Below are 60,948 nucleotides of genomic sequence, written 5' to 3'. Positions count from 1 at the left end.
GGTCTAATATGAGGAGTCACAGCTGAGGAGACGTTCCAAACAGGCCAAAGGACATACCTCGGCTGTCCATCGAGGGTCCCCTGCCCCCAAGAAGGACTGCTTTGCCTGCCAAAGAAAGGAGATGGCGGGGAACAAACAGTCCCACCAGCGAAGTCGATGTGGAAATCCATCTAAGTGGACAGGTTCACGGCCTCCCTTTCTCTCCATGGTGTTATCAAAGCGGTAGAGTCTGGGTTGATGCCTGAATGTCCAGGGTTTCTTGGTTCGTCATGCTGTACTGGACGTGGACCGAGCAAGAGCCCACGTGCCAGAAGTCCACAGCAAAGAGGCCAAAGAGCAGGAACAGATCCATGGCCAGGGCCCATTCGCAGTAGGCTGACTCCGAGTCCAGTCCCACGTTGAAGAGTACGATTGCTGGGGTTGAGGAGTCAAGGACCGCACCCACACCACGTCATCAATGTTCAGCACACGCTCTGAAATACACCCTCAGTCTCTCCAGGCTCACAGCATTCCTAAACAAGAACTTGGAGCAGCCAGAACTAGGGTTACCGACTCTGGGGTGGGCATGGTATGATGCCACAGAGTCCATTTTCCAAAGCACCCGTTTTCTCCAAGGCAACTGACTAGGGTTGCCTGCTGTGGGTTGGGAGATACCTGGAGATTTTGGGGGCGGAGCCTGAGGAGGGCAGGGTTTGGGAGGGGAGGGGCTTCAACGCCGTAGAGTCCAATTGCCCAAGCGGCCGTTTTCTCCAGGTGAACTGATCTGTAGGGTTGCCAGGTCCCTCTTCACCACCGGTGGGAGGTTTTTGGGGCAGAGTCTGAGGAGGGCGGAGTTTGGGGAGGGAGGGACTTCAATGCCATAGAGTACAATGGCCAAAGCGGCCATTTTCTCCAGGCGATCTGATCTCTATCGGCTGAAGATCAGTTGTAATAGCAGGAGAACTTCTGCCACCACCTGGAGGTTGGCAACCCTATCTCTATGGACTGGAGATCAGTTGTAATAGCGGGAGAGTTGGCAACCCTAGAGCTGTCCTGTCTGGAGAGCAATGGTAATTCCTGGGGATCTCCAGGCACCACCTGGAGGCTGGTAACCCTAGCAAAAACTGTCTTTTCAGCCCTCAGCTAACCCCAGACCCCCATAGCAGAACTACACAGGCCCACCCTTCGCCTCCCCGCCCCATATTTCTGATGAGGTTAGGATACTGGCAACAAGAAGAACGAGGCCACAGGCACTGAGACAGAACCTGAGAGGCCCGATCCACAATCCTCCATGTCTCGGCTTTACTCGATAGGTCAGAATGGCTTGGGTCCAGAAATAAAGGATACCCACCCCAAAGGCCAAGAAGGCGCCAAACATATGGGTTTCCAGTTGGTTATATTGCTGTAATGGTAAAGACAATGGAACAGGTTGTCAGATTAGCAACCCCCCCAACACACAATAGAAGAAGAAGAGTTAGAATCATAGAAACACAGAGTTGGAAGGGACCACCAGGGTCATCTAGTCCAACCCCCTACACAATGCAAAAAAATCTGAACTACCTCCCCCCCCATACCCCCAGTGACCCATACTTCATGCCCAGAAGATGGCCAACGTGTCCTCCCTCTCATGATCTGCCTAAGATTATAGAATCAGCATTGCTGACAGATGGCCATCTAGCCTCCTCTTGGTTTTTATATGCCGACTTTCTCAACCACTTTAGGAAGAATCAAACCTGTTTACAATCACCATCCCCCACAACAGACACCCTGTGAGGTAGCTGGGGCTGAGAGAGCTCTAAGAGACCTGTGACTAGCCCAAGGTAACCCAGCTGGCTTAATGTTTAGGAGTGGGGAAACCAACCTGGTTCACCAGATTAGCACCCGCCGCTCATGTGGAGGAATGGGGAATCAAACCTGGTTCTCCAGATTAGAGTCCACCGCTCCAAACCACCACTCTTAACCACTACACCACGCTGGCTCTCAATATCCTCCCTTCTCCCGCTGCTGGGTATTCCATTGTCTTGTCTGTGCTCCTACCTGGAAGTTTCCCACAACAGATGAGCCAAGAGCGCAAAGCAGGCCAAAAACCAGCCCGACTACATTTAAATATGAATTACAACCATAATCCCGCAACTGCTGGTATTTCAGATAGCAGATCACCACACCTGGGAGAAACAGAATGCCAAGATTAAATGGATGACTGTGCCAGCAGCACCCACTGCTTTTCCTAAGCCTCCACATGTCCCACCGAGGGTTACCAACATGCAACCCTGAAAACGCCCTGGTAACTGTGCAGTACCCCCTAGCAGGAACCAAATCGTGTGAATGGGGTAATGTTAGGGTTGCCAACCGCCAGGTAATAGCTGGAGATCTCCTGCTATGACAACTGATCTCCAGCCGATAGAGATCAGTTTGTTGTGCCTAGAAAATGTTACCCCAGGTAGATCTGATCAAGGATAATGCACTGGAGATCAGGAATTGCTTTTACAGCTTATGCTATTTAATGGTACCAGTTTAAAAGTACAAGCTGGGATCAAATTTCTCCAGCCAAGACCAAAAGACAGAATCATACTGCAGAAAGAATCACATTGTCATTGAGCATTGATCAACCTTTATACACTTCTACCAATAAGGATACATTTTCTATTTTTCCCATGGTGTCATTCTTGGCTACTGAAATTAACAACTCAGCAACTTTGGCAGCGAGCGATTCTTTAATTACACATGCGTTAGGTCCGAACAGAGAGTTCCCTTGCAGGGGACATCGAAGGTCCCTTAAACTGAATGCCGGCAGCTGTTACTTGTTGCAGTTTAGAGGAATGTTAGTGTATGTAGGTGCTTTATGCAGACTAAGTAAACAGAAAGGAAGAGAAAAGAGAGGAAGGGGGGCGGTTCTTGACACGCATTTATCTACACGGGTGTCACGTCTGAAAGGAGGATTCCTGCACCTGTTTATGTACACGGGCAGTTTATAGCGCCACAGGTAAAAAACCTTTATTTGGGGCACTTCACCTGGAGAAAATGGCCACTTTGGCAATTGGCCTCTATATCATCGAAGTCCCTCCCCAAACCCTGCCCTCCTCAGGCTCTGCCCCAAAAACCTCCCACTGGTGGCAAAGAGGGACCTGGCAACCCTAGGCAACGTGAATTCAATTATTTAAAAGGCAGCCAAAAGAACATAAGGGAAGCCTGCTGGATCAGACCAGTAGTCCATCTGGTCAAGCATCCCATTTCACACAGAGGCCAGCCAGTTGCCTGGAAGCATAAGGGCGCAGAGGCCCCCAAATTATCGTTGCCAACCTCCAGGTGGGGCCTAGGTGACAGAGATCAGATCCTTGGCAGAAAATGGGCACTTTGGAAGGTGGACTCCGTGGTATTATGCCCTACTGAGGTCGCTCCCCTCACTAAACGCCACTCTTCCCAGCCACCCCCCCCCCCAATCTCCAGGAATTTCTGGACCTGAAGTTGGCAACCTTACCTAATGCTGCTTTTTAAAGACTAGTAATCAGAGATTTACTGAATATGAAATTGGCAGGGAGTGGTTCTGCTCCCCCCAAAGTGTGGTTTGTAAACCTGGATGTCACAAACCAGCTACAATCCTTAGTTTGAAATCAGGGGGATGTAGCCAGACAAATTAATCATCTCCATCCAAAGCCCCTTCCTGCTGTAAGACCCTTTCAAGTCATTCCTCAAGGTCCCCCATCCCCCAGGAGCCGTTCTGCCACTGGAAAATGTAGCCAGGAGCCAACTCTTGATTGAGGCCAACAAGTCCCGGGATGCAGAACCATTAGAAGTCAGGCGTCACAGCTATTTGGGATTTGACCAAACTCTGGCTACTATCTTAATATCCGAATGAAGCTTCAGCATTCATGCACATTTATTTATTTGGAACATTTCTATGCCGCACCTCTCCACAGAACCTTCTTGAGGTGGCTTAAGAGCAAAGCACAATAAAACGAAGCCAGGTTGTTAACATTACCACTCTTAAAACCCCAGTGTGTGCATGCGAGAGACACAATATGCATTCAACACCAAACCTTCCTTGGGTCTTCAAATTTTTAGAAATTCTGGTAAGGGAGCTGAACCTCAGAGAACAGCAACTTTAGAAAATGCATTTTAGCATCATTTGAACGCTCATTTCCCAAAGGCAAAAAGCTGGGACAAGTCCCAGGAAATCAGGGCGGTTGGAGCACTTGGTAAAGCTACAGTCCCTGATAGGCCACCTTTAGGGTTGCCAACCTCCAGGTGGTGGCTGGAGATCTCCTGCTATTACAACTGATCTCCAGGAGATAGAAATCAGTTCCCCTGGAGAAAATGGCTGCTTTGCAATTGGACTCTATAGCATTGAAGTCCCTCCCCTCTCCACATCCTACCCTCCTCAGGCTCCACCTCCAAAATCTCCAGGTATTTCCCAACCCAGGAGCTGGCAACCTTAGCTCCCTTCCTCCCAAGCCAGCTGGTAGGAGAGCAGGCTTACCTAAAAAGGCTCCTAGATTCAGGACTTGACCGAAGATGCAGCTCTGCGGTGGGTAGGCCCCGCATGTGCTGGAAACAGAGATAGAGAGTTGGCAAATTTCAGACATCTGGTGCTATGGCAAAACTCTGGATTACTTCCCCCCCTTAGGGTTGCCAACCTCCAGGTAGTAGCTGGAGATCTCCTGCAATTGCCGCTTTGGCAATTGGACTATGGTATTGAAGTCCCTCCCCTCCCCAAACCCCGCACTCCTCAGGCTCTGCCCCCCAAACCTCCTGCCAGTGGCAAAGAGGGATCTGGCAACCCTACCTCCCTCCCCATTAGGGGTGCCAGCTCCGGGTTGGGAAATACCTGGAGATTTTGGGGGTGGAGGCTGGATAGGGTGGGCTTTGGGGAGTGGAGGGTCTTCAGCAGGATATAATGCTATAGAGTCCACCATACAAAGCAGCCATTTTCTCCAGGGGAACTGAACTTGGTTCTCTGGAGTTCAATTTTAATAGCGGGAGGTACCACTTGAAGTTTGGAAACCCTACACAGAGGTCCACCTTCCAAAGCGGCGGTTTTCTCCAGGTGCCTGGAGATAAATTTGGCAATTGGACTCTATGGCATTGAAATCCCTCCCCAAACCCTACCCTTTTCAGGCTCCGCCCCCAAACCTCCCACCGGTAGCAAAGAGGGACCTGGCAACCCTACTTGGATGGGAGACCACCAAGGGAGTCCAGGGTCACTATGAAGAAGCAGGCAATGGCAAACAACCTCTTGTCTTAAAAACCTTACAGGGTGGCTGCAAGTTAACTGCTGCTTGATGGCACTTTCCACCACCAATCAAACTATACCTGATGTATGGAAAAGCTTCTGTGATGTTCACGGAGCCATTTGCAACTGCCATGGCATACCTAAGGGAACAGGAATCATATAAGACAGTTTAAAAAATCCTGTATGCTTGATTAATTTAATAGTTCCATGTGATCTGCTTCCTAGACACTTTTGTACATATATCCAGGTTGATCAGGTTAGGCACCCAATTTGCTTCCAACATGTAGAATTTACATAGCCCTTTAGAGAGTTCTAAACACCTTACACACATTCCCTTGCAGGTCATCTTTACAATCACCCTAGGCCAATTCTATAAGCTCCGAAACTGCAGGTTTGGGCTGAGAGAAATGTGTTACCCTAAGGCCACTGAATGAATTCACAATGCAGACGGCAAGGTGCCAACTGAGGACTTTCAGATATGTAGCTGCAGTGTTGTTAAAATAAAGCACAAAAATGCCATGAAATTAAGCAGACCAACCCAGGGGGTATAATTCGTAAGAATCACCGCACAGTTTTAAAAAGTGGAGAATTCCAGATCATCATGCAAACTATATGTTATCAGCACACAAATCCACACCACCTTTTTTCTATATCAGCCTGGACAGTCATGCCCTCCTCTACCTGAAGAATTTCTCCTTCAGGGGAAATTTTTTGCTAATGCATGACTTTCAAATTTGAGCGGACACATCCCCGTTTCTCAGCCTCCAACCCAAACCAGTCCCCGAGAGAGGCCAAACTCTAGTGGCCCTCCCAAGCCAGCCAGCCCCTCTTCTTTTGATTACTCACACAACCCAGAAGCCGATACTACCCCCTATGGCTAGGACCACTGGAAGCAAAGCCCAGACCCACATGGTGGTGGAAGACCTGGAGAAGAAAAAGAGAAGGAGACCGTCAAGGAGAGATTTTGAAGGGCAGGATTCCAGGGTTCTTTGGGAAACGGGGTGGGGATTAAAGCCGAGAAGCAGCCAGATCTGTTGCATTCTAGAGTTCTGTTGTGACCTAGAGAGGTTTGGGTTGACAGGATCCTAGCAGCCTGCGTTATTTAGAAAGGGGGTATAGTCTTGTGGGCAACCAGAGCCAGGGCTCTTGGGCCCTTTGGTCAGGCTCTCAAACGAGGTGATTCCAAAACTATGCCGGGTCTACCTGTTATCGAAGGCAGGGCTCCATCCCTCCAGAAAACTTCTACCTGGATAATAAAGTGATTTCTTCTAAGGGTACACATATAACTTCCTAGCCACACCTCCCAGTCAGCCAGTACCCAGCAGGGCAGGGCTCCTGCCAAGAATTAAAGCAGAAGGCTGCCTTTCTGGAACCGAGGGGGTCTTGCAGAGAAAAAAAATGTGGACAGACTTGGCTCCCACCCTATCTGGAAACAGGCGCTGGGTTTTCCGGTCCGTCTTTTGCCTCTTCTTGTCTTTGGTGCCAAGCAGCATAGAACCTTGCTTACCTGGGAATTATCTGCCCACAGGTCCAGGAACGTGCTGTGCTCACTCTTCTCTCCAGCAGGTAGAAAGTGTTGTGTGCCAGCGGTGCTTTTTGATCACCCCACCCCAGCTGTGCCATGGTGCAAAGGGCAGTGCAATGAAGCGATTACTGGGGGGGGACTTTTGCTCCCCCGCTGCCCATTTATGGTACCAAGATAAACCCAAAGGGGACAAAGCAGAGCGAGGAAATGACCCAGCTTAAAAACAAAGCCGGGTACCCAAAATTCAATAAAACAATGAAATATATTGAATACAAATAGAGTTGCCAACCTCCAGGTATTAGCTGGAGATCTCCTGCTATTACAACTGATTTCCAGCCGATAGAGCTCTGGTCACTTGGAGAAAATGGCCGCTTTGGCAATTGGACTCTATGGTATTGCAGTCCCTCCCCTCCCCAAACCCCACCCTCCTCAGGCTCCGCCCTAAAAATCTCCAGGTATTTCCCAGCCCGGAGCTGGCAACCCTAAAAACAAAGCACTCATGCATATATTAAAAATAAGCCTTTATGACAACCAAAACAGGGCTGATAATCTAAAACAACGTGTCAAATGCTTTTCAGCCCCCAGGCCTTTTTCAGTGTTCTAATAAAAACATATTATACACACATAAACCCTCATTAACAAATAGAACAATTTTGCATCAGCCCGGGTATGTATTATAAGATGGTATTCCACATGGATTTTGTACCTATGTCACCAGAATGTTACTAAAATATGTTTTGTTTTGTAAAAGCACACATCCAAGGAATGCAGTTTAAATATTTCTTTCTGGAAAAGGGTAGCATTACATTCAAAAAAGTGTGCATATCAATATCAACCAGAAAAGTCATTAGTTTCAAAATGGGCAGTGTTACCTAATAGTTGGAGGGCTCGAATGGTTCCTCCCTCCAATAAGCAAAGTCCCATCATTAGAGGGGCTGCGACTCAGTGGTAGAGCATCTGCTTGGCATGCAGAAGGGCCCAGGTTCAATCCCCGGCATCTCCAGTTAAAGGGACTAGGCAAGGAGGTGATGCGAAAGACCCCTGCCTGAGAACCTGGAGAGCCGCTGCCGGTCTGAGTAGACAATACTGACTTTGATGGACCAAGGGTCTGATTCAGTATAAGGCAGCTTCATGTGTTCATGTGAAACATTGGTTAAAAACGCATGGTCGCTTTATTCCCTGTTTCAGCTAGGATTCAACCAGGATCAAACGCACGTTCGGTGAAAACACATGCGTTCGATCCTGGCTGAATCCTGGCTGAAACAGGGAATAAAGGAGGCTAAAATGAGTCTTCCCAGTCTAGCATCTTCCTCTTGGAGGTCTAACACACTGCATAAGACATCCTCTGTTCCATCACATACTGCAAAAAAAAAATCATGCTTGGCTCCCTCTTTTCCTTTCCCTACATCTTCTGTTTTGTCAGTTGAACTTCACAACCACCCTAAAAAAGACTTTGCGCAACTGCGACCTTAATTTAAAAGACCCAAACCAACCCTGTGGATCAGAGAGGGTGCGACTAGAATTCACTGGTTTGACAAACAGACCATGTTTACCATGCAGATTTCTTGAAGAAAAACCCAAGGTAAGTTTCTGATGAAGAGAGCTTTGACGTTTTAAAACTTATACACTAGAAATCTTGTCGCTCTCTAAGGTGCTGCTGGACTCAAATCTAGCTGTTCTACTGCAGGCCAACATGGCTAGTAGGGTTGCCAACCTCCAGGTAGTAGCTGGAACTCTCCCGCTATTACAACTGATCTCCAGCCGACAGAGATCAGTTCACCTGGAGAAAAGGGCCGCTTTGGCAATAGGAGTCTATGGCGTTGAAGTCCCTCCCCTTCCCAAACCCCGCCCTCCTCGGGCTCCGTCCCAAAAACCTCCAGCCGGTGGCAAAGAGGGACCTGGCAACCCTGATGGCTAGACTTCTGAAACTATCTTCTTGAAAAATAAATGGTAATTTTTAAAATGCAGCTTCGTTTTTAGTCACTAGATGGTAGCCTTATCACCAGTCCTTAAAATTCCTCTCTCACTTTGCCCATGGTTGTGAAAGTCATCATCTTATCACGTCTGGAAAATCAGTTTTTAATACACAGATACTAACAAAACATAAAAACTAAGGTCATGTGATCACAAGTTTTTATTAATATTTGCAACAAAAAGTAGAAAAATAAAACCTCCTTTAGTAAACATGCTATACTTTGGCTATAACTAATCTTCACATTAATGCAATTGTAGTTATGGCTATAACATGTAATCAAGGTCCTGCATTTGATTTTTAACCAAATATTCATAGCCGAGTTTTCCTTTTGTAATACAAAGCCCTGACCTGGATGGCCCAGGCTAGCCTGATCTTATTAGAACTCGGAAACTAAGCAGGTTTGACTCTGGTAAGTACTGGAAAGGGAGAACACCAAGGAAGTCCAGGGTTGCTACGCAGAGGCAGGCAAGTAGCAAACCACCTCTGTTCGTCTCTTGCCTTGAAAACCCTACAAGGTCATCACAAGTTGGCTGCGACTTGACGACCCTTTCCACCGCCAATACAAAACTATGAGAGCCAGTGTGATATGGGGGGGAAGAATCAAACTAGCTTGCAATCACCTTCCCTTCCCCTCCCCACAACAGACACCCTGCAAGGTAGGTAGGGCTGAGAGAGCTCTAAGAACACTGTGACTAGCCCAAGGTCACCCAGCTGGCTTCATGTGCAGGAGGGGGGAAACCTATCCAGTTCACCAGATTAGCCTCCGCCACTCATAGGGGAGGGACCGTGGCTCAGTGGTAGAGCATCTGCTTGGAATGCAGAAGGTCCCAGGTTCAATCCCCGGCATCTCCAGTTAAAGGGACTAAGCAAGGAGGTGATGTGAAAGACCTCTGCCTGAGACCTTGGAGACCTGCTGCCTGTCTGAGTAGACAATATTGACTTTGATGGACCAAAGGTCTGATCCAGTATAAGGCAGCTTCATGTGTGTTCATGTGTGGGAAATCAAACCTGGTTCTCCAGATCAGAGTCTACTGCTCCAAACCACCACTCTTAACCACTACACCATGCTGACTACACCACGCTGGTTAGATTGAGTGTCGTCCTCATTTGGGTGAGCCACAGGTTGAGCAGTGAAGTTTCACTGCGGATGCGGAGTCAGGTGCTTTATCAGCCTGAAGTCCACTGATAGCTCACAGATTCACTGATACAAGGGACAGGTTTTTTCTGTGGTGAGGCAGCCACTCCCAGGTTCTGTTGGGAATGATAGGGTCAAATAAGCATATGCGTTCCTATTCAGCTGCTTTTTGATGGAATTTCTCTTTGAAACTTTTTATTTACTGAAGAAAGGCAAATTGTACACCACCGTTTCAATAGAGGCTGGGAATTGGTTGGTCATTAAAGGGTGTAATGGTCCCCTGTCAAGAGATTTATGCACATCAACCTGCTTTGCTAACAGCTGGGAGAGTTCCTCGCCCACTCTGATATGATCATTTACCCTTTGGACTGGCTCTTGTCTTCCTCTGAATAGCAAATGTTGTGTACTTATCTCTGGAACTGGCCTTCTGGCTTTTCTGTGTAATTACTTTTCTCCTTCTCCCCTCCTGTCTGTACTAGTATCGTTAACCTCCAGCTGGGGCCTGGAGATCTCCTTGAATTACAAGATCTACCGGAATCTCCAAGTGACAGAGATCAGTTTCCCTGGAGAAAATGGCTACTTTGGAGACTGGACTGTATGGCATTATATCCCAATGAAGTCTCTTCCCAAATCCCGCCCCTAGGCGCCACCCCCAAATCTCCAGGTATTTCCCAACGCAGAGTTGGCAACCCTAGTTTGAACCCATATTTCTGCCAACTGGTGCCACTGGATGCATCTGATAAAGTGTGATGGACTTGGCAAAGTGTTTTAGAGGGTAGCCATGTTGGACTGCAGTAGAGGGGAGGGGCTGTAGCTCAGTAGTAGAGCATCTGCTTGGCGTGCAGAAGGTCCCAGGTTCAATCCCCAGCATCTCCAGTTAAAGACACTAGGCAAGTAGGTGATGTGAAAGACCCCTGCCTGAGACCCTGGAGAGCTGCTGCCAATCTGAGTAGACAATACTGACTTTGATGGACCCAGGGTCTGATTCAGTATAAGGCAGCTTCATATGTTCATGTGTAGAACAGCTCTGTTTGAGTCCAGTAGCATCTTAGAAACCAACAAGATTTTCTGGGTATAACCTTTTGAGAGTCAAAGCTCCCTTTGTCAGAGCTAGACTACACTCTCAAAAGCTTATACCCTGGAAACCCTTGTTGGCTCTCTGAAGTGCTACCGGACTTGACTCTAGCTTGCCAATGCATGCATTGCAACAAATCTCTTAACTTCTCAGGTGCCACAAGTTTAGGGTTGCCAGCTCCGGGTTGGGAAATACCTGGAGATTTTTGGGGCGGAGCCTGAGGAGGGCAGGGTTTGGGGAGGGCAGGGACTTCAATGCCATAGAATCCAATTGCCAAAGCGGTCATTTTCTCCAGGGGAGCTGATTTCTATCGCCTGGAGATCAGTTGTAGTAGCAGGAGATCGCAAGTCACCACCTGGAGGTTGGCAACTCTACCAGCAAGACTGTCTTTTTTTTTTGGCTGCAACAGACTCAATACAGCAGTGAAGGCAATAATGGAAATCGGAAAAGGCAGCTCAAGGATCTTTCGATAGGAAGTGGTGAAAATGTACAGAGCAATTAGGGTTGCCAACCTCCAGGTAGTAGCAGGAGATCTCCTGCTATTACAACTGATCTCCAGCCGATAGAGATCAGTTCACCTGGAGAAAATGGCCACTTTGGCAATGGGACTATGGCATTGAAGTCCCTCTCCTCCCCAAACCCTGCCCTCCTCAGGCTCAGCCCTGAAAACCTCCCGCCGGTGGCGAAGAGAGACCTGGCAACCCTAACAACAATAGTTGCACTTGACTCAAATATTGGGGAAAGCCTGACTAAGCCAGGGCTTGACTATAAATGAAAGGATAGCCTGGTTGGTATCATGGCATACGCAACTCCTCCTACCAGTTGGCCTAAAGAGCCCTATGGTTGCTGCCATGGTATTTTCCAGACACAGCACCCATGGGAGGCTTGGCACGTGATCGGCGGGGCTCCCTAGGCATGTTCCTGAGCTTACATCATGTCCTACGAAGTAGAGCTGCTGTTGAAAGGTTAGGGAGGGGGGAGTGAGGAATGGGCACTGTCATTTATGGATTCACATTTAACATCAATCTGTCTTCATGGAATACAAAGTCATCCTATTGCTGGCCTGCAGCTTCCTTGGGGACGTTGAAAAACAAGGTTTGATAGGAATCTAGGAATTCTGAGCAGAGGCATCTGGAGTTAGTCACGTACTGTTTCCAAGCTGCCCCAGGTAAAAGGATCCTGTTGTAACATTTTACGATGGATCAAAAGACGGTTGTCTCAGGTTTTATTAGGCACGACGTTGGCTGGGTGACGTAATAATTTGGGAGGTTTTGTGATAACTGTGTGACAAGCATACTGTCACTTCTTTAGTATTGGGGCGAATTATACGCAGGGTATCAATTGTTTAGGACAAGAGTTCTGAGTATTGAGGTGAATTAATCACAGAAGGATAACTATGTTGGACAACATTCCCCCAATATTGGGGTGAATTAGACACAGGGTGACAATTTTGTAGGACAACGGTCGCCGGTACTGGGGTGAATTAATCACAGGGTGACATTTATGTAGGACAATGTTCCCCAATACTGAGGTGAATAAGTCACAGGGTGACAATTATGTAGGACAATGTTTGCTAATACTGAGGTGAATAAGTCACAGGGTGACAATTATGTAGGACAATGTTCCCCAATACTGAGGTGAATAAGTCATAGGGTGACATTGATGTAGGTCAACAGGCCCCAATATGAGGGTGAGTTACACGAAAGGTAACAATTATGTGGGGAAATGGTTCCCAATCTTGGTGAGCCTGTGGGCACTTCCAAAAATGTTTGAGACCACCACCACAAAATGACGGTGGGGTGCTGAAGGCAATCACACGCTTCTGGGGAGTAGCAAGCCAAGAATCCTATAGGATGGAGGCATGACGTTGGCTGGGTGACGTAATAATTTGGGAGGTTTTGTGATAACTGTGTGACAAGCATACTGTCACTTCTTTATTATTGGGGCGAATTATACGCAGGGTATCAAATGGGCATCAAATGGGTGCTCCCTGCAGACACCAAGGTGACGCCTCCTGGTTTCTTCTGAAGCACCGTCTGCTCCAATGGGGTGAAGGAAAGCCAGGACTGGCTACTTGCTTTGGGGAAGAGATGCCTTGTCAAAGAAGCAAATGGTCACCGGCGGCACCACGTTGAGGTATCACTGAAGTAAATGCAAACCAAGCTGCTGGGACCAGAATTCACAATGCTTTTTGTTGTACTTAGCTGTAAAACAGGAGCAGAGGACTCCAAATCTGATCAACAACAGCAGTAGGAGAGATTGATTAAAGCTTTCCCCTCATGTGCCGAAGTATAATGAATGCCTGAAGCAGCAAGCAGCCCTGCGTGAAAGATATTTTCAAGTATATCATCCTTACTTGTATTTTCCGCCGCCCCCGTAGGGCTAATAACAGTATTGGGAGCAGGGCCATCGAGACCAGGAAAACAGTGTGTATGAGTGTGGGGGGAAGAAAGCATTAAACACCCACCTCTTTCCCAGTGCCACTGCTCCAGTTAAATTCGGTTCCCCTGTATTTTTAAGTTAAAAAAAAATCAGGATCCTCACTCTCCTGTGTAGATTGCTCCTAAATTCACAGCCTAGGTTTGGGGGAAACTCATGCTACACCCGATATTTACATACAGGGCTCTGCTACTTATGGCCAGTAAAATTGACAGGTGGATCCCAAATGCTCAACCAATGATTACTGAAGCAAAGCTATGAACTGCAAAGGTAACACAAATATTTTCAGGTCTCACATCCATGTACATAAATGCTCACGGTTCCTAAAATAAGGGAATGACACAGAAGGACACTACAAAAATGTTGATCTGGCGGATCGGCTACTTTTTCTCATTACAAGAACAATGATGAGAAGTTATGAAATGATCGCAACAATAATATTGTTATATAACAATTACTATTATATTGTTATATAATAGTATAACATCCCTCCCCACCCACCCCAAACCCTGACCTCCCCAGGCTCCATCCCCAAATCTCCAGGAATTTCTCAAAGTTGCCAACCCTAGTTCAATCACTCACAGATCTGACTGTAATGAGTTAGCTTAGCCGCAGTTTAAGCACATCCGATAAGATTTACTGTTTGCATAGGGGGCCGGGATGGAAGGGAAAACAAGTGCAATTTAGTGCAGATGTGCACATCCTAAAAATAAAATGGTAAAAGCGCAACCCTGTGTGTTTATTAACTTCATTTATACCCTGCCTTTCTCTCTAGTGGGAGCAGTTCACCTCATTGTCCCCTGCTCCGTTTTATTCTCACCACAACCATGCGAGGTAGGTTAGGCTGAGAGAGTGTGGCTGGCCCAAGGTCACCCAGCGAGCTTCCATGGCAGAGTGGGAATTCTAACCTGGGTCTTCTAGATCCCAGTCTGACACTCCTAACCAATACACTACAGTGACTCTCAGTAACTTTTGTCTTTAGTGGACGTCTTTCCCTAAAGACAAAACAGGAGCAGAGTTTTAGCAGGGACAGGAATCAGAAAACAAGAAACGTAACTGTTGGGCTTCTCGCAGGATATATTAGATTTTGGGGAAACTGAAGCTTTTGCCAAAATTTAAAAAACGCATTAAAGACCTTGATTATAACAGCACTACTTTTTGTGCTCACCGTGTTTGTTCATCTCAGTTTTTTGGAATACCACCACCACGTGGTTTGCCCGCCTATACTTATTACTTGACAACTCCTCTCTTTCTAGAGCCTTTTGTTTAGCTAGATTGAATGCTATCCCCTCTATGGTTATGTAAGGCAGAATTTTGAATATGCCATATCCTGAAAGGGCCTGTCCTTGAATAGCTCATGCCCTTTTGGAATGCCGCTTTTATGAGGAACTCAGATCACGTTATATCTTTCCCCTTTTAATATATAAATCTAATGCCTCTGTGTCCGACATAATGCCCTTTTTATTAAGTGACAGGGATCCTAGGGCTACATTTTCAGTGGCAAAATTGATTTCAGTCCTCATATGCCTCAAACATTGGATTTAAAATTACGCTGCTCAAGATCAATGGATCAAGGCGCTTCTAAGGGATAAAAGGAAAAGGAAAGAAACGTAACCAGTAGATGGGGACCATTGGAATACATGTTATTAGCATACAGGATTTATTTCCCATCATTTAGTTCTTTCCTCCTGGATAAGAGAAAGTCCCGTATCCTATTTCCGCAATATCGCATTCCCAAAATTGCAAGATGCCTTACCAGGAAGGTGCAAGCTTATAGTCACTGGATGGGTTTTCTTCCTCTTTAACCTCACGAATTTCTTCTTGTGGCTTCCCCTGGGTTGTGGGGTCTGTACAGCCAGGCCTCGGGTACTCCTCTGGAGTTCCTTCCTTCATGTCCAGGATCTCGCTTAGCTGCTGAACTCATCTGGCCTTGGGTTTTACCGTGGCCAAGGGTTTATCGGCCACCCCTCCGGCATTCAAAAGCAAAAGTCAAGCCAAAGGAACACAGCACATACCACAGCTGCCTGCATAGGGTGTGACCCATCTCTTTAGTACTCAGTGCTAAGAGATGCAACTGTTCTGTCATCTTGTAATACAGGGATGATCAATTGGTTTCTGGTGGGCTGGATCTGGCCCAAAAAAACTGTTGCAATGGCCCAATGTTCCACTTCTAGGAATAATTATTTTCAGAAACAGAGATTGCGTGAGTGAGAGAGGGACGGAGAAAGTTAGCAACCCTAGTGGATTTGGAACCATTAGTAATCAAAACAGATCTAAGGTTGCCAACCTCCAGGTGAGGCCTGGAGATAGGGGTGCCAACCTCCAGGTGTGGCTGGAGATCTGCTATTCCAACTGATCTCCAACCAATAGGGGTCGGTTCACCTGGAGAAAATGGCTGCTTTGGCAATTGGACTCTATGGCATTGAAGTCCCTCCCCTCCCCCAAACCCACCTTCTTCAGGCTCAGCTCCAAAAACCTCCCGCCGGTGGTGAAGAGGGACCTGGCAACCCTACCTGGAGATCACCCAAAATTATAATTGGTTTCCAGACAACAGAGATCAGTCCCTGGAGAAAATGGCAAATTTGGAGGGTGGATTCTATGGCATTATACCCTACCCTGCTCAGGTCCCTCCCCTCTGCAAATCCTGTCCTCTTCAGGCTTCACTTCCAAATCTCCAGGAATTTCCCAACCCAGAGCTGGAAACCCTAAGATGATCCATGACTATGTCTCCAGCACGTTTTTCTTTCCATGCATGAATCAAGAGTGGAGTAGGATGTTGCTTGGTTTAACACTCAAATATCAATACCTGAAGCCACTCTGCATATATGAGGCCCCCTGTGAAATCTATCTAGTGTGTTTCCTTATAACAGAGGTGGGGAACATCAGGCCCAGGGGCTATTTAAGGCCCGCGAAATCATTTGGTCTGGCCTTTTGTGGGTCCTGGCAGATCTCTAGCTCAGAATGATCTAAGACTGGCGATCTGCCCCCTCCGGCGGACAGGAATAGCCTTTATTCAAGGCAGATGTGAGTTTGTTTTGCCAAGAAAAGGAACCTTTTCCCCCCTTGCGGAAGAGTCGTTAGCTATGGAGCTGCTAGGACCGCCCAAGAAACTGGGCCGTGGAGAAACGTATTCCCTCTATATTACAAGAGGGCTGGGGGCGGAAGTGGCGACAATGGAGGGATTAAAAAAGGCAGGGCCAGAATGCGCAGGGGGGGGGAGTTCTTAGCCAGAGTGTCCTCATTTCATACCTGCAGGCGGAGGTAGCAGGAGCCGGCTGTAGAATCCGGCCCCAACCATGCGGAGCAGGAGCAACTCTGGCGTGCGGCTGGACGGCTACATTCGGATGGTGCAACAGACCATCCTGTGCCACCAGGTGGGTGAGTGCACCACCGGTTCGATGCCTGCCTGCTGGCCCAAGCGGGGGGTGGGGGTCATCTGGGGCAGCTGCCTGCTTGGGACTTGGTTGGGTAATTTTTAAGTTGATAATTTTGTATGGCCCGCGAATGATGTTATAACTATCCAAATGGCCCTTGGCGGAAAAAAGGTTCCCCACCCCTGCCTTATAAGGTGCTTAGTGTTTCGCTTCCTTGCTTTTTACCCTCCTGCACAGTTTTACTGGGGACTGGAAAATATGGCGGGCAGTTTTTGCAGACCCTCAAGGAACCTGAGGCTTTTATGGGCCAATGGGCCATAGGGTTGCCAGCCTCCAGGTACTAGCTGGAGATCTCCTGCTATAGAGCCTGAACCCCGGAGTGGGATATCAATTGGACTCCATGGCATTGAAGTCCCTCCGAAGACCAACAAGGACTTTTTTGAAGACCTCTTCATTATCACTTCTCTGTTTGGAATCAGTCTGGCTATCAAGCTATTCAGCTATTTGGATGGACTTTGCACAGAAGTGTTGGCATCTGCATATAATATGAGGTGCAGATATTGTAAGTTAGGTTCAATTATTCATGTTATTGTCATATTGTAATATGTATTTCTCTGTGTGTAATTTAATATTGAACAAATTTGAATAGTGTTGAATAATTGCGAGCACTGGTGCTTTTTTTGTAATTTTGACAACCTCCAGGTACTAGCTGGAGATCTCCTGCTATAGAGCCTGAACCCTGGAGCAGGATGTCAATTGGACTCTATGGCAGCCTTGCTCAGATCTTGCAAACTGAGGGCTGTGGCTTCCTTTACTGAGTCAACCCATCTCTTGTTGGGTCTTCCTCTTTTCCTGCTGTCCTCAGCTTTTCCTAGCATGACTGTCTTTTCCAGTGACTCTTCTCATAACATGTCCAAAGTACAATAGCCTCAGTTTAATCATTTCAGCTTCTAGGATCAATTCAGGCTTGATTTGATCTATAACCCACTGATTTGTTGGCAGTCCACGGTATCCGTAACACTCTCCTCCAACACCACATTTTAAAGGAATCTACTTTCTTCTTATTAGCTTATCCTTATTATCAGCTTGTCCCTATTAGTCAAGTCACTGCGAATGTCGCGGGTGGGCTAGATGTTGTTAGGCTACAGCGAATCACGATGGCGGAGACAGTTGAATGGCAGCAGAATTGGCCAATGAGGGTTATTTATTGATGGGCCTCTTAATAAAGGATCGCCTCAGCGGGCCAATAGGAAGTGGCAAAACCCGGGCGGGAAATTTCAAGCGGCGAGATGAACCCAGACAAGCAGCACAATGCGTCAAGCGAAAGCAAGCTCTACAAAGTAGACTGTGAAGGGCACTGAGAGACAGCCAGGCCGACCAGTCAGCAGCCCTCAGGACCTATTCAAGGCGGGACTTGGTAGAGAGCCAATGAGAACGGAACAAAAGGAGGCTTGGTGCTGCCAATCACAACGGATTGTCTAATGGACACCTGAGGTACGTTTTAATCATTGATAAGCGTGACTTTTGGCCAGTGAGCACGAGCGGGTGGGGCTCACGGAACAAGCCGCAAGAATTATTTGACGTCCAGTTGTCCAATGGAAAAGGACGAGGTCTCCGGACACAGAGCTGGGCGGGCCAGACATGGACCGAAAAGGGCGCGACTGAAGGAAGGCGGTACGAATTTGACAGGCACTTAAACCCTGCCAATCGGGCCCATAGAGGTCAGGCCGCGTCCTCATTCGACATTTGAGGGCGGGGACAAACGCCAGCCCCATCGAATAGGAGGGAGCCAAACCCCATCCCGCCCAATAACAGAACGGCACAGAGTTTAACCGGCGTCTCCCGAGGACCAATCAGTCTCGAGGAGGGCCGCTTCAGGGGGCACAATGGAGGCGCGCGCGGAGGAGAGGCGGGGACGGCCACTCTGAGCGACGCCCGCGCGGGCCAACGGCGCGTCGAGGAACGGGAGCCAGGGGGCGACGGGCTTTCAAAAGGGCCAATGGCGCGGGGGGATGTTGTGAGGCGGAGAGCGAGAGACGGAGCGCTCGAGTAGGGCAGGTGGGTGAAAGAAAGAAGGGGGGGGGGAGAGAAATAAAACGAGGGGGCAGCGGAGGGGGAACGGGCGCCCGTGGGAGAAAGTCTACCGGGGAGAGCCGGCGCGTGAGGAGGGGGTGGGGGCTGCGAGCAGGGGTTGCGCGCGTGGGGTCTTCTGAGGTGAGGTGAGGTGAGGTGAGGGGGGGAGGAATCGGCCGCGAGGGCGGGAAAAAAGCGGCGGCCTTCGCCCCGCTCCCGAGAGGCGCTCCTGCCTCCAGTGCCCGGCGTCTGACACTCTCTCTCCCCCCCTCTCTCCCCCCCTCTCTCCCCCCCTCTCTCCCCCCCTCTCCCCCCCTCTCCCCCCCTCTCCCCCCCTCTCCCCCCCTCTCCCCCCTCTCCCCCCCTCTCCCCCCTCTCTCCCCCTCTCTCCCCCCTCTCTCCCCCCTCTCTCCCCCCCTCTCTCCCCCCTCTCTCCCCCCCCTCTCTCCCCCCCCTCTCTCCCCCCCCTCTCTCCCCCCCCTCTCTCCCCCCCCTCTCTCCCCCCCCTCTCTCTCCCCCCTCTCTCTCCCCCCTCTCTCTCCCCCCTTTCCCGCCATCGCGCGTCCTCTGTTTCCTTCGTGCTCACAACATAGAGGAGGTCCCTCTTTCCCATTCAGTCTACTCTCTCTCTCTGTCCTCCCCCCCCCCCGGTCATGATGCAGACCAGGATCAGAGGAGCATCCCTATGATATGAGATTATATAATATTTTGTGATTTCAATGAGGCCGGTTCAGGGGGAGAGATTGTTATGGTTTGGATGCATTGTTATGATATTAGTGGTATATTGTTATGGTATTATTGTTACGGTATATTGTTGTGGTATTAGTGATGCTATGTGTGGTAATTGTTTCCTACTGTGTCTTAACCTTAAGTATACGTTGGGTGTTGTAAATTGATTATTTGGTGTTGTGTTATGTGTTGTTATGGTGAAGCTCAAGACCTTTGGTCAAAGGAGCTAGTCAATAAATGGAAATGGCAAAAAAAAAATGGATTATAGGAGCATGCCTCATTTACATCAGGCCTGAACTGACCCTAGACACTAAAACGACTCAGCTGAGGCTGTCGTGTCAAGGCATGAGACAACAAGAGTCACTGGAGAAGACAGTCATACTAGGAAAAGGGGAGGGCAGCAGGAAAAGAGGAAGACCCGACAAGAGATGGATGGACTCAATAAAGGAAGCCACAGCCTTCAATTTGCAAGATCTGAGCAAGGCTGTCAAAGTTAGGACATTTTGGAGGACTTTCATTCATAGGGTCACCATGAGTTGGAAGCGACTTGATGACACTTAACACACACACACACACAGTAAACGTCAGGATGTGACATCACCCCATGGGTCAGGAATGAGGACTACCTCATAGAGGACTACCTTTACCTTTTTACCTATTCCCCCTTATCGCCACAATGGAAGAGGCTAGAGACTTAGTTTTTTCCTTAACTGAAAGCTCCAGTTCAGGAAACCTGTAACCTATACCATTGTTGTGTTAGATATTTAGAATATAAGGATATTCAATTGCCAATTTTTAAATAAAGTCCCCAGTGTCGGGGGAAGGAAATGGCTGCCATGAGAACAGGGTCATGGAAAATGGCTGCTATATGGGTGGGAAAATATGAACTTTACTTCACAGGCCTTACAGTAATCTTTCCCAAAACTTTGCAGCAAAGCAGGTTTGCGAAAGATGGAGAAAAGTCAGGGAAGCGCCAGGAGGTGCATGAATAGTGACGAGATGTATGGACTCTGTAGCGGTAAACAGGGGTTCGTGGGGGAAATAGAGACCCGAACCGTTATTTCAAGAAACCAATTTATTCTGGCAGCTGCGACCAAGAGGCCCTAATGGGCAGAAATCTGAGTCCCGATCATACTGAGGAAGGGATATTTATCCAAATTCAAGTTATGACAGCCATCAACATTCAGGGCATATCTGATTGTAATACAGACAGAGAGGTGGCAGTATAGTAACAGTTTCACCCAGTTCTTGTTATGGTTCACTGTAACCCTCCGTGACTCTTGCCCCAATTACTAGCACACAGACACACAGAGATACCCTGCCCAGCAACAAGCTATTCCCTTGCTGTCCCAATACATTTCAATACATTTACAGAAAAGAAAAGAGATTATTACAAATTGCAAAATCAGTGGATCTTCCATAGTCAGGGGAAGTCTACCTTGCTGTCTCAATTCAATAAAGGAAGCCACAGCCTTCAATTTGCAAGATCTGAGCAAGGCTGTCAAAGATAGGACATTTTGGAGGACTTTCATTTGTAGGGTCGCCATGAGTCCCTCACACACATTATATGGGCTTCCTAGAGGCACCTGGTTGGCCGCTGTGTGAACAGGCTGCTGGACTTGATGGGCCTTGGTCTGATCCAGCAGGGCCTTTCTTATGTTCATACCTATCCTCTCCAGGATCAGAGGAGCATGCTCCTTAGGTGCTTTGGAACACAGGCAGGATAATGCTGCTGCAGTCATCTTGTTTGTGGGCTTCCTGGAGGCACCTGGTTGGCCCCTGTGTGAACAGGCTGCTGGACTTGATGGACCTTGGTCTGATCCAGCATGGCCATTTTTATGTTCACGTGACCCCATGTAAGTGACTTCCAAAAGCTTCCGCTGGGAGACATTTGGTTAAGTCATTTAAGGGGCCACTTGGATTAATATGTTTGATTTTTTTTCTCCCCCCCCTTTCATCCCCAGCCCCACTCCTCCACCACTTTCTCTCAAGTCTTGTATCCTACATTGCAGTCTGTCACATATGTGCATTAGGGATGTCAGTCTCCAGGTGGGACCTGGGAATCCCCTGGAATTACAGCTCATCTCCAGACTACAGAGATACGTTTTCCTGGAGAAAATGGCTGATTTGGAAGGTGGGCTCTGTGGCATTTTACCTCAGTGAGGTCCCTGTCCTCCCCAGATTCTACCCCCAAATCTCCAGGAGTTTCCCAACCTGGATCTGACAACGCTAACACACATCCTCACATTCTTCCACTCCACCAAAGAGACATGCCCCCTTCCTTCCTCCCAAATCCACTTCCCCTGACAAGTAGGAGTCTCCTCTTTTTTTCATCTTCCCATAGTTCTTCCTCCTTTCATCCTCAGTCCATCACTTCTCTCTGGTAGAGACAGAAAGAGATGTGAAGCTACCCATTTATAAATCACTGGAGTTCCACAGATAACTTGTTGTAGGGGCAGGTCAGGCTACATTCAAATAAAATGGCTTACATCCTTCTCGTCTCCATTTTATCTGCACAACAACCCTGTGAGGTAGGTTGGGTGGAGAGAGAGTGACTGGCCCAAGATCGCCCAGTGAGCTTCCAAGTGGGATTCAATCCTCGATCTTCCAGATCCTAGTCTAACACTCTTAACTACTACACCACACTGGAGGATCTGTTTTTTTGTAGTTGCATCCTGCTCTTCCTCTCAAGAGTATTTGCCATTTTCTTCTGATGACATCCCTATGAAGTAGGTTAGGCTTGAGAGTTGGGTTGGAGCCAGTCAGTATTTGTGCTGTTCAAAAAGGGACAACCACCAAAAAGGGCTGTGCTGGGGATGACAGAATTTGCATCGACAAGGAGCCATGTGGAACGTGGGCTGTAAAGCTGTCTGGATCCAACCTAATGACGTGCCTAAAATCACATAGTGACCTTCATAGCAGAGTAGGGATTTAAACCTATATCTCGGAGTCTGACATTATTCCACCCTTTGCTTCCTTGAGGACTTTACAGCCACGTTCAAGCATCATGATAAAATATCATTTGCTAAAACTTCTGTTAGTTGTGAGGTCTGAATGTAGGTGGTCCAATAATTTAGAATTCCAAATTAGGGTTTGTATCTTTGCTACACATCATGGTTTGGATTTTTTTAATGTCTGAATTCGCAAACCACAGTTTGTATGGCTGCCTGTTCTTCTTTGCTGGAAAGTGGAGAGGAGGCAAAAAGTATACCGGTTTGTTACATTTGGTGGACTAATCAGTGTTTATATAAGTTATGGTTTACTGTGATGGCTGAATGCATCCAAAACATGCATTGCTTGTTTCACAAACAGAATATTTGCTTGTAACGTATAGGGTAAACATCCTGATTCTTAGTTGCAACAAAATTGTGTGTAATAGACCAGTAAAAGTATTCATTTAGAGTAGTGTTTCCCAAAGTGGGCAGTACCACCCCCTGGGGGGGATTACCTAGGGGGGCACTGAGAGGCAAGAGGGCAGCAGGGGGGCGCTAGAGGTGGGCTCCTTCAATTGTGTCATTCACTAATTTGCAACAGATCAAGCTAAGGCACCATGCTGGCAAATTTGGTGGAAACTATCAGAATTTTTTTTCAGACTTTGAAGAGCTGGGATCAAGTTAATCAGTCTTGTTGAATAAATTTCAACTAAAAAGTTTTAATCTGATTTTGAATGATGTGCAATTAATTGTCACTGTTTTGAAATTTTATTGTTCTTCTTTAGTGCATCATGCAAACCCCTATTTTGAATAATGCTTTTTATAGGATAGGGTAGGGGGCGCTGGGGTTGAGTTTGTGGAACCAAGGGGGCGGTGGCCCGAAAAATTTGGGAACCACTAATTTAGAGGGTGTAAGCACTAAGATTTGCTTCTTTACTCATTTGTTTAAAAGTATATTATGAATCTCATGCTTTCATAGATGTTCAGCAACAGAATGTGAATTGAGTTTAATTAATACAAGACTGCCATTTGGGGGTGAGCAAGGAAGAAGCCTGTAACAATACCTTAGGCATAAGGCAAATATTCTTGTTGTTTGGGCCATGCAGCCTTATTTTTATGGTATGACATTCCAGGAGGAAAGCTGACCGAGAACGTCTTGACCTGGAGATGATCTATGTGTCATTAAGCTCTCTAACCTTCCATTTCAAGCTACATTTTTGGCTTAGGGGAATCATAAGCTGGATGGGATGGACACTGGTGAGGTGAGGGATCTGTGATATTTTGGTTAAATTTGGCAGGCCTTGGCAAAATACAAGGAAATAAAATGCTGCCTGTAGGTGGGGATAAGGTACTGGAAGGGTTTCACATCTTTAGATGTCAGGGATCGCCTGAATGTTTGGGACTGATTTGGTAGTCAAATGTCAAGGCAGACTGTTGGGACCTATGGTTGCATCTGAAGTCTGTCTAATTAAATTCTCAGCGCAGCCCCATTCATTATGTAGCTGAAACAATAGTGTTTTTTCTGTCACGGGGCAGAGTTTGGCTTCTCCTTGATCATTTTCATTTATAAGGGTTTAAAGAAAATGTTTTCAGAATATAAAATCCTTATGTCAAACTAACTAGTACTGTGTAGTCAGGCCAGCATGGTGTAGTGGTTTGGAGAGGTGGATTCTGATCTAGAGATTCCCCACTCCTCCATATGATTTGATTCCCCACTCCTCCACATGAGCGGCGGAGGCTAATCTGGTGAACTGGATTTGTTTCCCCACTCCTACACACGAAGCCTGCTGGGTGACCTTGGGCTAGTCACACTCTCAGTCCCACCTACGTCACACGGTGTCTGTTGTGGGGAAGGGAAGGTGATTGTAAGCCGGTTTGAGTCTCCCTTAAGCGGTAGAGAAAGTCAGCATATAAAAACCAACTCTTCTAATTAAAGGGGTGTTTCTTCAGGTACATTTGTTGGCTTTGACTCTTACTTAGACTGGTTGTTGTGCTAGGGTTATCAGTTCAGATGCCTTTAAATGAGGTACTGTGGTCTCTGGAGTCAGCAATATAGGATATCCATTATGCCACCTGGAAATATGATGCTCTGGAATAAGGAGCATGCCTTTTGAAATAAGGAACATCTGGCAACTGCATCCTCTTCCTGCTTCAAAGTGGCAGACTGCTAACAACCTGTCTTGACACAACCTGCCTCAAGCATCTCAATGTGGCAACAGATGTTAGTGCTATTAAACAGGACTGCAACAAAGTGAAAAACAAACTGAGAAGCCCTATTCTGTTTTTAAAAAAATTAAAAACAAAAGCCAGGAAATTTTTAGCCCAATTGATAGGGAGACGGAAACTTGCATGCACATAGATTTCATTTATATACCAGCATGGCTTTAAACAGAAAACGTTATAGGCAATGTAAACAGCTTTTGATTAGGACTAACCAAAATGTCACAAAATACTGAATGCAAGCTTCGGAGTTTCTCAGAACTTTTCATCAAGATGGGTGTGAAACACAAATAAGAGACAGGAGGGGGAGAGCAAGAGAGAGGGCATGGCCAAAAATTGTCTTCCTGCAAATGGTAACTTTCTGACAATAGACTAGGATGTGTTGTGGACTTAATTGGATCACATGGTGAAAGGTGGAAATCAGAATTCAAATTGCATCAGAGGCGACAGTGTATAACCCTTCAAAGCTCAGGAGGACTCTTATGTAGTTGTCCAGGAAAAGGGTTTAGCAACTGGAAGAAGATGATCTTATACGACCGCTTTTGAGGGTTACATCCATTTTTATTTATTTGCTGTTTTAAGGGCCTCTGGTGCAATTTGAAACCAATTTTACTTGGTCTTAATGAAAAGGTATTTCCTTACTGTTATGTTTTGGATTTTTCTTCATGGACCAACAAGATATTTTCTGTCGTAGGCAGTGTATAAGAAGAATGTTATTGGGGAGCGGTGACAAAATGTTCTCTCAAGCAGGGGAAAATCTCCTCCTTTGTTGTTGGTGCCTGTACTTTGCATGTCTGCAACCTACACACACAAAAGCAAAGTCAGGAGCTACTTGCGAATAGCAGCTTGCTGTTTCAATCAGTACTTCCAGGTAGATCTGATGGTAGGGAGATCTCAAGCTTGCTACTTCCAATAGGCTGAATCTTTTTTCAAGTAGACACTGGCAACCAGCAGTCTTTTGTTCTAGTCGGTTTGGGGGGCAGGCGTGTGAAGGAAGAAATCCTGCTTTCCCCCTTGTGAGTGAAGTTGACCCAAAGCAGTTCACTCTGAGAGGATCTACTTTTGATTAAGCATCCTAGTCTTCCATTTCAAGCTGTGAGCGTGCTTTTTCTCTTGCAGTGTCTGTCTAGACATTGCTAGGCCCCCTGTAATGAGACACTTGCTTCCCGAGACAAAAACCTGAAAGCGGAGACCTAATCAGCAACAGTACTTGGGATATGGTGTGGATTATGCCAGTTGTTCCTAGGGTTCATTGATTCTTAAGGGGGGGTTTAAAATATTGCACTGCACCTGGTGATAGGCCCAGAGAATCCCAGTTTCTCACCTTGAGGTCTGGCTAAGGTTTGCTCAGCACCCGCTTGCCTGAGAATTACTTCTTCAAAGGCAAAAAGAGTCATATCCCAGAGTAAAGCGATGAGGTGATTACTGTCTATTTCTAAATGTAGGTCACTGCTGTTATCTGGAGCAACATGGAAGTGGGCCACAGACAAAATGACCTCAGGTCCCTTTCTGAGATGCGTCTGGAGGGTGCTCACATACAATTAGGAGGCAAGAGGGTGAATAAAAGTTCACACATTAGCTTTCTCCTACATATACATCTCTGTGTTGAGAGGCACAAGCATCTGTTTTTCGTGGCTGGAAAAATCCTAGATGCCTATGAACCTGGTGGCTTGGTATGGCACCTGGGGATTTCAGCAGTCGTTTTTGTGCAAAATAGGTGCCTAAAACACTAAAGTTAGTGCCAAAGATTTAGCAGCTTTTTCCCCAACTGTGTCTTTCTGGAGTCTGCCTTGGACAGGCAGCAAAAAAAAAAATTGGTGGCCTTGGCTGTGACGTAACACATATAAGAGCAGTAGATAATGCCATAAAGGTTACGATTGTGTACATAGTTTTTGACAGGTGGTTAAAAAGGTAAGAATGTTGGGTGGGAGTAGGGAAAGTGTGAGAAGTGCAGTGACTGAGTGGCAAAAACAGGAATCAGTGAGAGAGCTGGGGGTGTTCTAATGAGAGGATGTGATTAAGGGGGAACACACACACACACACACACATATTGAGGTTAATAAAGAAAGGTAGTTTGTTTTAGATAGGGCTAGGCACTTACACCTTATAAAGTGAGGTAGTTAGGAAAGATGGGTCACGTCATGAGACGACAAGAGTCACTGGAAAAGACAGTCATGCTAGCAAAAGTTGAGGGCAGCAGGAAAAGAGGAAGACCCAACAAGAGATGAATTGACTCAATAAATGAAGCCACAGCCTTCAATTTGCAAGATCTGAGCAAGGCTGTCAAAGACAGGACATTTTGGAGGACTTTCATTCATAGGGTCGTCATGAGTCGGAAGCAACTTGACAGCACTTAACACACAACACACAGCTAGGAAAAGAATATATTAGTGATAGTATTAGGAAATATTAAGTTTATTGTGAATTTTTTTGAACACTGTTTCTTGATTCTTTTTTATTTTATAACACATGTCCTCAACAGTTCTGAGCTCCCAAAAGTTCTGCTGAAACCTAAGATTAAGGGTTTCAGAGGTAATGCTCCCACTCCTAGTCACCCCTAGTTATCAAATGGGGATTTAACAGAATAGCGGTCCAGTGTGATCCTGGTGGCAGCACAGTTTCTGGGAACTGAAGGAGGGTAGGCAAAACGACTGCCCTTCAGTGGGGGAAGTGTCACACTTATCCTCTGGAAAAGAAGGTTTTGAAATGCTTGAATAGTTAGAGAAGGAGAAAGGCAAGGCAAGCACAAATAGTATTTACCTCGTAATTAAGCCAGTGATTGTAGACTCTTATTAGGGAACAATGAGGGTATAAATATTTTAATAACTAAGTTGGAATAGTTAGGCTGAAAGCCAAATGTGCATGTGGGGGGTTAGAACAGGGTAATATTCTAAATAAATACAGACGGCAAAAACATCTAATTTGAATTTTAGTCCCAGTTTAGAGAAGGTAACTGGTCTGTAGGAAAACAAAATTCTCTGTGTAGTTGATACATGTTCTTTAGCCTGCTTTTTGTTATCTGGGATTCAGAGGCTCCAGCTTCACTGATATGGGTGGCATAATTGTCTGTCCTGCCTCTCCTCTCCAGACAACAGGGCCAAGTACAGCATGGTTCTGGAAGGAAGATGGGTTCTACTCGAGTGACTGCGAAGGAGCTGTGTGAGAATGACGACCTGGCTACTACAATAGTACTCGACTCCTACCTCGGATTTAAGACCCATAAGATGAACGTGAGGTGAGGGACGGAGATCCCAAAGTTTTGGAGCATTTTGGCCTGCATTAAATTTGAGGGGGAGAGGACTAAAAGGGGTGTGGACCACCAGAAGGCCATGACTGAAGGCAATGAAGAGCTGTGTGTTTTACTGCTCTTTTCCATCCCTACAGTCCGCTCCCAGCCATCAGAAGAAATTACCATATGCGAGAGGCAGTAGAGACCTTCCGGAAGCGCAGAGACCTAGAAGCGGCTTACCAAGCTTTGATGCAGGGAGGATGGGCCTGCCAGTACTTTCAGAACCGGAGCCGTCAGCAGGAGGCCGCCTTCAAGACTCATGTACGGCTTTTATGGCTTGGCTGCTTCTGGGGTTTGGTGGGTGAGGAGAGTCTCTGGGAAGTCTGCTAGGTTGTCTGAATAGGGTGCTGAGGGTTGAGCTGGGATTATCAGACTAAGCTGTGGACTTAAGGGTGGTACCTCCTAACTGCCTCTCAGCTTTTGTCTCTTAAAGGCTGCACTCCTGTGGAAGGACCCCCATTGGATCCAGTGGACTTACTTCCAAGTAGATGCGCATAGGCTCAGTCAGCATGGAGGAAATACCTGATGTTCCACTTCTTCCAGTGCTGTGTCAGTCACAGTGGCTGCCCTTCCTTCTTTATGGGAGACGGGTCCTGGATAACATATCAAGTTTCTTGCTGCCTGTTAGCTTTAGAAACAGTAGGCAAAGACTAAGATTCATTAATTTTGTCGGGGGTGGGTGGGTACTGAGCTCCAGAAGGTGAGAAGTGAAACTAAGGGATAACCGTGGCTCATCTGAGAGAAGCCGCTCTGAGCCTGGCCTTGGCCAGGGAGAGCAGGATAGTAAATTGAAATGATAAATACATGTGTATATAAATAAGCAGGGTTTGTTAGACTGGGGAGCTTTAGGAGGGGCATTCAGCTGCCTGAGATGAGGGGTAGGCCTGGTGCCAAAAGGTAGACTGATGGGCTGTGGCTGTTGTTTCTCATCCCTAGATATTTCGCTACCTTCGCATTTTCCTTCCTGAGAGCGGTTTTGCTATCAAGCCCTGTAGTCGCTATTCCCTGGAAATAAACGGAGCTCGGGTTGTCGCTACAAAGTCATGGTAGGTTTTGTGATGCTGAATACTTCCTACCTGCACCCCCTTGTCTTGGTATAATTCACTTTTTTCTTTAGAAACACCCTTTATGCCAATGACACTCAGTGGCTCAGGAGCTACATGTGGCTCTTCTGAGCACCATTTCCCAATGTGGCCCTGCTTCATGTTCCAGGAAACTGAACAAAGCCATTGCCTGGGAAGGCTTGCATTTGGTATGTGGTTCCCACCTTAAGACCGCCGCCACCAGTTGGATTGGAGGATGGGTTAGTCTTCCTGAGCTGTGGGCCTGGTTCCACGGATGGAAGGGCCCCCCTTTCCAACACCCTCCCCGCCCCCTTCTTTGTGGCCTCTTCACTCAGGTGGCTTCTGGGAGGAGAGCAAGCTAGCTTCAGAGAAGAGAGTCAGACCACTATCGTTCTAGCTACCCAGGAAAAGAACAAGATGGACACAGTGGTGATGGTAGTTGTACTCCTTTCTCCCCAACCAGCTTGATCTCCTCTTGGCGCCTTGGCACTCTCATTCTCTCGCCCAACCCACTGTGCCTCAAGTTGAGGAGAGAGCGGGAAGGCAGAGAGAGAAGCCCTTCCCTTCGCTCCAGAAAGCACAAAAGCTGGCTAAGGCTTCAACAGCTGTGGGGAGAAACAAGCTGACATAACACAAAAAGTAATTAGGTTATAGTAATATATTGAATATAGATGCATTGTATATGTATTTGTGTTTGGGGTGGTGCAAATGGCAAGCAGGAGTCATGTGGCTCTTTTGGTTGATTGTAATGGTGGATTTGGCTCCCTGCAAGCCACGGAGTGAGGGCCACTGCATGCCATTCCAGTTGGGATTCTGTATAATCAGACATCTGTGCTGCCATTTTGGGTCTCTTGTTTAGGGTGAAAGGCGGGGTACAGTTATTATATGCTAAACAAATGACCCTCTGCTGGAGCTTGGAACAGGAGGGGCTCTGCTAAGCTATGAGGTTATTTTTCTCCCTTCTCCCCTAAGGAGGAGGAATGACAAGCTGGAGCTTTTGGAGGGCTACATTGCAGAATTGACAGAGCCGGATGAGAGCCTTCTGCGGACAGGTGAAAATGACTTCAGCATCATGTATTCCACGCGGAAACAATGTGCCCAGCTCTGGCTGGGACCGGCTGCTTTCATTAATCATGGTATGTGAGGGCTCTTGGTTCAGCCCCTTGTTCCTTACCTCATAGGTTTTCTACTAACTTCCCCCCCCCTCGTCTTGCCGTTCTACTAAGACATTTCACCCTGACCTGGTTTTTGCACCAGGAAGTCTATTTGGAATACGTTATGCAGACTTTAAAAAAAACAAATTTGTATAATGGAGGGCCCCCACCAAAAATTGTTAAGTACTGATTAAAATGATGTAGCCTCATAGAAGGAGCCTCTCGCTGTATTTTCTGCATATCGGTGAGCTGTTGTTAGAGGGTGTGGTAGCAGTTGAGCTGGGCCAGGCTGGTGGAAAGGATCTTGCTCTCTCTCCCTCTCCTGCAGAATGACTGCCGGTTGAAGGAAATCCTAGAGGGCAGGAGCTGGGCAACAGGCAGGCTGATGGGAAGGGTCACTTTCACTTTTCCTTGACCTGCAGAATGGCTAGCTGTGTGGGGTGTGTGAAATACTGTGTGTGTAACATACTGCATAATTTCAAGATCAGATTTCTGAGGTTTATGAATATTTTAGCAAGTACTGGGAGAATACAAGAAGAGAATATATGTCGCTTGTTAAGAAAGATGGGCTGGAGGAACAGGGAATGATGAGCTGGTACAATCCTGTTGTAAAAAAAACAAGAACCCCTAGACTCCCATCAAAAAAGTGTTAAGGATCAGCTTCTATGTTATCTCTTACTAACTGTTAGTCTTATGTGAGAGCTCTCTACCCCTGTGCACACGCCCACACAGAGAACTGCTGATCTTAGGCTACCTTGATCAGAACTTCAAAAGACAAAGCTGTCATGTGATTACTAATGTTTACATGCCTAAAACAGCTGACTGAATCCAACTGCAGAAAGCAGAGAGAAATGTCCTTCAAACTTCTGCTAGAACAGTGGTTCCGAACCTTTTTCGTTTCGTGACTCCCTTTTACAATTGCCAAGTAACCTGTGACCCCCGCCACATTTGCATAACCCCCCGTTCCTTTTTACATCAGGCTCGCCTCACCCATTTTGGGAGGGGGCGAAGCAACAAGTGCCCCCCCTTCTCCTTTCCACCTCAGGCGCGTCCCTCCGCTGGGGACCCCAAAGAGGAGCAACAAGTGCCCCCTTTCTATTTTACCTCAGGCTCGCCTCCCCCATTTGGGGGGGGGGGCGAAGAGACAGAACAAGTGCCCCCTTTATCCTTTCCACCTGAGGCTCACCCCTCCATTTTGTGTGTGTGAGGGACCTGAATAGAAGCAACAAGTGCCCCCCCTTTCCTTTCCCCCTCAGGCTCGCCCCTCCATTTTGTGGGGGGGGGGGCGAAGAGAAGCAACAAGTGCGCCTCCCTGATTTTCCCTCAGGTGCGTGCCCCCGTCCATTTTGGCGCTTCTCTTTTCCTGCGCAAAGTGGGCGAGCTTGGCCAGCCCTCCGGTCTCTGCAACCTCCTCTTCCCGCCCCCGAAGGAGGGAGGGCCGGAGCGGTGCTAGAACTGCCCGCCGCGACTGGCTCCGCTTCACCCTGACTCACCGGCAGGGAGAAGCGGGCGAGGGGGCAAAGCCCCCACCGGCCAGGAAAGCAGCGTCGCCTCCCGCGCGCCCCTCCGACTCCCGGCGCCGCTTCTGGCCGCCTGGCACCTCTCCTCCCCTCCGCCGCTGAGGTAAAAGCGCGAAGGGGCTGCCGCGACCCCCCACAGGTTGGGAACCAGTGTGCTAGACGCTCCACCCCCGATTCATTAGAAGCCTTATACAGCATCATCACCCTGGCTTTGCCAAGCTTTTCTTCACCACAATAAGATTAGATTATCATGACTCCACATTATCCTCTGTGCCTAATTTTGCTTCAACTCATAATTACTTTTTAGAGAGAGAGCAGCAGATGTTCTTTACTCCAACCTGTAAGAGAGATGTAAGAAAGAATGAACAAGTGGTCCATTATTTTTATAACTCGTGTCTCTTTCCACCCCACTCCCTCCCTCCTCTTATACAATTTGTCCCTCGCAATGGACCCCCTCAGACTGCAGGCCAAATTGTAAGGTAAGTCACTAGCATGTTTTTTTTTTTTGCTAGCATTGGTGATACTATTTGTTGAAATAACCCAGGCTCTGCATTTGAAATAAGCCCTGTAGATTTGCCCCATAAACATGGTTCTGACTGTAGCACGCTGTCAGGGTACAGAATTTATGGTATTTTGGTAGAGGCTGGAAGAGAGCTAGAAAGCGAGCAGTGTCAAAACCATGCCCTGGAAACGTTTGGGAGGGGCAGGGAGATTTATGAACTGTAAAAGCGCCACCTCCTAATTCCTGGAAACCCTGCCCATCTCTCCATCACTACCAGGCACTGGCTGCTAGACCTTTCTTCTCCATCTCATAGACTGGAAATTATTTGTCAAGACAGGGGAGGACCAGAAAAAACTTAAATATTGAAGCCTTTCTTGGCACCTGCTGTGCTGCTTCTGGGAGATTTGGAGTGGAAGAGATAAGGAGCCAGGAAGTGAATGGTGTTTTGTGGGCTAGAGTAGTAGCAGGTGGGAGCCGAGACATGATCATGAAGTTGCCTTATACTGAACCAGACCCCTGGGCCATGAAAGTCAGTATTGTCTACTCAGACCGGCAGCTGCTTTCCAGGCTCTCAGGCTTTCACATCACCTACTTGCCTAGTCCATTTAACTGGAGATGCCAGGGATTGAAACTGGGAGCTTCTGCATGCCACGCAGATGCTCTACCACTGAGCCACTGTCCCTCGCTGTGCACTAGAACAACTGCGCAAGGTGCTCCTGTGTGTATTTATCACTTACGAGACATTGTGCACACCGCTTTCCTAATAAAGGACTCACAACAACCAGTGTTTAGGCGGCAGAAGCTTTATGGGTGAGGCTGAATATTCTCAGTTATGCAAATGAGCTTTCTGATACTGCCTCTCTGTTGATTTCTTGCTCTGAATTTGACATCCTTTGGCTCTGCATTTTAAAAAGGTTGCTGGACCCTCACCAACGCCATTGCAGCCTCTGAAAAAGGGAGGGGCAGAGGAAGAGTCTGTTGGATTTTTATTGGGGTGGGTAAAGGGGGCACCCTGGGCCCTCTTTTGTTTCCTGCTGTTCTCTCCCTCACTGTGTTGTTTGTCTCCGTGGCAGTTTGTCCCCATGGATGGGAACACTGCGTGCGTCAAGGTGCTGCGGGACATAGAGCCAGAAGATGAGATCACGTGTTTCTATGGCGACGGCTTCTTTGGGGAAGACAACGAGCTGTGTGAATGCTGCACCTGTGAAAGGTGAACACCTGAAGCTGCCTTATGCTGAGTCAGACCCTTGGTCCATCAAAGTCAGTATTGTCTGCTCAGACTGGCAGCAGCTCTCCAGGGTCTCAGGCAGGAGTCTTTCACATCACCTTCTTGCCTAGTCCCTTTAACTGGAGCTGCCAGGAATTGAACCTGGGACTTTCTGCATGCCAAACAGATGCTCTACCACTCAGCCATGGCCCCTCCCAAAGGTGAAGGCTTTGAGGGCTTGCGGCTGGCAGAGGGGCTGGGGTGTCGTGTACCTCCTGGAGTTTCCAAAAGGCAGAGTAAGGTTACGTTTCTTTAAAAAGAGCTGGGCTCTTAGGTTCTCCCTTTTCATCGCCTCTTTCAGGAAGGGGGAAGGAGCCTTCCGATTCCTGAATCGGGCACCTTCGGAATCTACCTCGGTCCATGACAAATATCTACTGAGAGAGACTGTTGGCCGTCTGCAGCGGTGGAAAGCCCAGTCGTGCAAACTGGCCCAGCGCCGCGTGAAAGCAGGGCGCAAGGCCCGGCACAGGAGGGCACGATCACGGGGTGAGATTTGCAAGGCCAACTTAACTGAAATCTGACTTTGGGTTGCAATACTGCGAAAGCGTTTTTGGGCTTGGGCATTTGCTCAGAGTAGTTTTGTTAATAGAGGAGAGCTTTCCTTTTTCTGCCTGCCACTGCATGCCCATGTTCCCCCTTCCACCCCATGTTCTGCTGCTATTGGGCTTGTTCCACTGCCTGAAAGTGTCTTGTGGAGCTACTTCAGCTCCCTCCACGCCTGGCAGTATTAGTAGCACTCTTCTTGGTGTTGAAGAAAGCACCTGAAAACAGCTATTCTGGTTACCACCTTTCCTAAGGCTGGGAAAGGCAACCCAGAGCGATCTATGCTTTTGGAAAGGATGGGGCTGCATTTCTTGGAGGTTTTGGCAGACTTGCATCGCCTTTTAGAGGCTCTGAGAAAGAGTGCTGTGGTGGCAGGAGGGTGAAGAGACAGTGCCAGTTGTTTGTGTCCTGGGGTTGCCAACCTCCAGGTGGGGCCTGGAGATCTTCCAAAATTACAACCTCTTCAAACTACAGTGATCAGTTCCCCAGGAGAATATGGCTGTTTTGGAAGGTGGGCTCTATGGATTTATACCCTTCTGAGGCTCTACCCTCAAAGCTCCAGAAATGACCCAGACTGCAGTTGGCAATCCTACTGCATACTGAAGAACAATGGGTAGCCACACAAGTGCTGAATTGTACCTGTGACTCAGTTAACTGTCGACTGGGATTACAAGGTGGGCAGGAAGAAGCGTTCTAGAAAATGACTTTCCTTTTCCTTCTCCAGGTGCCCTCTGCAGATCCACCCGACGTTGGCGCTTTAGACTCCTCAAACCTCTGTACATCCCCTTGCATGATTGCATGGCCTGCGGGGCACGCAGGTGCAAGATCCGTAAGGAGCTGCTGTTGTACGTGCCTCGTTGTCCTCCTTCCATGTTACCTGCATTGCACTCCTGGCGTTCTTTGCATAGCAAGGGAAGCCGTTTGGGGGCCCTACAAGACTGCTCTTTCACAAGAACGCACAACAGGCCTGTGATCTCGGGCTGGGCAGAACGGCGCAGCTTGTTTGTGGATCTTGGCAAGAGAGTGACTGTGGACTCGGCCAAGTTTGAGAGAGAAGGAGGGTGTGTGGCTGGAGAGAGAGTTCCGCATAATGGCGATGGGGAGCTTAGGCAGGGATCTGAGGAGGACGGTGCAGGAAATGCGGAGGGGCATTCCGAGGCCACTGGGCCAGGCGCATTAGGCTCTGCGGTGCTAGGCTCAGGGGATCAAGAGCCCCTTGACTCAGTCTGGTCTTCCTCCAGCCAGCTACTATACAGGACAAGGAGCATGACCCGGCACCAAGCCCAGGTTTTGCACAAAGCCCCGCTGCCTCTGCCTGCAGCAGACCCCAAACTTTCCCAGTATGCTCACGTCCATCTTGGAGGCAGGCAGCGCCGGCAGCAGCCCCCTCCTAGCAGGATGGAGAAGGACCAGGCGGAGGAGCAGCATGCCCCTAAACAAATGCTCTCTTTCCCCCCTTTCATGCCACCTAAGCGGCTCCGGCTGGTGGTGAGCCATGGCTCCATCGACCTGGAGGTGGCTTCCAGCTCTTGTGAAGAGCTGTCCTGATCTGACTAGTCTCCAAGTAAAGGGGTCCTGAGAAAGGGACCCCCCCCCCAGCTTTTTTCTGAACTTTGGTTGTTGAGAAGTCAGGACAAAAGCCACATACCAGAATTGGCCTGGAAGCATCTCTTGACATCTCCCCCCCTCCCCCGGCATCATCTTCTGCCTTGGTGTGGTGCAGCCTCATACTCCTTGTGGGTATCTGTGCTGAGAATGCTACCCTGTAATCCATCCCTCTGTCTTTCGAATACAGATAGTTTCACTCGTCCCCTTCCAGGGAACTCTCTCCATCCCACCTGCACTTGCCCCCCCCCCCAAAAAAGCACACTACCACCTGGTCAAACCTTACTTCAGAACTCTGAAACGTAAGCCATACGGTCGGCTGCACGGATGCTTGGGACCGTCTCTCCTACCCCTTTTTGCTTAAACCGCTTGCTCAGTCCGAGTCCTTCTGCCTTTTGACTCTAGAATTCCTCGCACTCTGGTCCATAGTAGTTTAACCATGGACCTCTCCACAGGCACACGTTCTTTCCCGTTCATTGCCCATACAGAGGCTATAATGAAGGCGTGGGTGAAGTGACTTGTGGGTAAGAGAAACCGACACCCTATCAGGGAAGCCTCCTGTATTATTGTAGATGCAAACAAACCAGCAACCACAAGTGCACATTTGCATGCAACCCATTTAGCTTAAAATTGATGGCTGCCATTTGCTGAACAGTAGAAAAGAGCTACTGAATGGACTCTTGCTCTTTTCTTCTGCTACTGACAGACTAACGTGGCTACCCATCATAATCTATTTGCTGAACAGGTTGATGTATGGAATTAGTCCCCCCTTCCTTTGGGTGCCTACAGTTACAAGACATCTGATTTTCTACTTTTTAAAACCAAGGTATTTTTTATTGGTTGGGTTTGTTGTTTTGTTGCCCGGGGGGACTTTGACTCAAGCGTGTATTGGGTTTTTTAAGATTCTGAAGGTATTCAGGTTTTTTATTTGGTGTACAGTTCTCAGTTGAACTTGGTGGAATTTTCATGATACTGATGAGTTAGGTTATTTTATGCAAATATTCCACATTGCAGTCTAGCAGTAGAGAATGAGATATTGTACTGACCAGTTCTGACTAAGGACTGCTTGGCTCAGAGCTTTGTGTTAAGGTTCTGTCCCTCTGTGAGGTGCTGGCTTGAGCAGAATAAATAGTTCTGCTTGTGATGGTTGGGTTCCATTCAAAACCCATTGTTGGGGGGGGGGGAAGGAATCTTTTGTATATTTGCCTACTGTTCCAGTCCTGACTGTTCTTGGGATTTTCAGCAGGTGGCGCTTCAAGCTTTCTCTTTTGGATCACTGGGCTATTTAGAAATCTAACAGGGGGTTAGCTGGAAATTGGAATCTAGCAACTACCGGATCCACTATAGCAGAGCAGCAGCCTTTTCCTGTGAATTTTTGCTTCACTGTTCAGGTAAAATTTGTGTATTGAACTTTCAAGAGTGAAGTTGGGGATATGCTTCGCCAGGAGTCCAAGGAGGATCTGATTTCTTCCTTCCGTTCCTTTCCTGTGCGGTACCTGGCGTGTTGCCTTTCAGTCTTAGAGAGACTGTTTGTATAAGAGGCAGGCGCATGCCTATGAATTACACTAGTGTCCATTGTTCTTTGAGGACTGTCTTCAAGAACCTTTAGAGCTGCTTTGAAGAGTTTTGGCTCCAGGACAGAGATGTTCAGACAACCTGTTCTTCACCTATCTTCAGGCACAAGCGCTGATTCCTTGGGATATTACCTGTGTTTGTTTTGGGTTATTTTTAAAGCTGATTTTAGATGTAGTTCTTATGATGTACGAAGGGGAAACTTGAGCTAGGACAATTTGTTACTGCTAATTCTATCCCAAGAATTGAACTATTTATAATGCAGGGAAAATCTTTGTTCATCTGACAGCTTTGGGAAAGGCAGGCACATTTTGCAACCTTCAGAGAGAACCCACAACCCTTCAGCTATCAATTTTGGGCTTCTGTGGGCCCTAGTAATGTACATTCAGTAATTCAGATTAGCCTTCGCTATGGTAGACTCTGGAGCTTGTTCATGGATGCTGGCAGTTATACAGATATGTTATGAATACCTGAAGAAAGTGCATACTCAGCATAAAAGGTTATTTTTTAATTTAAATTAAAAAAAATGCACCTTGTCAGATCAAAATTTATACAGTCCACACTTTGAGGCAAAGTTTTAAAAACCTTTTGAGGCTGTCAGTTTGAGTGTGTCTGCTCCTCCCCTTACATAAATGTTCACAAGTTGCTTCCGTTCCTGCACATTCTCCATGTAATTCTCTGTAACTCCAGTCTGCATAATATACCACCAGTCACTGTATTGTTTACTGAAAAGGTTGGTCCATAGCTGAAATGGCACATCTTTCGCTGTTCCTACGTTTGCCGCATGCTCATGCATTCTTCTGGTGATTTTGTTTCCCTCAGATTTTTCCAGTGTAATACTAGTTTCTCGTAAGGGACTCCTGATCACAGTTGCTTCTTGCCATTGGTACATCCTCACTGGTTCTGCTGACCCACAATGTCTTTGTGGTGTGGCTGTCTCCGGTATGGTGCTCATTTTGTGCCAATGTCTGGCTCTGCCAGTGCCATCCTCTGGCCACAAAAGTTCCCACATTTCCTTGTTTCTGACATGATGTTTTACCAATAATTTTCTTTCTACTTCATCAGAACACATTGCCGAGCATCTATAGTGAAGCCATCATGAAATAGTTCAAGATGTGCTCTTTCACTTGCATGTGTTGCTGTGCTCAGTACCAGCATCTGTGCCCGCCCCCAAAATGACATTTTCCTAACTTTCTCTGAGCCCAGATGTGCTCACTGGGCATAGACTTGTCTTTCCTGCCTACTACTGTGTCAATTTGTGGCTGTCCCATGTTTGTTGTTAGTAGCGGACTAGTACCCAACATTTAGGTAGTACTGTTGCATGGGGGCTGGGGGGGAGGGGAGGAAGGGAGTGAGGCGGTCATAGGCTTTTTGTCGTGAAATGTTGTGTGTGTGGGGGGGGTGGATGTTGCCAGCCAGGACACTTATGCTTCCTGTTGAAAGCAGGGGGTGGGGCTCAGTTTTCACCTTTCTGTGCCTCTATTTCCCCCATCTTTTCAGATGGGTATTACATTTTAAGCTACCTCGTTTGGGGTGGGGGGCATCATGATACCCCTCTAGGCTCTGTTTTTAATCTGCTTTTTTAGTACTTTGTCCATTAGCCGCATTCTCCCTCATCCCACGCCCACAGCTTTTACATCTTAAAAACATGCATATCCTCATATGCATGGCCAGCAAACCTCAGAAAAGCAAACCCTGTTAACTTCTGTCCTCGCATGCCATGTAAGTGATTTTCTTTTCCTCCAGTCAGAAACTAGCCGCAGTTCTTGTTTAGGCATTGACTCAATCTCCTCCTTTTCTGCCTTGTCAAAATTCAGTCTGTCTCATCCCAGACATCGTTATCTGTTACATGTGTTGATTCTAACCACTGTAAGAGGCTCTTCGAGCATGTGCTTGGCCTGGGGCCAGTCTTTTTTTCATCGTATGAAAACAAAACATGTCCTCCTGCGATAACATACCCATTACTCCTACTCCAGCACCACCTGCGTAAGCTTGTTCTCAGGAAGGTGTTCAGACACCTTAAACCATATGGGGTGGGTGGGAAAATAGACTGGACAATGGGAAAGGTCTCTGGATAGCTAAGTTCCTCAGGGAGTGGTGGGGTGGAGGGCTTCAGAATATTGCCTTCTACACCAACGTTCAGGATTCCTAACTACACTGTATCAGGTTCATTGCTCGCTCAGCCGAAGCCTTCTTTCATAATGGGGGTTGCGCAACCCATAATATGCAGGATCTCCAGTGGGGTTGGGGTGGGATATGTGTCTGCTCTCTCCTCCTCCCCGTAATTTTCCTAATGCTTTATTTAAACATAGGGCTCTTCCAGCACTTGTCTGTTCACCTTAGGAAACTTAAAAATTGAACTAGGCAAGTCTGGGGTTTTTGTGTGTGTCCTTTTCTTGCCCCTTGCACAAGAAGGGGGAGGGGGTGTGATGCCGCATGCGATGTGTATATTTACAGGGCTGTGTGTGTTCTTCATAATTCTAGGCTGGAATAAACCAAACACTGACCCCATGCAAATCACAAAACCCTTGTTTTGTAATTTGGTCGCCTTTTTAAGCATTCTGTTTCTTTTAACGATACAGACAATGAGATACGTAGAGCACTGAAATGCTGACTGGTAGAAATTCCAATCAGCTCTTCCCCATCCGTGTTTTATGGGGGGTTTTTTTGTTTTGTTTCGGGGACTAAACCAGGTCCATATACTCTTGAACCTGTTATTGCTGCCTGAAAGGCTTGTGGGATAGGATGACGGAATGCACTCAGCCCTGTGTGTGTATCAGTTTGGATTGAGGGTCAGGAGGGGGGCGGGGGAGGCAGGGAGGGCTTTTTAATGGTGCTAAACTGGAGAGGGTGGTTGGAAGGGTGCTGTCAACTTCAGAAGCAGGAGTTGGAGGCCTTAGGGTAGAGCCTGCCCCCACAATCAGGCAGGTATCCTGTAAAGGGGGGGGAGGGTGAAGTCCGAAACACGTGTTTGCGTTTTTTAATGGTGTGTGTTTTAGGGGGACATAATACTTTTTAAAATACTTGATTGGAATAAAAGTCTTTTAAAGCTACTTCTGTGTCTTGTGAGTTGGGGTTGGATACGAGACGGAGATCTAACTGCACATGTTTCTAAGAAAAAGGCTTACAGAGCCGTTGGATCACTTTACAAGGCAAGGATGCTCTTGGCTTAAGCGTTCCCCTGTCAAAGGTATGCCCAGATGGAACTGATGTTTTTAAAATGGTTTGCAGAATCTACTTTCCTGTCCTGGCAGATCAGTTAAGAGGGCAAAACTACATAAATGCATAATGTACTTTAAAAGGTAAAGGTCCCCTGTGCAAGCATCAGGTCATTCCTGACCCATGGAGTGACGTCACATCCCGACGTTTACTAGGCAGACTGTGTTTACAGAGTGGCTTGCCAGTGCCTTCCCCAGTCATCTTCCCTTTATCCCCAGCAAGCTGGGTACTCATTTTACCAACCTCGGAAGGATGGAAGGCTGAGTCAACCTTGAGCCGGCTGCCTGAAACCATCTTCCATCGGGATCGAACTCAGGTCGTGAGCAGAGCTTGGACTGCAGCTTACCACTCTGCACCACGGGGCTCCTGAGGATTTGTTTTGTGTGTGTGTAAAGTGCCGTCAAGTCGTAGCCGACTTATGGCGACCCCTTTTGAGGTTTTCATGGCAAGAGACTTAACAGAGGTGGTTTGCCAGTGCCTTCCTCTGCACAGCAACCCTGGACTTCCTTGGTGGTCTCCCATCCAAATACTAACCAGGGCTGACCCTGCTTAGCTTCTGAGATCTGATGAGATCAAGCTAGCCTGGGCAAGGGCTGTCGATTCGGTTCCATCCGAACCAAAAAACAGCCGAATTTCCCCCGATTCGGCAGTTTTCAGTTCGGATGGAACCGAACTTAAAAAAAGGCGGGAAAACGACCTTTTCTCGTGTGTGTGTGGGGGGGGGGAGCAGAGTCTCTGTGTGTATGTGGGTGGGGGGAAGAAGCCAAAGGGGGTCTTTCACCCGTTCTGGCGAGGGGGTTGTGTGCCCGCTCGCGTTTGTTTTTTTAATGGCTGTATTCGGGCGAAATTTTCCCCGTACTCTAATCTCGCGCTGAATTCCACGGATCCTGATCAGGGGAGTTCGGACTTTAGCATTTCCTGAACCTAAACGGGCCGAACTTTGCTTAATCCGAACTTTACCGAATTTTTTTTTTCAACAGCCCTAGCCTGGGCCATCCAGGTCAGGGCTGAGGATTTGTTTTACCAAACTTTATTATGTGTGATTTCATGGATGTACCTGATTTCAGTCTTTTAATCACAAGCACTGGGTAGTTCTTTCCTACTTGCAGGCCTAGTGATCCCCAGCATAGCCTTGGGGAGGGGGGGAAGTTCAAAAGGATTTTTTCCTTTATTTTTCTCCAGCAGCAAAGCTGATTGTATCCAGCCCATAGCATTCTAAGAAGTATACCCCAACCTTCTGAATCCCTTCTATTATACACCTTACAGGAGGAAGACTGGAAAAAGAATCCTCATTTCTCCTCCTTTGCCGCTGCTCATGCCACCTTGTAGTGGCTGCAGAGGCTACCCCTCTTGGGGCTAGGCTGACCCTGGCATGGGGGGTGGCCAAGGGTTGCCATTCTCCAGGTGGTGTTGAGATCTCCCGCTATTGTAACTGATCTCCAGGCAACAGAGATCAGTTTATCTGGAGAAAATGGCCACTTTGGAAGATGGACTCTATGGCATTATACCCCGTTGAAGTCCCTCCCCTCTCCAAAACCTGCCTTCCTCAGGCTCCACCCACAAAATCTCCAGGTATTTCCCAACCCAGAGCTGGCAACCCTCAAGTGGCCCCATGTGGGAGGCACAGCAGGGCGCAGTAGCTGTCATTCTGGGGCCCAGAGTCACTGTGATCACTTCTGCTACGGAGAAGTTACTCTATGGTATACCATACAGCGCAGGAGAATCACAAATCCTAGAGTAACAGCACATCCCCATTGAATACCCTCCCCATACATCACCCTTATAGAACCCCATGGTGTAGAGTGGTAAGCTGCAGTACTGCAGTCCAAGGTCTGCTCACGGCCTGAGTTCGATCCCGACGGAAGTCAGTTTCAGGTAGCCGGCTCAAGGTTGACTCAGCCTTCCATCCTTCCAAGGTCGGTCAAATGAGGACCCAGCTTGCTGGGGGTAAAGGGAAGATGACTTGGGAAGGCACTGGCAAACCACCCCGTAAACAAAGTCTGCCTAGGAAACGTCGGGATGTGACGTCACCCCATGGGTCAGGAATGACCCGGTGCTTGCACAGGGGACCTTTACCTTTACATCACCCCCAAATCTCCAGGAGTTTCCCATGATGAAGCTGGCGAGGCAACCCTAATTGTACTGTACACATTGAGGCTGCGTGTTGCCGCTTATGTTGATTTTTAAATTTTTGCGCCACTTCAGGAATTTTTTGGTGAGAGGTGGCACTAGAAGGGCCCGCAAATAAATAAATACACAGCATGTTCCACACAAACCTCCCTTAGCTTATCCTACAGCAGTCCACTAGAAGGTTCCACGAAAGAGTTTTATCTTTAAAAGCGCCACCGTATCTTCCTTTTGTTTCCATATAAAACACCTCTGCCAAAGAGGAAGCATTTAATTTTTGCCAAGGTCATGTTGCTGGAGATTGGAATTGTAAACCAACTAGTATATAGTTGGAAAATGACCAACGTCTAATCTCAACAAAATCTAATCTCTGCTTTGATGTTTGTTACAACTAGCAACAAAAAATAATTGATCATGAATGTGCTCTCTGTGTGTTTTTGTGTTTGTGTGTGAGAAACAAGTCTTTGCTATTGACTGCAATGACTGCCATGTTTCTTTAAGCCCTAAATCAATAGTATATAGGTTTCTCCAGCAACATAACTACCATCATTTGCCTGTTGGGTCGCCTGAAGCTGCAATCGAGTCTGCTTGCTGCCTTCATAGACATTCCCCCCCTCCGCATGATTACATGCCCATGTCCGTGAGGGTATGGAGAAAATAAGTTTACTTCCATGCATGAGCCAGTCATAATACGTGCACGGATGGAATGCTGAAGTACAGAAAGCTGGCTAGTGGCCCTCCGCATTTCTGTCAACCGCCACTGATGCATAGACACAAGATTCTGGGAGACTGTCAGAAGCAATCGTCTGCTTGATTTTCACTGAGTCTTGGCTTAGAGCAGCATAAATGACTTCTTCAGGGTCTGCTCCACAGGACACGTTATCGTAGATGGCTTTAGCATCAGCTCCCAGGGTCTGCAGAGAGGAAAAAAGATTTGAGGTACAAACCTTGCCACAGCTTCATCTAGTGTAGTTGCAGAGGGAAACATTTTTTGAATTGTAGCTTCAGAACATGGGCGAGTAAAATCTGGGATTGCCGGCTGGCCACCTCAGGGCACTTGGCCCTCTACCCTCTCCCTCTTTCCAAGTAGTCCATGTAGGGTTGCCAGGTCCCTCTTTGTCACTGGTGGGAGGTTTGGGGGGTGGAGCCTGAGGAGGGTGGGGTTTGGGGAGGGGAGAGACTTCAATGCCATAGAGTCCAAGTGGCCATTTTCTCCAGGTGAACTGATCTCTGTGGCCTGGAGATCAGTTGTAAGAGCAGGAGCTCTCCAGCTAGTACCTTGAGGTTGGCAACCCTAAGTCCACAGCTTGTTTTCACTTTTATGCTGCTTTTAGCATTTTGCACACTGAGCTGAGATTTTTTTTATTGCTGCATTGGATAATTTCACAGGAATGTTAAGTTTTAACTTTGTTGTTGTGTTTTTATGTTAAGTTGCCCCAAGCAATTTTTTGGCAGAGGTCCCATATGGATACTAAAAACGTTTATTTATTTGGATATTAACATCTTGTTTTTAAATCCAATGAGGACTCAAAGTGGTTTAAAACATTATTTTCTCCTCAAGCAACAACCCTGTGAGGTAAATTAGGCTGACAGAGAACAACTGCCTCAATGTCATTCAACAGTCTTCCATGGCAGGGTGGGGATTTGAACCTGGGTCTCCCAGATCCTCCTGCCCACACTAACCGTTATACCACAGTAAGCTAGTAGCTCAGTAGGAACATACAGTACTTAAGAACATAAGAAAAGTCCTGCTGGATCAGCCCAAGGCCCATCAAGTCCAGCAGTCTGTTCACACAGTGGCCAACCAGGTGCCTCTAGAAGCCCACAAACAAGACGACTGCAGCAGCACCATCCTGCCTGTGCTCCACAGCACCTAATATATTTGGCATGCTCCTCTGATCCTGGAGAGAACAGGGATGCATCATGGCTAGTATCCATTTTAACTAGTAGCCATGAATACCCCTCTCCTCCATGAACATGCCCACTTCCCTCTTAAAGCCTTCCAAGTTGGCAGCCATCATCACATTTTGGGGCAAGGAGTTCCACAAAGTAACTATGCATTGTGTGAAAAAATACTTCCTTTTATCTGTTTTGAATCTCTCAGCCTCCAGCTTCAGCAGATGACCCCGCGTTCTAGTATTATGGGAGAGGGAGAAAAACGTCTCCCTGTTCACTCCAAACCATGCATAATTTTATAGACCTCTATCATGTCTCCCCTCAGCCGCCTTCTTTCCAAGCTAAACAGCCCTAAGCGTTTTAACCGCTCCTCATCGGGCATACTTGTTGGTATAGCATAATTGTCACCCCTTGGTGGGTATAGCCCTTACACTGTCCTCCTTGGTACTTTTGGTATTCATTTGAGCTCCCCCACCCCAGCCCGTAATTGCCAATCATAACTAGATAGCACTACCACCATTTCTCTATGGCGATTGCCCTATGCTTTAGGTGTAGCGGTAGGCAACGTGTTTTCCTTTTCTACCTCTGCAGTTCTGTCCAGGAAGTTTGGGACTGTTAGTAATATATAGTTTTTTACAGTCAGGATCTGAAGCAAGAGTATTGGCCAGAGCTACACTGTCATGTTTATTTATTGGTTGCTTTATATGCCACCTTTCTCACTGAGACTCATGGGGGATTGCAGGATGTAAAACAGCGCAATCAAACAGCATCAGACAGCCAATGAGCAATGCTGTAGGACCAGGTTTAAAGAATTAGACAGCAATGCAAACAGCCAGCTATCTATGGCAAGGTATACTATAAACCAGGGATGGGGAACGTCAGGCCCGGGGGCCGTTTAAGGCCCGCGAAATCATTTGGTGTGGCCCTCCATGGGTCCTGGCAGATCTCTAGCTCAGAAGGATCTAAGACTGGCGATCCACCCCCTCCCGCAGACAGGATTAGCCTCTATTCAAGGCAGATGTGAGTTTGTTTTGCCGAGAAAAGGAACCCTTTCCCCCCCTTGCAGAAGAGTCATTAGCTATGGAGCTGCTAGGACCGCCCAAGAAACTGTGTTATCCCTTGCCCACCTGGGCCGTGGGGCTTGGTCGGCTAATTTTTAAGTCGATAATTTTGTATGGCCCGCGAATGATGTTATAAATATCCAAATGGCCCTTGGTGGAAAAAAGGTTCCCCACCCCTGCTATAAACAATACAGAGAGTGGATTACAAGGTAAAGACAATGCAGTAAAAGCAGGTGATACCTACAATAATTACTGGAGTGGACTACAATCCTGTTTCACCCTGACCTGGATGGCCCAGGCTAGCCTGATCTCGTCAGATCTCAAAAGCTAAGCAGGGTGGGCCCTGGTTAGTACTTGGATGGGAGACCACCAAGAAAGTCCAGGGATGCCACACGGAGGAAGGCAATGGCAAACCATCTCTGTTCGTTTCTTGCCCTAAAAACCTTATGGGGTAATCATAAGTGAGCTAAGAATTGAAAGCGCTTTCCTGCCGATTTCTGTTAGAGGGTTTGTTGCAAGAACGGCAGGTCTCTTACCGTGTTTATGACTTGACTTCTTTCGCTGATTTGGGAGCCTGCAAATCAAAAAGCCCCCATGAAATCCTTCACCCATGCCACTGAAAATAAGAACTGAGTACAGGAACTGTATTCAGAGTACCCGCCGACCACTAGATATCCTGTATTGCTCTTTTGTGATTTCAACAGACATTTCCAAGCACCCACAGCCCTATTTTCACAACCTTAAAGGTTTTGAGCTTCCTCATCCTCCTGACTTGTTGGTTTGTTTTTTTTAAGGAAGCCTTTCTCTCTATGACTGAGCCCCGTGGTGCAGAGCGGTAAGCTGCAGTACTGCAGTCCAAGCTCTGCTCACGACCTGAGTTCGATCCCGAAGGGCTTCCGTTTCAGGTAGCCGGCTCAAGGTTGACTCAGCCTTCCATCCCTCCGAGGTGGGTCAAATGAGTACCCAGCTTGCTGGGGGTAAAGGGAAGACTACTGGGGAAGGCACTGGCAAACCACCCTGTAAAACAAAGTCTGCCTAGTAAACGTCGGGATGTGATGTCACCCCGTGGGTCAGGAATGACCCGGTGCTTGCACAGGTGACCTTTGCCCTTACCTTTTTCTCTCTATGAGATAGTGACATGGGGCCAGCTTTCATAGGAAAGTTCTTGTAGGCAAACCTTCTGGTGTGAAACGGGGGGACACAGCCCTTCAGTGGGGACTGTGCTGTGTCCTTTGTGTACACTTTAATCTTATTCATTATGAAACAACATCCAGAGGCCCACTTACCCTTTCTCCTTTTTCTGTACAATATAAAGGCCAGCAGAAGCAGCAGAAGAACCAGGAGAAGGCCAGCAGCACAGCCTGCCCATAGAGTTGTCATGGATCGTTCTGTAAAATCAAGGGCATAAGAACATAAGAGTCTTGAGTTAGAATGTGCCCAATACTCATTCAGTCAGACTGCGTTCAAAGGCTACCAGAATTGATCCTTCTATCATTTCACTCATCTGTTTGTTCATTGCAACAGTCTCAATCGTTTCTTAGAGTACTATGTATAGTTATGGTCTCCCCATCTCAAAAAGGACATTATAGCACCGTCAAGGGGAAAGGGTATCTTTCCTTATGAGGAAAGACTAACAAGCTTGGGTCTTTTCTGTTTAGACAGAAAAGTTGACTAAGTGCTGGAGGCCTGCTGGGAGTTGATAAAAATGATGCGTGATGTGGAGAGAGAGAGAACTTTTTGTTTCTCTCCCAATTGGAGAGTGCCCAAAGAAGTTGCTGGGCAAAAGATGCAGGGCAGTCAGGGTCATCTAGTCCGACCCCTGCACAATGCAGGAATTTCACAACTACCTCCCCCACACACCCCCAGTGACCCCTACTCCATGCCCAGAAGATGGCCAAGATGCCCTCCCTCTCATGAACTGCCTCTCATCATCTGCCCAAAGTAATAGAATCAGCATTGCTGATAGATGGCCATCTAGCCTCTGCTTAAAAACCTCCACGTAAGGAGAGCTCACCACCTCCCGAGGAAGCCTGTTCCACTGAAGAACCGCTCTAACTGTTAGAAAATTCTTCCTAATGTCTAGATGGAAACTCTTTTGATTTAATTTCCACCCGTTGGTTCTGGTCCGACCTTCTGGAGCAACAGAAAACAACTTGGCACCCTCCTCTATATGACAGCCCTTCAAGTACTTGAAGATGGTTCTCATATCCCCTCTCAGTCTTCTCCTCTTCAGGCTAAACAGACCCAGCTCCTTCAACCTTTCCTCACAGGACTTGGTCTCCAGACCCTTCACTATCATTGTTGCTCTACTCTGGACACGTTCCAGCTTGTCTACATCTTTCTGAAATTGTGGTGCCCCAAACTGAACACAATGCTCTAGTTGAGGTCTAACCACAGCAGAGCGAAGCGGTTGTCAGGTCCCTCTTCACCACCGACGGGAGGTCATTGGGGCGGAGCCTGAGGAAGGTGGGGTTTGAGGAGGGGAGGGACTTCAATGCCATAGAGTCCAGTTGCCAAAGCGGCCATTTTCTCCAGGGGGACTGATCTCTATCTGCTGGAGATCCGTTGTTATAGCAGGAGATCCCCAGCTAGTACCTGGAAGTTTGCAACCCTATTTGTTTACCTGTCACAACAAGCTCCACAGGGCTACTCGGTTCTGACCAGACAAAGGGATTTTCTCTGAGGTGATATTGACAGGTGTAGTTTCCTCCATCCTCCACCCTCTTCATAGACAGAACAAAGTTGGCTGTGTTTCTGCTGGGCTCTGACATCTGTGATGCAATCAGGCTGCTGGCTTTGTGCAGGGAGAAGTTCAGATCGTTTTGGGGTCCTTCGCACTCAATGGTGACATCGGAGTCCAGAACAAGGTGCCTCTCGGGTCTCACGCGGATGGAGGGTGTTCCAAGGCTGGGATCTGGGTAGGAAAAACACATGGGTCGTTTTTGCATGGTCAATTTTGATGCTTGCTCAAAGCTCTTTTTTAAAATGCGACTTTAAAAATGCCTATTCACGGTCCAAACACAAAAGGAGTTCCATTCCTCCCCACTCGCCTGCTCCTTTGTTCCTGTTTGCATAGCCATTAGCATATGCATAGCTAACACACCTCTGTTGTTTTGCATTGTTCCTTGAGGGGATTCTTCGAGGCAAACACCAAAGGTCGCGTTAAATGGGCTCTTTTTTAATGCGAAGCGGGTCTGCGCTGGCTTCGCAGTCACTTCCGGAATGATGGCTCAGCGTGTAAAATTTAAAAAAATATGCGGGGCAATTCAGCCTGGAACGCATTGCTAATTACCATGCAAAAATTGGATTAATGTTGCTTGCAATTCACCCTACTTATCCAACTAATTCTGTCCAGCTTAATAGACTCCGCACAGATCCATTTATAGTATCCTATACGGGAGTCAGTGTATTGGGAGATATTATTATGGATGTTTAGAAAAGGGGAGAAGGCTGAGAATTTCTGATATTTTTAGAAAGCAAATTTTGTGCATTTAAGGCTGCAATGATAGGCATGAAGGTATGGGCAAAGCCAAGCAACATTTCCCAATGGGGGTTGTGGTGTCTGAACCAGCGGTAGGGTTGCCAGGTCCCTTTTTGCCACCGGCGGGAGGTTTTTAGGGTGGAGCCTGAGGAGGGCGGGGTTTGGGGAGGGGAGGGAACAATGCCAACAAGCGGCCATTTTCTCCAGGCGAACCGATCTCTATCAGCTGGAGATCAGTTGTAATAACAGGCGATCTCCAGCTAGTACCTGGAGGTTGGCAACCCTAACTAGCGGTCAACCCTTCAGGGCCTCGAATACCTTTCTATCACCATCCACATCTCCAGGATGTTTTTTAATACCTAACCTATCACCATCCACAGTGCTTCCAGAACTAAAATAAATTATGTGCAGTAAATAAAAGTTGTATAATGTAAAGCACTTGCTGAGTTCTAGTTTCCTTTGTCTCCATTAAATGTGAATATATATCATTTAGTCCAAGCTGCTTTTACATTTCATGTATAGATCTGGAAAAAGAAAAAACCCATCATAGTACCATTGGTGAAAATCTCACACTCACCAGTTATGTTGATGTATATGTTGTCACTGAAATTTGAGCACTGTTTATCAGAGTTTGAATCGAAGCAATAGGCGCACCAGTAGATCCCTCCATGGGATTGTTGCGCCTTGGTCAAGCTAAATACGGCCTCGCTGGATTTGATGCTCTCAGCTTTCTGAAGAAGAGAAGCCCCTTGTTTGTACAGATAGAAATCCGTACGTCGGTTGTTCTCACCGTTACAGTGGATGCTGGCTGTTTCCCCCATGGTGAGGATCCCACTGGGGCGTACTGAGATGAGGGGCTTAGGATAAACTTGAGCTACAATGCAAAAGGGAACAAGAATGATACTTGGAGGCATGAACAGATTTTGTAAAGGGGAAGGAGACGTTTAAACCAAAGCATGTTTTAGAGGCAATGCCATTTTTTCCTTTGATTTACAGATGGGGGAAAGGCACAGCCCTTTTAAATGTCATTTAGGAAAATTGGACTAAGCCGGGCCCTCACCTGCTAGTTGGATGTTTATGCTGTCACTGAATCGTGAGCATCCGTAGGCTGAGAAACAATATTCACACATGTAGCTGCCCTGATTGGATTGTTTGATGTTGGCAATTGGAAACTCTGCCTTATAATCTGCTGTTGGGACTCTCTGCAGAATCTTATTCTCTTTGTACAGATTAAACGTTGCACCTCTATAGACACTCTCGCAGTAGATTGTTGCATTTTCCCCAAGGGCAACTATCATACCAGGGTCCACTGAGATGGTAGGCTTGCGATATGATTGTCCTGAAGCCGAAAGAGAACAAGAATGAGCACATATGGCAGTCTGACTCTGCAAAATAGGAGACCTTTGCTTGCTCTGGAGAAACATACAGGACCAAGAGTAGATCAGTGTGACAAAATCCACAGGACAGTGATTAATATAAAGTTAAGAGCGGTTCCTCAGTGGGACAGGCTTCCTCGGTGATTAATATAAAGTTAAGATTAATATAAAGTTAAGAGCGGTTCCTCAGTGGAACAGGCTTCCTCGAGAGGTGGTAAGTGCTCCTTCCCTGGAGGTTTTTAAGCAGAGGCCAGATGGCCAGCAGGAAAAGAGGACGACCCAACAAGAGATGGATTGACTCAATAAAGGAAGCCACAGCCCTCAGTTTGCAAGACCTGAGCAAGGCTGTCAAAGGTAGGGCATTTTGGAGGACATTGATTCATAGGGTTGCCATGAGTCGGAAGTGATTTGACGGCACTTAACACACACACACACAAGCAGCAACTTCACTGGCAAGTAAAAAGGTAAAGGTAAAGGTCCCCTGTGCAAGCACCGGGTCATTCCTGACCCATGGGGCGATGTCACAGCCCGACGTTTCCTAGGCAGACTTTGTTTACGGGGTAGATTGCCAGTGCCTTCCCCAGTCATCTTCCCTTTACCCCCAGCAAGCTGGGTACTCATTTTGCCGACCTCGGAAGGATGGAAGGGATCGAACTCAGGTCGCGAGCAGAGCTTGGACTGCAATACTGCAGCTTACCACTGGGGCTCCTAGTTGCATTGGGATCTTACCAGCATCGGTAAGACCCAATGCTTATAAGGACCTAGCTTGGCATTGCCATCTCCCAGTTTGGCACAACCATCACCAGGAAACGCCTAGGGAAGCATTAAGGTGGAAGTATTGAGAGATCAGGTCAGAAGTAGCATCTTGACCTCCTTGAATTTTCACTTGCGGGGAACTAGAAGCCATACGGGAAACCTGGAGGCAAAGGAGGACAGAGCTTCTTGAACAGCTGCATAGATCAAAAAGATGCATGCTTGCTGTCATGCAGCGAAAAGAAAAGCAGATGTGGTTGTTCAAGACCCTGGATTTAGCCCACATACAATATCAGTATTCTTTTGTGTAGTGACACTCACCACTAGACATCCACCTCTGCTTCACCATCCACCATCCTGGAAAGGAGATGATTCCATTAGTGGCAAGATAGCTGGGCAACAGGAACCCATGTTTGGCCTCCAGTCCTCCCCTCTTTCGATTGGAAACCCACTGGTCCCACCACCCATCCATTTGATACTAACCGAGAAGGAGGACGCTGAAAGAGAACCTCATATTGAGGGTTCTGTAGCCAGCAGTTTCATCTGTATGTATGCATTCTCTGCAGTCTGGTAGCGGACCTAGGACAACACTCTTCTCTGCCTAACGAACCACATCCTTTTTTTCAGGCTGCAGCCCCTGTTTCCAAATACCAGAGGAAGTGATGTCCACACGCGAGAAGCTCTGAAAGTTCCGCCTACACCAGATTTCAAACAGAGAGAAATACTGTCGAAGGCTTCACGGTCAGAGTTCATTAGTTCTTGTAGGTTATCTGGGCTGTGTGACCGTGGTCTTGGTATTTTCGCCAGCAGCTGTGGCAGGCATCTTCAGAGGAGTAACACTGAAGGACAGTGTCTCTCAGTGTCAAGTGTGTAGGAAGAGTAATATATAGTCAGAAAGGGGTTGGGTTTGAGCTGAATCATTGTCCTGCAAAAAGTATCAAAGGTAATGTGCTAATCATTGTCCTGTAAGTATCAAGATAATGTGCTAATGAGGGTGTGGTATGTTAATATGGAAATATTGTATCCTGAAGTGATCTGTTAATGTGTGAAATCCAAAGCTAATCCGCATGGCTATTGTGGACTGTAGTCTTTGTTAGTCTGGAGGTTTTCAGGACAGGAAGCCAAGCCTTATTCATTCTTAAACTCTCTTCTTTTCTGTTAAAGTTGTGCTGATATTTATGAATTTCAATGGCTTCTCTGTGCAATCTGACAAAATAGTTGGTAGAATTGTCTAGTCTTTCAGTGTCTTGGAATAAGACCCTGTGTCCTGTTTGGGTCAGTCCATGTTCAGCCACTGCTTTCTCAGGTTGGCCAAGTCTGCAGTATCTGTCATGTTCTTTTATCCTTGTTTGTATGCTGCATTTTGTGGTCCCGATGTAAACTTGTCCACAACTGCAAGGTATACGATATACTCCTACAGAGGTGAGGGGGTCTCTTTTGTCTTTTGCTGATCGTAGCATCTGTTGTATTTTCTTGGTGGGTTTAAACACTGTTTGTAGGTTATGTTTTTTCAAACGTTTCTCCATTCTATCAGTGACTCCTTTCCTACAGGGTACCTTTCCTACAGGATACAATATTTCCATATTAACACACCACACTCTCATTAGCACATTATCTTGATACTTACAGGACAACGATAAGCACATTACCTTTGATACTTTTTGCAGGACAATGATTCAGCTCAAACCCAACCCCTTTTTGACTGACTATATATTACTCTTCCTACCCACTTGACACTGAGAGACACTGTCCTTCAGTGTTGCTCCTCTGAAGATGCCTGCCACAGCTGCTGGCGAAACGTCAGGAAAGAAAATACCAAGACCACGGTCACACAGCCCGGATAACCTACAAGAACCAGAGAGAAATACCTCTTACTGGTACGGCCAAGGGGATCAGAGCAAAAAGGACTGGGGCCTCAAGAGCCAGGGAGAGCTCAGATCCTACCTCTGGGATGGTTTCCCCTCGGGTGGGGGAGATGGGGAAGGTTACTAGATCTAGTCCTGCAAAACACAGGGAAGGGGGATCTTACGCTTCCAGTGGCTTCCTAGACAAGTCACAACATGCACAGAGAAGGAGCAGAAGTCAACCTCCTTTTGCATACTTAACGAAAAGACTAGCGGTAAACCTTGGGAAAGTCAAGCCGTGGGCAAACTGCTAAGGCCCGAAGGAGCAAGTCACAATTTCCCTAAGTCCAGCTTTCCAGTAACTAAAATCCAGCATTGCGATGACCGATTGTTCCCTCGCCCTGAGTCTCCTCTGGTGCTGTGACTTGCTATATAGAAAGGAGGTGTTAACGGATGCTCATCTCTGTGGTCTCCAGTCCAGAGCTTGAATGAATCAGCATAACTACAAAACCCTGATGCCAGGGCTGGCATCAGCATACACTAAAGTGGGGCAGCCGCCAGGGCCCATGGATCCTGGGGGGGGGGGGCTGCTGCTGACTCCCTGCTCACACAGGCAACATACACCCTTTCACTGCCTGCTTGTGAGTGCTTCGTCATCTGTGCTCCCTGCTGTATGTGCTGCCAGGAGCTGCTAGGGAAGGACGTGTGGATGGGGCACGACGCATCAGCAGTCTTGTTGGCCTTGGCAGTGGCACTGCCAGTTGCATCCACCACCCAGCATCGTCTGGGAAAGGGTGTGCAGTAGGGTTGCCAGGTCCCTCTTCGCCACCGGTGGGAGGTTTTTGGGGCGGAGCCTGAGGAGGGTGGGGCTTGAAGAGGGGAGGGACATCAATGCCATAGAGTCCAATTGCCAAAGTGGCCATTTTCTCCAGGTGAATGGATCTCTATCGGCCTGGATTTGGAGGGTCTGTTTTACTGAAGGTGGGGGGCAGGTCCTCCTTCCTTTGCCCTTTAAGTCCCTTGGTAGAGCCTCTTTTAGTACAGCTACAAGGGAAAATGGCCTCGTTCAGCCACTGAGCCTGAGGGATACAGTAAACCCCTAGTAAGGCCTGAAAACCATTTATTTATTTCAGTTTTGAACATTTATTTACATTATTCATAGTCTACCTTTCTCACTTGGACTCAAGCCAGATTACAACCCAATGAGTCAATGCAATAGACAGGATGGGACATTCAGTGAACAATGCAATAGGAATGAGGGTTGTAGAACCAACCAGGTCTAAAAACAGAACTGAGGCAAAGCATAAGTACTAACATGAGACATTAATTGATTTAAATATTACATAGTAGGATCATAGTTTCAGTGAATTTTGTTTCATATATTATATCGAGTAGAACATGATTTTAAGATTTTTCTAGCCTGGTTTATGTGGATTCTAGTGTGGCAATATTCAAAACCTATAGTTTAAATGAGTAGTATCATTTAAGTACCCAGCTTGCTGGAGGTAAAGCGAAGATGACTGGGGAAGGCACTGGCAAACCACCCCGTAAACAAAGTCTGCCTGGGACATGTCGGGATGTGACATTATTGTGAAATACCAGAGGTGGCAGGAATGAATGAAGAGTGAAAAACGGGCTCTTCCAGGCAAGGGAATCTGGTTCCTGGGACTTCATTTGCATTGCCTTGAGGGCAGGCAGAGTTTTGGGTGATGGCGCAGGCTTGGTCAGGGCAACTTAAAGCTGGCCCCTCCTCCAGCTGTACACTGTCTCAGCCACGATCAGCCCCAAGGTGAGCAAGATGAAGCCGGCTACTCCAAGACGGGCGATGGTCACCACTGATGAGAAGACTGGAAAAGTAAGTGAGAGAGTTACTTGACCCGTTTGCTCCAAAAGAGTAAAATACTTAGTGCACTAATTCATTTTCTGCATAGATGGACATCCATGCCAATATTTAGTTACAGCAGGGGTGGGGAACGTCAGGCCCGAGGGATGTTGAAGGCTCACAAAATAATTTGGTCTGGCCCTTCACGGGTCCTGGCAGATCTCTAGCTCAGAAGGATCTAAGACAGGCGATCCATCCCCCTCCCGCGGACAGGAACAGCCTCTATTCAAGGTGGATGTAAGTTTGTTTTGCCGAAAAAAAGAACACTTTTTGCCCCCTTGCGGAAGAGTCGTTAGCCATGGAGCTGCTAGGACCGCCCAAGAAACAGTGTTAACCCTTTCCTACCTGGGACGTGGAGAAACTACATGGCAGACACTCAGAGTTGTCTCCGGTCGTGCCTCTTGGCTAAATGTTTGACCAAATACAGCAGGCTAATTTTAAGCTGATAATTTTGTATGGCCCGCGAATGATGTTATAAATATCCAAATGGCCCTTGGCTGAAAAAAGTTTCCCCACCCTTGAGTTATAGGAACCAGGGGCAGAATGTCTACTAGACAGCCCCAGGCTTAACCAGGCTTCTTACCAGTCACAATGACTTGTACAGGATCACTTGGCGCTGAACAAACAAAGGGATTTCCTCTATGGCAATATTGACAAGTGTAGTTCCCTGCATCCTCTGGTCTCAGTGCAGATAAAGAGAAGCTTGCTGTTTTACCCGTTGCCTTCATCATCTGTAGCACTGTGAGGTTCCTGGATTTATGCAAGGAGAAATTCAGGTCGTTTTCTGATCCTTCGCACTCAATGGTGATGTCCGTGCCTACGTCATGCTGACCCTCAGGTCTCACGTTGATGGAGGGTTTGGAGAGAGTGGGATCTAGATTTAAGAGAAAACAGTGAAGTGTGGTGTCACATATGAACTATGGAGTCTGTTAATTCTCACTGCCTCAGTAGTATTTTGCTCCTCAGAAGATTCTTGTATGTACATCTCCAGGATGTTTTCTACAGTAGCATTGGCCATTTATGCAGGGTCGATTCTGCTCCTCGCTCAATGCTGGTTTTTTAAATCTGACCTTTAAAATGACTATTCACAGTCCCGATGCAAGAGGAGAAAGTCAAACAAGAGGAGAAAGTCAATCCAGAAAGTCAACCCCCCCACTCGCCTGCTTCTTTGTTCCTTCGTTTGCATGGCCATTAGCAATAGTCGTTTGCGTAGTTAAGCCTCGGCTGGGATTCTGCATGCTTCCTTCAGTGAATGCTTCGATGTGGGGGCAGAGCAAATACAAAAGGTCGTGTTAAAGGGGCTCTTAAGAAATGCAAAGCAGGTATGCGCCGGCTTCGCAGTGTCTGGAATGACGGTTCAGCATGAAGAAATTTTTAAAAATATTTATGCAGGGCACTTCAGCCTGGAACACACTGCTAAATTATTAAGCATAAATGGCCATTGTGAAAGACAGTGAATGATAGGATTAGAGTCCTGAACATCAGGGACCACCAGGGTCATCTAGTGATAGTCCAACCCACTGCACAATGTAGGAATTTCACAACTACCTCCCCCCACACACCCCCAGTGACCCCTACTCCATGCCCAGAAGATGGTCAAGATCCCCTCCCTCTCATGATCTGCCTAAGGTCATAGAATCAGCATTGCTGACAGATGGCCATCTAGCCTCTGCTTAAAAACCTCCGGGGAAGGAGCTCTGACCACCTCCCAAGGAAGCCTGTTCCACCGACGAACCACTCTAACTGCTAGAAAATTCTTCCTAATGTCTAGATGGAAACTCTTTTGATTTAATTTCAACCCGTTGGTTTTGGTCCGACCTTCTGGGGCAACAGAAAACAGCTCCTCAGTTTGTTTCTTTTTAAAGGATGTTTCCGGTCCATAAGGCTGCAAAGATGGCACTGAATCTCTGGCCAATGCCAAGTGACATCTCAGAAATCAAAGTGAGGGTAGAAAGGCTGAACCAGATTTCCAGTAGCCGAGAGTCCTAATTTTCTCTTCACTCCTAACAGCTATGGAGTAAATTATGCACAGTACACACATGACAGATCTTAGAAGCTAAGCAGGGTCAGCCCTGCTTAATACTTGGATGGGAGACTGCCAAAGAGGTCCAGAGTACCCAACCATTTCTTTTTATCGCTTGCCTTGGAAACCCTATGAAGATTGCCAGAAATCAGCTGTGACTTTCCACCACCAAGCAAATTTATGTTGCAGAGCTCCACTTATATGAGTGCAGAATTTGGGGACATCTTAGTGCAATCATTTGCTTTTCTAATCCTGGTTTTAGCATGGTGCAGTGGTTAAGAGCGGTGGTTTGGAGTGGTGGAGTCTGATCTGGAGAACCAGGTTTGATTCCCCACTTTTCCACAGGAACGGCAGAGGCTGATCTGGTGAACTGGATTTGTTTCCTCACTCCTCCACGTGAAGCCAGCTGGGTGACCTTGGGCTAGTCACAGTTCTCTTCAAGCTCTCTCAGCCTGACCTACATCACAGGGTGTCTGTTGTGGGGAGGAGAAGGGAAGGTGATTGTAAGCCCATTTGAGTCTCCCTTAAGTGGTAGAGAAAGTCGGCCTATAAAAACCAATTCTTCTTCCTCCACTCCTGGATTCATCACCATAGCCAGATGGATTTCTGTTGGACTTTGTCATCCAGTGGTCATCCAGAGAATATGAACTCCCTGTTGGGTTCCACACTGCAAAAAAATTTTCTGCACTGAGTGGGAAGCAGAATTTAAACGGAGACTCCGCACAACCCTTAAAATAGTGCTACATTCTCCATAACGCTGCCAATGCAAAACTCCAAGGGCAAGATCCTACTATTACATTTACTTGAAAGTATGCCCCATTGCACATCCATACCCTCAGTTGGAGTTTCTTTATCCTCCATCCTGCTTTCCTTGAGCCTTACCTGATGGATTCTGATCAGTAGTTCCTGCCTTTCCCCACAAAGAGCTCCCCCAGAAGTCCCAGAGAAGCTGTTCTATACAGATTAGGTGAAGGCATTGAAAATCCCTGCTCATTTATGCATGGTGGGAAAGGGGGGATGGCATGGGAGGGGATGCCCTGCATTGTCTTACCTTTCAAAATGAGATCTACGGGGTCACTTGGCACTGACCAGACAAACAGCATGCTATTGCGGCGATATTGGCAGACATAGCTTCCAGCATCCTCCATCCTCACCAGGTGGAAACCAAAGGTGGCTTTGGCTGTAGCTCGTGATGATACCTGTGATACTTCCCCGGTCTTTGCTTTACGCAGGAAGAAGTTCAGAGCATTTCCTTCTCCCTGGCATTCAATAGTGACATTTGAGTGTACATCATACTGGTGGCGCCTCGGTTTCACCTGGATGGAAGGTTTGGGGATGCTGGGATCTAGGGGTTAGAAAGATCAGTAAAACCCAGACGCTCATACAGCACAGGATTGTAATGATGTTTGTGTGACACAGGAAGTGAGAGAGCCTCTTTTCAAACCCAGGTGTGGATGTGGATATCATTTCCCTGGGATAACAGAGAGAATGAGAAATGAGAGGCCCCTGATGGGTTCATAGAATCATAGAGTTGGAAGGGACCAGACAGCCCATCTATTTATGACCAGTGGTTCCCAAAGTGGGCAGTACCACCCCCTGGGGGGCAGTGGGATTACCTAAGGGGGCACTAAAAGGCAAGGGAGCAGCAGGGCCCCCCCAGAGGTGGGCCCCTTCAACTGTGTTGTTGGATAGGGTAGGGGGCGCTGGAGTTGAGTTTGTGGAGCGGAGGAAGCGGTGGCCTGAAAAGTTAGGGAACCATTGATCTACTCCAGCCCCCTGCTCAATGCAGGATCAGCCTACAGCATCCCCAACCAGTGTTTGTCCTGCAGCTGCTTGAAGACTGCCAGAGAGAGGAAACTCACCACCTCCCTAGTGTCCTTAATTTTCCAGCACCATTAACTTTCTTAAAAAGCAAGGATGTGGAAGTCTTATTTCGATCAGGGCTGCAACCCTTGGGCAAGGGGAGTTAACCCTTCACCTCCCTGCAGCCTGTCTTTTTAATTTTCTTACCAGGAATTTTTAGCAGATCAGGGTGGCCAATCTCTTAATGGAAGTAGTACAGTGGAAATAGTTTGAAAACACCCAACCTTGACTCAGCACCAACCCAACCCAAATCTTTTATTTAAAGAGGTGATTTGAATGCAGATTTCTCTCTTCTGGTCTAGTTGAGTCCTTAGATTACCCACAAACACAGACACCATCTCCTCATCATTACTTCTCATTGACAAAGCACCAAGAGGATTTGGGGCTATTAGCCTAACACACAAACACGGTCTCAGCCAACATCTGTAGCAAGGCAGTTTAGCCCATGAAGCTTTTTGATTTCATTGACACATGTGAGAAATGCAAACGCCGCATTAGTATCATTCATAAACACAGGCGTACAAGGACTGAGGCTGCCTCTCACCTGTTAAGTTGATGTGTATATCATCACTGTAATGTGAATCATCGGCATACCCAAAGCGATAGAAACACCAGTAGATCCCTGCAACTGAAATTGTGGTGGTGGAAATGATAAATTCAGCTTCATAATCCTTTGCAGTTTTGGGAGACAAGGCAGGCATAGATGAATCAGGCTTGTACAGAAAGAACGTTGCACCTCGGGAGCTGGCACTGCTGCAGTGGACAGTGACATTTTCCCCCAGGGTGACCACCTCTGGGCTCACAGAGACTGAAGGCTTTGGATACCGTTCTCCTGGATAAGAAAAGGAACAAGAATTGAATTTTCCTTACCCCTTAAACTTCAAGCTTCTGGGGAAGCTCAGAGAATTATGTATTTTTATCTTATTTTTTACCCTCCCCTTTTTTTCCTTTCTTAATCCCCTCCCTCCCATGAATGAATGAATGATTGAATGAATGAATTTGGAAAGAGAAGTCTCTGCAGGTGAGACTGTACAAGGGAAGACTTTCGCATGCTCTGAGAAACTACATAAGACCAGGTCAGGATCACGGTGAGAGTATCTACATGATCATTCATAATTAATCTCTTTGTTTATGCCAGTTAGCCAGTGAAGCACATACTCATTAGCTTACTGCTCATTTCTTTGGAAAAAAAGTTGCTGACTAGAGGATCCTAAGAACCTTTTCCTGGGAGTAAGCCCCACTGAATAGACCAGGATTGCTCTCTTAAACAGCAACTTTGAAGCCACGGGAAGAAAGCTATGTGGGGTTTTTCCCAAGGAGGTTTCGGGAGTGGGGGTGGGCAACTGTACACTGGGAAAAGTGAACTGTTAAAAATACATTTTTAAATAAGATCTTTACTTTTCTAAGGACTTAACATGCATTGTGCATAACTTTGTTACTACATAACATTTCACTGTTAAGTATTTTAATACAATTCGATTTTAATAAAATTCGAACTACCTTAGTTTTAATCAAACAACGATTGCAAACATCATGTGAGCGAGCGTTCTCACTCAGTTTGTCCCACATGGCTTTTGACTGTGCAAGTCCCAGGATCCCCCACCTGGCTTTTTGTAGACCAAAGAGGACAGCTTCCTCCCTTTTTCACCAGCAGAAAAGCTGGTTGGATCCAACCCAATGGCCTCCCCTCCAGAAAAAAAATAATCATCCCCCCTCCTCAGTTGGTCCATTTTCTCTGGGCCTTCACATCTCCACATAGGGAAACTACATGGATAGGGTTGCCAGCTCCGGGTTGAGAAATACCTGGAGATTTTGGGGGCGGAGCCTGAGGAGGGCAGGGTTTAGAGAGGGGAGGGACTTCAATGCCATAGAGTCCAATTGCCACAGTGGCCATTTTCTCCAGGGGAACTGATCTCTATCAGCTGGAGATCGGTTGTAATAGCGGGAGATCTCCAGCTAGTACCTGGAGGTTGGCAACCCTATACATGGAATTGAGCAGGAGTAGATGGGATCCACCCACTGATTCATTCCCATGACTGCCAGAACAGAGGCAAAGGGCTCCTTCCTCTCTGTTAGCAAGTGTGAACTGCCGTGGAGGGAAGGGGGTTTATCAACTTTCTTTGCCAACTTGCTCTGTGCGGAGCCAGTGGGGAGGGTGGGGGAAGCTATTTGGCCTGGGCCTCAAGCTCAAAGGAAGTTTCAGATTTAGACACTTTTTTT

General features: G+C 47.3%; 2 protein-coding genes across 2 annotated transcripts; one reads left to right on the top strand and one right to left on the bottom strand.

The window, feature by feature from the left end:
* Positions 1-214: 214 nt before the first annotated feature.
* Positions 215-6,133, bottom strand: TMEM150B (transmembrane protein 150B). Its single transcript, XM_056863895.1, has 6 exons — positions 6,056-6,133; positions 5,290-5,349; positions 4,457-4,524; positions 2,017-2,144; positions 1,204-1,381; positions 215-414 (listed from the first exon to the last, which is right to left on the bottom strand). The coding sequence occupies exons 1-6, from the start codon at positions 6,118-6,120 to the stop codon at positions 215-217; spliced, it is 699 nt and encodes a 232-aa protein (XP_056719873.1). The 5' UTR covers positions 6,121-6,133.
* A 21,645-nt stretch (positions 6,134-27,778) lies between these two features.
* Positions 27,779-35,575, top strand: KMT5C (lysine methyltransferase 5C). The gene is made up of 8 exons (XM_056864259.1): positions 27,779-27,922; positions 28,072-28,237; positions 28,913-29,022; positions 30,013-30,176; positions 32,174-32,193; positions 33,290-33,426; positions 33,785-33,969; positions 34,751-35,575. Exons 1-8 carry the CDS (start codon positions 27,813-27,815, stop codon positions 35,572-35,574), a joined length of 1,716 nt encoding a protein of 571 aa, XP_056720237.1. The 5' UTR covers positions 27,779-27,812; the 3' UTR covers position 35,575.
* Positions 35,576-60,948: the final 25,373 nt, after the last annotated feature.

Source organism: Euleptes europaea, chromosome 18 (assembly GCF_029931775.1).
Source record: "Euleptes europaea isolate rEulEur1 chromosome 18, rEulEur1.hap1, whole genome shotgun sequence".
Lineage (NCBI taxonomy): Eukaryota > Metazoa > Chordata > Lepidosauria > Squamata > Sphaerodactylidae > Euleptes > Euleptes europaea.
This window is presented reverse-complemented; position numbering and strand designations above follow the sequence as displayed.

What these genes read in the sequence shown, in the direction of transcription:
- TMEM150B (XM_056863895.1), bottom strand. Translation starts at nt 6,120, where the DNA reads ATGTGGGTCTGGGCTTTGCTTCCAGTGGTCCTAGCCATAGGGGGTAGT. An exon ending in GAATCTAGGAGCCTTTTTAG is followed by an intron (nt 2,145 to 4,456) that starts GTAAGCCTGCTC and finishes TGTTTCTCCCAG; the next exon opens with GTGTGGTGATCTGCTATCTG. An exon ending in CTGTTGTGGGAAACTTCCAG is followed by an intron (nt 1,382 to 2,016) that starts GTAGGAGCACAG and finishes TTACCATTACAG; the next exon opens with CAATATAACCAACTGGAAAC.
- KMT5C (XM_056864259.1), top strand. Translation starts at nt 27,813, where the DNA reads ATGGGTTCTACTCGAGTGACTGCGAAGGAGCTGTGTGAGAATGACGAC. An exon ending in ACCCATAAGATGAACGTGAG is followed by an intron (nt 27,923 to 28,071) that starts GTGAGGGACGGA and finishes CCATCCCTACAG; the next exon opens with TCCGCTCCCAGCCATCAGAA. An exon ending in AGGCCGCCTTCAAGACTCAT is followed by an intron (nt 28,238 to 28,912) that starts GTACGGCTTTTA and finishes TCTCATCCCTAG; the next exon opens with ATATTTCGCTACCTTCGCAT.